We start from the raw sequence: 72089 nt of genomic DNA, 5'->3' as shown, positions 1-72089 counted from the left end.
AAGTTTTGGCTACTGGTTACGATGATTATAACAACCTACTAATTGTGCTTAAGGCTGCTTGTAGGTTGTCTAAGTTGTTAGGATGATAAACTACAAGATAATACTAGGATTATTTTGAGATGTTGTTATTCTTGATGGATTGTTTTGAAAGTTGCTCTTATGAACTTTAAGTGGCTGGAAATTATGGGAAATAAACTAGATATGATATTTTTAGTACTATTATGTTGGTTTACATGTCAATCTTGTTGAGGGAATTGGTAACTAGAAATGGAAATGGCTTTTTAAAGCACTTGGAAGTTGTCCATAGTGATATTATCTTGTGTTGGGCTATTTTGGGTAACTTTGAAATTGAGTTGAAGGTTGAAAATACTTTAAAAAGTATTGGTTATTATACTTGGTACACTACTAAGTTCAATAATGAATGATAATGGGGTTGAAGGTGCTAAACAGATTCAATCTGAGCTTGCCGCTCGTCGTGATATGTTGATGACTTGTTCATGAAATACTTTGTAGCATATTGTTGATGTTATTCTTATTGTATTGCTCTGATTTTTGTTGTTGGTATATGGTATTGGAGGAGGTCCTAGTTAAAGGAGAGATACTTTCCGAACTTACATAAACGAGCTACTATCTTAAGTTACAGACTTAGCCTTTACTCAGTACTAATTATGAATCTCCTTATGATATGGTAGATTGAGTTGAGTTGTTTGAAAAGTTGCTTGGAAGGTATTAAGGATTCAACGGGGTTAAGGTATGTTTAAGGCTAATCCTTTCTTCTTTTGGCATGATCCAAGTGACGAAACATAAACATAATATTATTCCTAAAATGGTTTTACTCTTAGTAGTTAAGCATGACTAAGTATGTTCCAAAGTTTCTATTGAGGCATACGATAAAGATGTTAATGTTCATAATGTAATGTTATATGCATCTTCAATTACCATCGAGCTATAACCAGTTGGGCAGTAACGCATTTACCATTGGGATACCACCGATTGGGTAGCTACACCTTTACCACAGGGCTACAAAAGGTCCGACATTCATGTATTTACCATCGGGCTACGGCCGGTTTGGCATTTAAGCATTTACCACAGGTTACGGCTAGTTGGGCAGTCATGTATTTACCACTGAGCTGCAACCGGTTGGGCAATTACATATTTACCATCGGGTTACGACCGGTCGGGAAGTTATGCGTTTACCATCAGGCTACTGCCACTTGGACGGTTACGCATTTATCACCGGGCTATGGCCAGTTGGGAAATTATGCATTTACCACCACTCTACTCCCGATCGGGCAGTTACCACTGGTCAGTTGGGCAGTCATGTTACGACATGGGTAATAGTCCCAAAGAGAGGCATTAAATATATATGTATAATTAGTATGCATATCATGGACCTCAGTGGCACTTTAGAGGTTTAGATTGATTTTTATATCTCTCTCATTGATGTTGACTTGTTGTTATATTTCAGTTCTTCCTTACATACTCGGTATATTATTTGTACTGACGTCCTTTTGGTTGTGGATGTTGCATTCATGCCTAGAGGTGTAGGTATCAGTTTGACGAGCCTTCATAGTAGACGAGGTTAGCATTTAGCTAAGTATTAGTTAGACTCCACTTCATTTGGAGTGCAAACGAGTTTATAAGTCATCATGTCACGGGTTTCCTACAGACTTATGGGTAGGCCGGGGCCCTGTCCTAACCATGTTTCGATGTTAGATACTCTTAAAGGCTTTGTAGACACAAGTTCATTATGTAAAATATGTCAGAGGCCTTGCCGACCTATGTGTATTCACGTTTTGAGTATGATGGTTCATTGATACAACCTTTGCCCACTTACAGTTATACATTACGAGTTGGGGCCATGTTGGACAATGATAGTTACAGTAAGAATGAGTTCAGCCAAGTGGGCCTATGTATGTTCTAGTGTATGTTGTATGATCATGAGTTATAGAGTGGTTCGCTTGTGACACTACGGCACAGGGTGCCAACTACGCTTCCCTAGGTAGGGGCATGACAAAGTTGTATCGGAGCTGGTCATGACCTAGGGAGTGTACGAAGTCGTGTCTAGTAGAGTCTCACTTATGGGTGTGTTGCACACTACATTTATAAATGAGAGGCTACAGGGCATTTAGGAAATGTTACCTTTCTTACGTTCAAGATTGTGCCATAGAGCTGAGTTATAAGAAGTTATTATGCAGCTTCTACCGGATTGTGTATGCACCAAATGTGCAAGTATTTCTAGAGATTTTAAAGGCATGGATGTAATTTCCACCTATGTGGAAGGGAAGTTATGAAAGTGACAGAAGATACGTTGCGAGATTTAAATATACGTTGCGAGATTTAAAGGTAAGTAAGGTAAATATGAAGAAGGTAAGAGATAATCAAGTACAAAAGGTTATGTATAGTCCAGACTTCATATAGAGGGCTAGAAGCGTCGTGATTTAGTATCCATAAGTAATAGTGGTTTTGTTAGTAGCACTTCTTCCAACCTATAGTTTCCAGGTACTGAGCGGTCTAGTTACGAGAGCAAAGAATAATTAGAGGCAACATGATGTCTCGCTTGAGGTTCCAGGATAACATAAGGAAATCTATCGTGCAAGCAAGTTAAATGGAGGTTGTGAGTAGTATGAATAGATATGTGTAGGTTGCAAGCTAAAGTATGGTAGAGAGACATGGTTTAGGTAAATAGGAGTAAGGATAAAAATGAGTGAGAAGGTGACGAGAATAGGTAAGAACTCGGGATTAAGCCCATCAAAATGAGATAGTTGGTGGTTTTCATAAGTTATAGAAAGCTTAGTATAGCTTGAATGAACTTAGAGGAGTTTAAGACTAGGAGCATTTAGAAGTGATTAAATGCTGACCTAGTAGTAGAATAAGGGTGTAATTGTGATAGATAAGAGGATGACGTCTAAGAATACAACCTTCGATTGAGTAATGATTCAAAGATAAGGGATTTCATGAATTTCATTGGATTAGAATACCCCCATAAGATGAATCACATTGAGATGCTACGAAATATAGTTATTGAAGTATAGTATTGTCCCTAGGTCGATCAGGCATATAACTTTATATGTTCCCTAATGAGATATGAAACATAATGACAATGTATTCAAGTTATTAATGGTAGATTATATATCAACATTAAGATGAACCAATAATAGATGGATACAAGTTCTGAGGCTATGAAACAGAATATAGCAATCATCGTAAGTTTGACAAAGTACCAAATGAAGAACTTTAGTACACCTATAGATGCCCATATGAACAGCTTGTCATAGTTCTATATATGTTCACAAAGTGAGGCCTAAAGATTGGCTAAAAGCTGGAGGAAATAGGAGAGAAGAGTCACATAGGTGCGCGTAAAAGGACAGAGTCGTATAGGCTACTGCATGACAGAAGGTAGAAACAATTACGAGATTGGAAGAATTCTGACCATATGTCGTGGTGTGAGAAAGAGGCCTGAAGGGAGGAATGCCCTGGACTTTGGATTTCTTAACAGAATAGTTGCCTAGATAGCAAGGACAGTATTAAAGTATTCGTGAGAGCTATAGGTTATGAGACTGATAAGCGCATTGGTCAACATTCGAGGATGAATGTTCCAAAGAGGGGCATGATGTTACACCCCGTGTTTTTGTACGTAAAAGTACGTCCTAAGTCAATTGATGTGAGCTCAGAAATGAGATCCTCTTTGAAAGTACATAAAGTAAGTTAATCGTGTTACCTTGGAGGTTACAAATATTTTTTATTATGAAATTAAAGTACCAAGAGGGCTGGAAGGTTTAAAATCTAAACAAATCGAAGAAAATAAGTTTTGTCGAAAGTCGACAAGATAGGAATGTTATAACCCGTACTTTGGGGGTGAGACAAGGGTGATTAAAATGATAAAAAGGTTATGTTATTAGTTATTTTAGTCGTATAATAATTGTGTATTGAGTTTCGAAGTCAAGCAAGTTGTGCAACAAAAGTTGGCAAAGGTCATCACAAGTTACATTCATAAATGTGTTGAAAGTTAGGTAAAATGTAGCAGAGCTTTTATCTCAATATAATAAGTATTATAGGGTGATAAACCTATCAAATGGAAGTTCTATGAGTCTAGTTTACAACTCATCAAATCGTTCGTCGATACAACATCCTAGTAAAGATATTTGCATTTTTGCAAAACTGCGTAGCAAGCTCCCAATAGGACCCAGTTAGGTGGTGGTCAACCTACTTCACTTTAAAAAGGATTTGGATGACTTTTCATTCATATTTTCAACCCAACTTCGTCCTACACTCCTCCTAACCCTCCTAAATATGGACCATAAGGGTTTGAAGGGGAACCCAAGTGATTACACCATATTTCACCATCAAAAGTTAGTTCTGGTGAAGAACAACACCTTTTTGAGGTTGTGTTGTCATTGAGGATAGTTGTGGGCTGTGTTTGGCTTAAACTTCAATTTTTTTCTACTGGTTAAGGTGATTATAACAGCATACTAATTGTGATTAAGCTTTTTTGTATGTTGGTTAAGTTGTTAGGATGATAAACTACAAGATAATACTTGGATTAACTTGAGATATTGTTGTTCTTGATGGATTGTTTTGAAATTTACTCTTATGAACTCTAAGTGTCTGGAAATTATGGGAAATAAATTGGCTATAATATTGTTACTATGATTATGTTGGTTTACATTTCATGCATGTTGAGGAATTGATAACTAGAAAAGAAATTGGCTATAAAGTAGTTGGAAGTTGTCCATAGTGATATTATCTTGTGTTGGGCTATTTCGGGTAACTTTGAAATTGATTGGAAGGTTGGAAATCCTTTAAAAAGTATTGTTTATTATATTGGATATACTAGTAAGTTCAAGAATGAATGATAATGGGGTTGAAGTGTGCTAAAGGGGTTCAATCCGAGCTTGAAACTCGTTGTGATATGTTGATGACTTGTTAATAAAATATTTTATGCCCTATTGTTGATGTTGTTCTTATTGTATTGCTCTGGTTGTTGTTGTTGGTATATAGTATTGGATGAGGCCCTTGTTATAGGGAAGATGTCGTTCAAATTTACATAAATGAGCTACTAGCATAAGGTACGGACTTAGCCTTTACTCAGCACTGATTTTGAATCTCCGTATGCTATAGTAGATTGATTTGAGTTGTTTGAAAATTCGCTTGGAAGGTATTAAGGAATTATTGGGGTTTAGGTATGTTAAGGTTAATCCTTCCTTCTTTTGGCATTATCCAAGTAACAAAGCGTAAACATAGTGTTATTCAATAAATGATTTTGCTCTTAGTAGTTAAGCATGTCTAAGTATGTTCCTAAATCTCTATTAAGGCAATAGTGTTATTCAATAAATGGTTTTGCTCTTAGTAGTTAAGCATGTCTAAGTATGTTCCAAAGTCTCTATTGATTCATATGATATAGATGTTAATGTTCATAATGCAATGTTATATACATCTTGATTTACTATTGAGCTACGGCCGGTTGGACAGTCATGCATTTACCATCGAGCTACGGTCGGTTGGGTAGTTATATATTTACCACTAGGCTACAGCTGGTCGGGCAGTCATGCATTTACCACCAGGCAACGGTCGATTGAGTAGTTAAGCATTTACCACCAGGCTACGGCTGGTTAGGAAGTCATGCATTAACCATCGGGCTATGTCCGATTAGGTAATTACGCATTTACCATTAGGCTACGACTGGTCGAGCAGTCATACATTTACTACTGGGGTACGGGTGATTGGGCAGTTATGAATTTACCACTAAGCTACGGCCGATCGAGTAGTCATGCATTTACCACCACGCTATGGCCAGTTGGGCAGTTACCACTGGTCAATTGGGCTTACAACATGGATAATAGTCCCAAAGAGAGACATTACATATATATAGGTATAATTAGTATGCATATCATGGTCCTTAGTGGCACTTCAAAGGTTCAGGTCATTTCTTATACCTCTCTCATTGATGTTGACTTATTGTTATATTTTAGTTCTGCCTTACATACTCGGTACATTATTCATACTGACGTCCTTTTTGTTCTAGACGCTTCATTCATGCATGCAGGTGTAGGTAATCAGTTTTGACGAGCCCTCATAGTAGACGAGGTTAGCTAAGTATTGGTAAGACTCCACTTCATTTGGAGTGCAGACGAGTTTATAAGTCATCATGTCAGAGGTTTGCTACAGACTTATGGGTAGGTTGGGGCCCTGCCCCAACCATGTTTCGATATCAGCTACTCTTAGAGGCTTTGTAAACACAGGTTCATTATGTACAATATGTCATAGGCCTTGCCTGCTCGTGTGTATTCATGCTATGAGTATGATGGTTCTCTGATACAACATTTGCCAACTTACAGTTATTCTTGGGACCATGTTGGACCATGATATTTACAGTAAGAATGAGTTCAACCAAGTCGGCCTATGTATGTTCTAGTGTTTGTTGTATGATCATGAGTTATAGAGTGGTTCGCTCGTGCCAATACGGCACCGGGTGCCAACCACGCTTCCCTAGGTTGGGGCGTGATAAAGTTGTATCAGAGCAGGTCATGACCTAGGGAGTATACAAAGCATGTACAGTAGAGTCTCACTTATGGGTGTGTTGCACGCCACATTATAATTGAGATTCTACAGGGCATTTATAAAATGTTACATTTCTTACGTTTCTAGATCGTGCCATAGAGCTGAGTTATAAGAAGTTATTATGAAGCATCCGCTGGATTATGTATGCACCAAAGGTGCAAGTATTACTAGAGATCTTAAAGGCATGGATGTAATTTCCAACTATATGAAAGGGAAGTTATGAAAGCGACAGAAAATACGATGCGAGATTTAAAGGTAAGTATGGTAAAGGTGAAGAAGGTAAGAGATACTCAAGTACAAAAGGTTGTGTATAGTTATAGAGTGGTTCGCTCAGGCCAGTATGACACCGAGTGCCATGTCTCCCTAGGTTACAGCGTGACAACTACGATGGGTTCCGAGACTGTTGACTATTTAGACGTATGATATGGTTCTGGTTAGGCGTTTTTGGCAAATTTCAAGGGAGATGGCTCCTGGAGTGTTGAACGATTTATTGTGCCTTGGTTATGGTGTTTCTTTGCGTAGTATATTGTGCTATCCATTTCTCCATGGTCATTCGCTTTGCGTGTTTGTTGTTGATATTCATATGGTTGTTGATTGTTAGCATCAAGGCTCGAGGTATTTCATGTAGATCGGTGTGTTTGGATTAAGTCACGTGCCGCAACAAAGTTGTGTTAGTATATGATCTTTTATGATTATGCCATGTGTTTTTTTCTCGCTTGTGGGATGGAATCATAACACTGCATCTTGGTAGTTGTATCTACAGAACTTATCGGATGGTTCTCTTATTTTGTCCTCCTTTCATCTTTGGTTATATTCGAGTTATTTCTTGTTGGGTGCGAATTGGATATATGTCGCTCTAGGTGGTACTGGTTTGGCATGTCAGTCGAGCAGCTTGTACTGGATGAGATGAGGTTATTGAACCTGGAATGAGTGCTATCAAATTTGATTAAGATACGTTTGGAATAATAATGTCACTAGATAGCTTATGTTTTGGCTATGGTTCTTGTTGGGCGAGAGCGCTCCATGATTTGTTGATCTGATGGGTGGTTATGATTTTCTATGTGTTTTCTCATCTTTGGCAGTGTACAAATATTTGGAACAAGCTTTTATTTGATATGAGAGTTTGTTAGCGGTACTGGTATATCATGTGATTTTATCTTGGGATATGGTTATGGCTTGATACAACTTGTTATGACTTATATAATAAGTAGATGCAAGAACCGAGTCTTATAATGAACTCCAGATGTTGGAGATTGGGTTCTAAGTATTATGGACTAAGGTTGAAGCAAGGATCTTCAGTTAGGTTGTGTTGTTGTCAGGCTTATACCGGGCCTGAACCGGACCAGACCGGGCCCGCGGTACTAACGTGCCTGGTGGGCCGGTCCTGGTGGGCCGATCTTAACGGTTCTTTAAAACCCGTGGCGGGCCGGTTCTTCCTAGAAAGCACACGAGCCCGGGACCGCTAAGCCTGGGACCGGCTGGCAGGCCTGGGCCGAGCCTAACGGCTAGTTTTTATTTTTAAAAAAATTAAAAAAATTCCAACGGACAAAATTTAAAAAGTAGTTGTTTGGGCTGCAATTTTGACCGTTTAGATGTTTAGAAAATAGCCATTTGGCCCTCAAACTTTATTTTAACCCCAAACTTTATATAATTACACTTTTTCCCAATTCTCAACTATAAATACCCCTTCATTTTTCATTTTTACTCACCAATTCATCAATCTCTCCACTATAATTACTTATTTTATTGTTAAAATTTCGTGAAAAATTGTGAAGTTGGTGAATTGAAGTATTCAAGTCTTCAACGATTTTCAATTTTCAAGAAGTTGTTTGGCAATTCGGTAAACGCGTTCCAACTCTTAAGTTTTAATATTATAGTTTTGTTAGTTTTATTTAGTATAATTATAATTAATATGGCATTTTCTTTGAAAAATATTTTTGGTGGTAAGAGTAAAGCTAAAATTGGTGAAAGTAGTGGCCAACCTACTACCCTTCCCCCGGCTCCCCGACCCAGACCTGGTAGACGTCCTGTTGCTCCTATTATTCTTGATAGTGATAACCCCTATTTTCAATTTTCCGATGGTCAATTTTGCCATAATGTTGCACCAGGTCAAAATTTAGATGATGAAACTATGAATGCTCTTTATCCTAATGAAACTATCTTTGAAAATGATGAGGAAAATGAGGATGAAGATGAAACCCAACCGGATTTAGATGATACACCTACTAGTCCTGTTAATAACCCAACTGATGTACCGTCCGACCCACCTGTAGAAACCCCTAGTTTTAATAGACAACCTTCTAAACGCCTAGAAACATCATTAGTTTGGAATTTGTTTACTCAAGTAAGAGAACAAAATAAGTCTAAGTGTAAAACATGTGAGAAATTACTGGCGCATAAATATACTGGAGACCGTAGCGGCACGGGTAGTTTGACTAGGCACATAAAAATACACCCTAGAGATAAAGCTAGATATTTACAAATGAAAGCGCAGCTAGAGGGAACACATGTAGATTCTGATGTTAACCCTAGTACAGGTTCAAATCTAGTTCAACCAGGAATTAACACTGTGACCGGAGGTATTTTATATTACGATCCAAATAGAGATCGTGAAGAATTAGCAAAGATGGTTACCGTTATGTGCTTACCCTATTCTTTTCCCTCTAATCCTAATTGGGTGCATTATATTAGAAGAGTTTTTAATCCTATTTATAAAGGTTGGCCTCGCGCAACAGTTAAGAGCGATATTTATAAATATAAACATGAATATGAACAATATTTGCGGTATTTATTTACTCATATAAGTAATCGGATTTCTATTACTACTGATATTGGTAGAAGTGGTAATGATTGTGATTATCTAACTGTTACAAGTCATTGGATAGATGAGGAGTGGACAATGCAAAAACGCATTATTGCGTATAGAATAATTAATTCATGTCACACAGGTAAGTTTATAGCTAACACTGTTGCAGATATTTGTAGATATTTTTGCTTTAGAGATAAAATAATGTCAATTTCTATGGATAATGCTTCTAGTAACACTAGTGCTATAGGCATACTTACAACAACACTAAATCCCGCATTTAGAAATATATTTCATTTTAGATGTATTTGTCATATTTATCATTTAATTGTCGGTGATGGTATGCGAATTTTAAATTTAGAAATTGAAAAGGTTAGAATGGCTCTTAATTGGCTTTTTTATTCAAACCGTAGAAGTAGACTAAGAGAATATTTTAAAAAATGTGATGAATATGGACTTAGAGAAAGAAAGGTTCCTAAACCTTGCCCGACTAGATGGAATTATATGTACGAAAGTTTAGTAGTTGCATATAAATATAGAAACCCAATTAATGCAACGTTTAATGCTCGGGTAGGTGGTGAGGATGATGATGAAATGCTTACTACTCAAGATTGGACGAATGTTAAAATTCTTATAGATTTTTTAGAACATTTTCAAATTGCTACAAATGCATTTTCTGGGCAATATTATCCTACTATTTCAAACTGTTTAGTTTATATTGCAGCACTATGTGATTTGTTTGTTGAATTTTCGGAGGGTGGGGAAATTTATCAACTTGCTATAAATGCAATGAAAGAAAAGTTTAAAAAATATTTTTTTCCCTATCCCTCCTATTTATGGTGTTGCTGCAATGTTAAATCCTACAATGAAATTAGGAGGTCCTCATTTTTGGTACTCAAATATTTCTAAGGCTTTAGATCTTTCAAATGAGGAATTTGCTACACTTGCAGATGCAAAAGCCTCAATTAAAATTAATGCTCAAACAATTTATAATGATTATCAACTTGCCTTAGAGCATGCTAGGGCTAGGCCAAATGTTCCAACCCCTACTTCGTCTAGTTCACAATCATCTAAAAGAGTTGCGGGCTTAAAAGCACTTAAATCTTGGATGGAGTTCAGGGGTTCTCAAGGTGATAATTATGATGAAACTTCACATCTAAATGAGCTTCAAGTTTATTTGTCGCAGGGACTTGAAAAGGAAAATCTAGATGGCACTTTTGATCTTTTGGAATGGTGGAAGGCAAGGGAAAAATATTTTCCGGTTCTTGCAAGGATGGCTCGGGATATTTTATCTATTCAAGCTTCAACTGTTGCATCAGAGAGCGCTTTCAGTCAAGCAAGACTTCAAATAGGTGATCATAGAGCGTCAACGAGGGAGATCTTGGAAAAATCTGTACTGTTCAGAGATTGGATCCGCTCGGAAAGAAGAAACTTTGGAATTGCGGAATCACAACCGGCGATAGATGAAGCTTATGAAGAAATGATGGCGGAACTTGCGGAGGATGTTGCTTCGCCCGGAAGTGGTGATGAACAAGCTTCTTTTCCACCACCACCAACGCAACCGCCTCCGAACCTTGAAGGATTTATAAAATTTGTTAGAGATACAATGTAGATTATGGTGTAACTTGTACTTTGGCATATCTTCTTTTAGTTTTTTTCCCTTTTAGGGGTGGTATTAGTACCTTGTTGTGCTCATTATATTGGGGGGAGGAAGACTAAGAAAGATATGCCATTTTGGTAATAAAAATTATAATACATGCCCTTGAATATCTTTTTGCAATATTTTTTTGTCTTTAACTTGAAATTATTTATAAGCTATAATATATATACATAACATACAATATATACTACAAGAAAATATATAAGGTAATATATATACATAACATACAATATATACTACAAGAAAATCTATATATATATATATATATATATACATACAGTATATACTACAAGAAAATATATAAGGTAATATATAAACATAACATACAATATATACTACAAGAAAATCTATATATATATATATATTACACATTTACCATGAAAAATTCAGACTCTTTCTAAATATAAAGAAAATTTTAATATAGTTTCTTGGCTTGGTTCCAAGATGGTGGTACAGTCAGTTCTGGTACTACTCTTATTGGCTTTGCCTTAGTGGCTACGTCTAGCCAGCTGTGACATTAAAGCCCGCCGAAGTTGTCAAAAGGACTATCCTTTTCACAGTTAGAATTGCTATACACATGGGCTCAATAAGAGTATGTATCGGACCTAGACATGCCCCTTGCTTGGGTAACAAAACAAGATTTTTCAAAATTCAAAATGAGGGCCCCACCCCCAATGACCACCAATGGCCATATTGCACAAATAGCCTGTGGGTATGTGTTGTTGATACCCAATTTTTCCCTATATATTTTTCATATGCAAAATACTTTCAAAATAGTATATGTATGCATATATAAGCATGTCCAAGTGTTTCATTATTTTTCCAATTTTTAAAAGATTTTTAAATCAATTTATCGCCTTATTTTATCAGAAAAAACCAATAATTATTTCCCAAATTATCATTTTTGGTAACTCCTTTATTGTATTCTCATATTTATACCAAAATATAGCTAAGGTAATTTTTGCACATTTTGACAAATTTATTGAGTATTTTAAATTAAATTGCACATAATTGCAATTTTAGCCTATTTTAAGATTTAATTGCGTTTATAATTAGAAAATTGATCCCAGTATTTTTAATTTAATATTTGTGTATTATTAATTAATTTAGTAACTTCAATTTGTTTCCAGAAATCATATTGCTATTTTTTAAAAAAATAAAGAGGGAAAAAGTGGCTATTTAATACTAGCCCTACCTATTTAAATTTTAGCCCAAATAGACCCCCCAATTAACCCCAAGTTCAATTTCAAATGGACCGGCCCAATTCTTAAACTACCCGCCCCTAATCCAATTAAGTTCAACCCGCCCGGCCCCCCATTAAATCCAGGTCGTTGATCAAAATGATCAACGGCCATAATCATTCCTTTCCTTTTTTAATCCACCAACACCCCTTAACCCTAAATCATTTCACCTAACCAGCCGCCTCCGAAGCCGTCCCCTCTCTCAAAACACTCTCGAACCTTCTCAGAACCCTAGCCACCTCTCACCGCTTCCACCTTGAAAGCCACCGGAATCCATGGCTTCTAGGGCTATGGGAGTCTTATACCTACCTCTTGTTGCTCTTACACACCTGATCTCTGAAGATTCAAGGCCTAGCCTCGAAGGTTTGCACCCAGACCTCTGCCGATTCAAGGTTCCAAAGTCATCACAGGCCTTACTCCGGCGTACCATGGTGTTTTGAGCCTGGTTCTGACCTCTCCGACTCAGATTGGTGACTTTTTCAAAGCCATTCTCATTTCTAGGGTTCTTCTAAAACCCTAACCCTTCGAGGTTTTCTCCGATCTCTTTAGATTCGTTGTGTATATGTGCTCTCTTTGAGTTTTCAAATTATTTCCCTAACTTTTCTTTCGAAAATTACTTTTTCAAAGTCTTTCTTTTACGATTTAGGGTTTTCTGAAAATGCTTAAGTGTTTCTCTGACCTTATTTTCCTTTTCTTTTGTGTGTATTTGCCTCTACTGTGTTCTATGTTTTCCTTCTACCGTGTAAGTTCTTCTACTGTGCTTTCTATGTTCCGTTCTTGTATGTTCTTCTACTGTGCTTTCTATACTATGTCTTTGTATGTTTTTCTACTATGTCCTGCTATTTTCTTCTACTATGTTTTGGTATGTTTCACCTACTGTATTCTTCTACCGTGTTCTTATGTGTTCTTACTATTTTTCTTCTATTGAACTTTGTTTAAGTTTCTTTTAAAAGGATCTTCTTAAGCATGCTTTCTTCTACTGTTCTTATCAGTCTTTTCTCATCATGTTTCGAATTAAATTCTTTACTCTGTTTGCCTTGAACCCCTCTACTGTATTTACATGTTATTCATGAGTTCTGTTGTTGGAAGAAGCATGTTAGAAGTTTCAGTTCTTTTCTGAAACCTCTAAACATGTTTCGATTCGACTACTTGCCTCCTCATCTCTGTACTTGATTCAAGGTGGAAACCCTAGAATTTGGGGGTTCTACCGAGGTTTGCTTGAACTAGGGTTTTATTTTAGAACCCTTAACTCTTTCAGACTGACTTTGAGTCTCTGAACTAAGTTTGGACATCTTTGTTTTCATATAATGCTGAACTTTTTGCTAAACTCTTCTACACTAGATTTTTTCTATTGATTTACACGACAGTCTTCTTTCATGCTCACATGCTCCTTATATATGATGAATTTTCCTCTAAATGATTTTCAAATTTGCAATTAGTGCAAACTTCCTTCTGAATATGGCTTGATTGATTTCTTTCCATTGTTTGTTGATTCTCCCTGTTACTCAGCCTAAGTTAAAACCCTTATTCATCTTTTCTGACTCGGTTCATTCATGCAAAATCTCAGACTCATTTGATTTATTGTTTGTTAATTGATTTGCTTACCCTATTTGCACAAATCGTGTGTTCCAAAACCTTGTCCTTAAATAACTTTTTATGTATTTGCCCTTGATTGCATGTTGTGCACAAAGTGCCTACTCAATTACTTTCCTTAAATGGTTTTCACCCGTTTGAATCTGAATCCCTTAATTCAGGGAAGCCTTGTGTAATTGATTGACAATCAGTTTTCAAACTATTTTCTTACCTTATTTCTGCATGCTTTCTACACTATAAAAGGCACGGTCCTTTTCACAAACACACACTTCAGACTTCACAATTTCACAATCTCTTCTGAACTCACACTTATAGTATTCTGTCTTCCTGTTTGCACTTTGGCTTTTATGAGACTACTGCTTTTTCTACTTATTTATTCGAAACTGGTATGTCCTAATTTTAGTTTCAGCATCAACCCAATATGTTTACTTAAAGTCTTTGTATCCACGTCTACTATATTGTTTTCTGTAGAGTTCGACATTTAGCTTAGTATGCCTATGTTCTGCTACGTGTTTTTGTTGTGAATCTTTGCTCCCTATCCCATTAACCCTATATGTTTGTAAATGGTAGCTTAGGGCATGGCAATAGGAGTTGTTGTCCATGAGCTGCGCTTTGAACCAATGGGGTCTTAACCTCTAAACAGGTTGGAGGGTGAGCCAGCATATCCCATTGCTGAGTATGCTCATTAGCCTGCTCTTTTTGTGCTCTCGCAATCCCCTATTCCCTATATCCCTATGTGTACTGTTTCCCTTCCCTATTTCCCTTTTCAGAATTCTGCACTTGTACTCTCTCCTAGTCTCTAAGTTCTGCCACCCCCCCCCCTCCCCTCTTGTGAGCCTTGCCTTGGGACCTTGAGTTCCCTCTGAACTTGGACACCTGAGGGCTGGCCCTTCCACACTGCACTTTGGCTTAATATGGCAATACATTTGGATGTAAGCACTTCCCGGAGTTCTTATGAAACTCTTAGGGAACTCTGACACACCCAAGTGGTAGAAAGGCTTTGAAGCATGATCTTTGGAGTTGGTTTACTTCATACTTCAGACAGGAAGTCTGAATCAGGCTCTCCTTGGTTGTAATTTTCAACTTCTGATGTATTTTCTTTACTTTATTTTTCTTGACTGTAATAACTTTGTAATAAACTATTAGGATGGCTAGTAAAAAGGGGGGAATAACTATGTATGTAAAAGGGGTAGATATCCTGCTCATAGGGAATTTCTGATCTCTGCATATCATATAGATATCCTGCCTATAGTAATTCTGCACTTTCATATGTAGATACTATGCCTATAAGGAATTCTGCACCCATATAGATATCCTGCCTATAGTTTTCTGAAATTCTGCATTCATATGGAAATCCTGCCTATAGTTAAATTTCTGCATCTCTCATATAGATATCATGCTCATAGTTAACTAGAAATCTGAATCCTGCATAAGTATCTGTCACTAGGCAAACCTGTTTATAGGGCTTAAAAAACTAACTGCATCTAGATATCATGTTCATAGGCTTAAACGAAGTACAGCATTTAGATGTCATGCCTATAGGATTTCTGCACTCTTGCTATGTCTGTAAAAGTGTCTAAAATCGACAACACATAGAAAGCATGCCTATAGGAGCTTTAATCGAATCTGAACCGCTTCATTTGCTTATAAGTTTAAAACCAGTCACAAATGATTTGTGCTCTTTTGCTAAAACTCGCCTTTCTTTAATAATAAATGATTTTTTTATTAAACCAGTATGTATTCATGTTTACTTCTTTGTTTCTGGAATCCGTAGATATCATGCCTATAGGGTCTTCGTCTAACACTTAGGCAAGTCATAGGGTGAAATTTATAAACTGAATCTGTTCTATTAACTACAACCAGCAGGCAAGCTTGATTCGGGCTTCTTATCTGAATTATGTAATAAATCAGTCTGCCTCAACCTTTAAGTCCTCTCATGTTAGTATTTAATCAGGCCCTAAACAGTATGTGTAATTAATGCTAATTACATGCTTCTTTGTTTAAAGGAGGTGTATCTGAGCCATTTTTGCTTGTTATGTGCTTTCTCCCAATTTGCTATACATGTTTTGTGTGACGCCTTAAAATTTTTCATTTGAGACTACAAATAAGCCCAATACCCCTCCTCTTTAGGATTAGTAGTTCTAAATGCCTCCGGAACTGATATGATTGGGATGGGTAATAGCATACAATAAGTAAAATGAGACCATCCCGCGCTTTAATACCTTAACAGGGTGGGAAGGGTAGATATGGATATGATGACCACGCAATAACATCACGTGTATCCCCTCGCTGAGGAGTGATTACCGAAAGTTTTTGTGGGGTGATCCATATTATTAATAAACCTAGGACCCTCCTTTCCTTTGTTTTCTTTGTTTCTTTTAAATCTTTTTTTAAACCATTTCTTTTAAGAAAATCAACTCTTTTAGTTCTTTCTTCTTACTTTTGTTTATTTGTAATCATTACGTGAAAATCCCCTCTTATTTGAAGCCTTTATTTGCCTATGTGTTATTTGCACTAAAGTCATAATAATAGATTGGTCGGGAACCACACTAGTGGATCTTGAGGGGTGCCTAACATCTTCCCCTTGAGATAATTTCAAGCCCTTACCCAATCTCTGGATGTTCAAATCAAACCTTCCTTGGTGTCCTAATGCACTCAAATCATTAGGTGGCGACTCTTCACTTCAAAACCTAATTCCCGAAAGGGAACGAGTTGTCCTCCCAAATGTCATAAATCCGATTTCGTGAGAAAAAGGGGGCGCGACAGCGTGGTGACTCTGCTGGGGAAGACTTTTAGGCTTTTACCATTTCAAGCTATTACTGTAACTTTACATTTCTTATGTGATTTATTTGTTTAATACCTTTAAGCATTTAATTCCCTCTTCTACTGCAAAAACTAACTTGTCTCTTGTTTTGTTCCCTTGTTTCTTTCACTGTTTTCCTTTACTGCACTCCTTTATTACAGTATTAAATCATTGTAATTATTACTTTATGAACATGCAAATACGTGACAACTTGTTTTTAATTATTGCATAAGCATGTTTTCAACATCATATTCCACTCGTGCCAAACAAACACCATAGCAACGCTTATAATGAGTGGTTGCGCTCTTCCGATATTATCACCCTTTAAATCCAGCAAAGGCGTATTTGCGGTAAAACCGGTCGATCAACGGTGTAGTCGACGGTTCTGTGCCTTTTCCTCTTGAGTTGTCCGCTCAAGGGTACCAATCTAAAAACCCCATATAAACCTTACTCTATTCAATTATGCATGCATCATGGTCAAACCTAGCTGAGTCAGTTATGTTTTCCGCATAATGACTCTTTAAGATAGCCTTATCCAAAGTCCATTGGGTTTCCCAGAAACCCAAATGGACACTATCACGTTTTGTGCATTTATTTGGAGAACTAAATGCTTTTATGCCAATTATTGGTATTTAATAGTCGAGTCTGGTGGGTGTAAGGGCCAAACCTTTTGTCTTGCAGAAACATGAGGCATGAAGTCCCCAAATTCGGCATGGTCAAAAACATCCACCCAAGGTTGCTAAGCTGGTGGGAGGATCTGCATTCCAGTGATCAGACTCTTGTCCGGAAATACCTAGGAAATCTACCTTCCCTCCTGGAGGTCCAACCCAACAACAAAATCATAGAAGCTGCTACTCTGTTCTGGGATTGTGATAGGTCTGTGTTTCGCTTCGAAAAGATTGAGATGACACCCCTGCTAGAGGAAATAGGAGGATTGGCTAGTATACCATGGGAGAACCTGGGTTTGTTAATGCCGGAAAATCGCAAGGGTAGAGGTTTTCTCAAAATGATGGTCCTAAAGAAGAATCCACACTTGACATGTTTGAAGGAGTCCTAGATTCCCTTTGATTATTTGTACGAGAGGTACGGTTACAACAAATCCTACCGTACTTATCCAGATTAGTTCGCCCTTACATTGTTGGGGCATATTCACCGAAGGGTCTTTGTCTTCATGTTCTGCTTCTTGGGGATGATAGTGTTTCCAATAAAGAAAGCAAGGATCCACACCAGGCTAGCCATGGTCACCAAAACTTTGATGGAGGGAATTGGTGGACAACCATTTAGCATAGTGCTCATGATCATCGCAGAGATATACCGAGCCTTGGAAAAGTGTCAACAAGGAGCCCAACACTTCAAGGGTTGCAACTTGCTACTCCAGCTCTGGCTCATGGAGCATCTTCAAAGGGGTGAATATCGGCAAGAGATTCAGCGTAGAGACTGGGACGATAATATAGCCTTCCATCAATCAAGGCGAATGAACTACATGCCCAACATGTTTACTCAGCCAGAAGATGCCAAGGGGTGGGTGGAGCTGTTTGGAAATCTAACTAAGGATCAAATACAATGGTTGTTCGAGTGGTTCCTTACTGAAGAGTTCATCGCCCGATCCAGGGACGCACCATTTCTGATACTGATCGATTTGAGAGGAACCTACCCTTATGTCCCTCTCTGAGTTATGAAACAGGCTGGTAGGAAGCAGGTTATACCAAGGGTCGACAAGATGAGTCACTTCTAGGCTGACTTCCAAGCTGATGACAGTCCTTATAAGTGCCAAGCTCAGCATATGTAGCATTGCAAGATCATCATGGGAAGAGATACTATCAAACCAAACAGATACCATGTTGGCTGCACCCCATACTATTCAGGCTGGCTGGAGGATAATCACAATGGTCTGGGCCAACTCGGGTTTGTTCGAGGTTACAGAATCATCGATGAAAGGGTTGAAGCACAGGTCAAATACAACCAACTGCGCAAGAGGATTCGGGAATGTAAAAGCGAGCACCGTAAGATTCAAGAAGCCCACCAAAAATTGATTGAAGAGTGGAAAGACATGGTTGTCGGTGCCAACAAGCGATTAGGATACCTGGAATGAGGTTTAGTGGAGCTGGAAAGGAAGTTTCTCAAGAAGATCGAGGACTGCCAGAATGCTAAAGGAACTGAGGGTGGACACCTGGCCAGAGCCTACCTGCTGTTGGGACTTCGTGAGCTGGTGAAGCTGTTCGATGGAGCCAAAGATGCCGAGTCTGGGGAAGGTCCTTCTGGGACCAAATAGATAGGAGTTTTCTTTTACTTTATGAAATGTAATAAGGCCAATGGCCACTAGTGACATTTTATTCCTTGTTACTTAGTGTCGTTTTGGGATTCGTCTACTTTTTATCAATAAAATGAGGCATTTAGCATTTTAAGTTCACCAAATCAATTTGTTGCTAGGCCTACCTCGGGCACAACGAGGCTCACAAATAGGACGCGATTTACATTCTTGCACTATGTGTTTAAATATTGCAACACTTTCTTATAATCCCCCACTGACTTGTTACCTTTTTGTTTTTACTTTTTGTTTATTTACTCCCCTCCCCAAAAGTTAGTTCGTGCACTCTGACATCGTCATCATATTCCACAAGATCAAAGGGCCCTCCACTCACTCCTCCTCCTAATCCTATCAGAAGCAGGAACAAAGGAAAGATGGAAGATTTGAACAACACCAGAAAGGAAAACTCAACTGAACAGGTAGAGGTCACTCATGGTGCTCAGGTCTCTAAAGAAAGTGCATCCCAACTCGAGCAGAAACTGTTGAAATTTCAGGATGAACTTGACCAGGTTCGGAACTGGCAAACTTGTCATTTTCCCTCACCACTCCATATATCAATTTTTCAAATGCTCAGAACCCCACGCCTTCACAAAACATCCCAAAACCACAAAACCATCTCGCTCCTTACCACCACTGCAATACATGCCACACATCCAGCATACTCCACTGCTCATCCCCGAACCTCTGAATTCCACAAATGGCCATTTCCACCATAACACCCCCATCTATGTGGAAACCATGCCACACTCAAGCACACCCAAGTCTGATGATAAAGACTCACTCATCAGGAACCTGGATGCGGAACTCAAGAAGTTGACTAGTCGAATTTAGGGTGTCGAAGGAAGTAAGGGGATTGAAGGGTTGAACTACGAAGATCTTTGCATACAACCGGATGTCGAACTTCCCGAGGGGTACAAACCTCCTAAGTTCGAAATGTTTGATGGTACAGGGGATCCGAGAGTCCACTTGAGAACATACTATGACAAGCTAGTCGGAGTAGGGAAATACGAAAGGATTCTCATGAAGCTTTTCATGAGGAGTCTGAAGGGAGATGCTCTGTCTTGGTACATTAGCCAAGACCCGAAGAAATGGTCGAACTAGGTGAGTATGGTGTCCGATGTTATAGACAGGTTCAGGTTCAACACAGAAAATGCACCAGATGTGTTCTACATTCAGAACTTAAAGAAGAAGCCCACAGAAACATTCTGCGAGTATGCCACTCGCTGGAGATCAGAAGCTGCTAAGGTCAGACCTGCTTTAGAAGAAGAACAAATGAACAAGTTTTTCGTCTGGGCTCAAGACCCACAGTACTATGAAAGGCTGATGTTGATTGAGAGCCAGAAATTTTCCGACATCATCAAGATAGGGGAAAGGATCGAGGAAGGCATCAAAAGTGGTATGGTTACAAACTTTGAAGCTTTGCAAGATACCAATAAGGCTTTACAGTCTGGTGGTACGTCCAAGAAAAGGGACGTAGGTGACATAATGGTTGCACAAAGAGCCAAATCCCCTATCAAATACCAAGCCTATTCGATACCTCCACTCACATATCAGCCTACCCCGAATTACCAAGCACTCTCACCCTCTTACCAAACTTCATCACCTACTTATCAATCACCCCCGCCTCCTACATATCAACCTACTTCACCCAAATATTCCCAACTCGCACATGTCTACCAAGCCTACAATGCTCAGCCATCCCACTATCAATCACCTCCCACATGTCAAAACTTTCCTAGACCTCGACCAAATTTCGACCGCAGACCCCCCAAACAATATACCGCCATTGCTGAACCGATTGACCAGCTGTACGAAAGGCTCAAAGATGTTGGTTATGTCACCCCTATCCCTGCTATAACCCCTGAAAACCCTTCTCAGTGGGTCAACCCAAATAAATCTTGTGCATACCATTCCGGCATGAAGGGACATATCATTGATGAATGCGGCTCTCTGAAAGATAAGATCCAGACTCTGATCGATAACAAGATCATTGTAGCAAAGGAGCCTACTCCGAATGTCTGTAACAACCCTCTACCAGACCATAAGGGTGGAGGTTTTCACATGATTGAAATAGAGTATGATTGGGATCCCAAAAGGATCGATCGGTTTAATCACAGAAGGTGACGAACCAAAGAAGCCGATAGTCACACTAAATCCGATCGTAGTCCAGACTCAGCCTTCTGGGGATGCCAAGGTAAACATGTATGTACCACTTGAATTTGAAGCACCACCCCCTACAAAGACGCCAACACCAATTGAAGTCGAGTTTGGGTCTCCAGTAAACGCACACGCACCATTTGAAGTTGCGGTTTACCCTCCAAAACATATGCTTCGTTCAGAGTAAAGGTGCCCATCCCAGTAGCAATGTCTGTCGTAACATTGTTCCATACAAATGCCATACCTTGGGATTACACAGCTGAGGCGAGAAGGAAAGGGAAAGCTAAATTCGGGGAAACAGTTGTGGCCCAGGGCATGATAAGAACCGGCAGGGTTTATACTCCAGAGCATTTAGCTGAGTCAAGTAAGCAGGCCTCTGGTCGGCCGACCATCACTGAAACCAGGCCCGATGATCTCTGGAGAAAGATACAAGCCAAGGAATACTCACTCATTGATCAGCTGAACGAAACACCGGCACAGATTTCTATCCTAGCTTTGCTGCAAAGTTTTGATGCACACAAGAATGCCTTGTTAAAGGTGCTGAGTGAGGCATATGTACCAAGAAACATCACCAGAGGAGAAATGGCAAACATGGTAGGGCAGGTATTGGAAAGTCACAAGATCACTTTTCATAAAGATGAGCTGCCACCAGAAGGGTTGAGTAACAACAAAGCGTTACCCATCACCGTGCAATGCGAAGATTATTTTATTACTAGGGTCCTGATTGATAGAGGGTCCAGCCTCAATATTTGTTTGTTGGTAACACTCAGAACATTGGGGAAGGGGCTGCATGAGATCAAGGATGGGGCCATCAACGTCAAAGCTTTCGACGGTTCCCAAAGATCCACCATTGGGGAAATCAGCCTGTGTTTGCAAATGGAGCCTACTTGGTTTGACACTGATTTTCAAGTTATAGACGTGCCAGCATCTTACAACTTGCTGTTGGGACGGCCGTGGATTCATGCCGCTGGGGTCGTAGCATCAACACGGCATCAGGCGGTGAAATTTGAGTGGAACCACCAAGAGGTGATCATTCACGGCGACGGTAGCAATCCCATATACAGTCGCCAAACCATCCCAGCAATTGGAGGAAGGAGAAGGATAGGCGGGGAAACCTATCACCATATCGAGCGAGTCAATACCATCGACAAAGACAAATGGTAGGGAAACAAAATTGAGAGCATACTAAATTGGTGCGGATATGAACCTGGCAAGGGACTTGGCAAGAACCTCCAAGGAATCGCCAAGCCTATCAAACTGAAGAAATATGGCACCACTTTTGGTATGGGATATGAGTATACTTGGGAGGAATTCAACAACTGGTCACCACCATGGCGCGGTCCATACTACCCACTGGAGCAGCCAATACCACATTTGGAGCAGACTTTCCACCCGGCCGATGTTATCTATGGGGTCGAAAGAAGAGGAAGCACTAGCAGCAGTGAGGAATTTGTTCCTAGAAGAAGATGACATGGATTGTTGTGTCATTTTCGATGAGGAGGGGGAGGAAGGCCCTTCCATACAGGTCGTAAGCCGAGGAGCATGCCTCAACAATTGGACCATCAGAACCACCAGAGCCCGAAAAGCCTCAGGGTAGCAAGGGTGAACAAAGCATCATGCACTATCTTTTATTTTTACTAGTTGATTTTCCTTTCGTATTTTGAATTTTTGCAATAAGATCTTCCAATGTTCAAAATAGTTATGAAATTTATCAAAACATTTCGGTTTCCTTACAAATCTTACTCTTATTATTTTCTCTCATTACTTTATTTATATAGCATTACTATTACCTATCTTGATGTAGCAATGGATGTGACGTGCAACGAGATAATGCAACAAGCGGATACAAATTCAGAGAAAGATGACATACCGGAAGAGATTGTTAAAGAAGTTGAAAATTTTAAGAACAGACCTAAGTCCAACCTGGACGAGACCGAGATTGTTAACCTGGGAGATGCAGAAAATATCAAAGAAACTCGGATCAACGTTCATTTGTCACCATCAGAAAAGGAAGAATACATAGAATTTCTGAAGGAATATGAGGACATATTCGCCTGGTAATATGATGACATGACTGGTTTGAGCACATCTATTGTGGCCCACAAACTGCCAACTAATCCACCATGTCCACTGGTAAAACAGAAGCTTAGAAAGTTTAAACCCGACATGAGTCCGAAAATCAAGGAAGAATTCACCAAGCAGGTCAAAGTTAAGGTCCTCAGGGTAGTAGAATATCCGACATGATTAGCCAATATTGTGCCGGTACCGAAGAAGGATGGGAAGTTCAGAGTCTGTGTCGACTACCGGGATCTCAACCGGGCCAGTCCAAAGGACGACTTCCCCTTGTTGAACATACACATCCTGATCGACAATTGCACCAAGCATGAGTTTCAATCATTTGTAGATTGTTTCGCTGGATATCATCAGATCTGGATAGACGAAGAAGATGCTGAGAAAACGGTTTTCATTACGCCGTGGGGGATGTACTGCTACAAGATGATGCCATTTGGGTTAAAGAATGTAGGGGCCACCTACATGAGTCCATGACTACTATCTTCCATGAAATGATACACAAGGAGATTGGGGTGTATGTAGATGATATCATCATAAAGTCTAAGAAAGCCACTAACCACATGGAAGATTTGAGGAAGTTCTTCTATAGACTGAGAAGATACAACCTGAAACTGAATCCCGCGAAATGTGCATTTGGGGTTCCTACCGGAAAACTACTTGGGTTCATTGTGAGTCTCCGAGGGATAGAACTGGATCCATCTAAGGTCAAAACTATTCAAGAACTGCCACCGCCAAAGAACAAGAAGGACATAATGAGATTCCTGGGAAGACTTAACTATATCAGTCGGTTCATAGCACAATATACGGTCATCTGTGAGCCGATCTTTAAGATGTTGAAGAAGGACGCCGCTACCACATGGACTGATGATTGCCAAAAAGCTTTCGACAACACCACCAGTCTTAGTTTCGCCTGAGCCAGGTAGACCTCTATTACTCTACCTTGTAGTATTGGATGGAGCGTTCGGTTGTGTTTTGGGGCAGCATGATGAAACAGGGAGGAAGGAGCAGGCCATCTATTACCTCAGTAAGAAGTTCACCCTGTACGAGGCTCGGTATTCTCTGTTAGAGTGCACCTGTTGTGCTTTGACTTGGGTAGCTCAAAAGTTGAGGCACCACTTCTGTGCCTATACTATATATCGCATATCAAGAATGGATCCCTTGAAGTACACCTTTCAGAAGCTCATGCCCACTGGCAAGCTGGCCAAGTGGCAAATCCTGTTAGGTGAATTTGACATTGTCTACATGACTCAGAAAGTAATCAAAGGACAGGCACTAGTAGATCACCTTGCTGAAAATCCCATGGACGGAGAATACGAACCCCTAAAAACATATTTTCCTGATGAAGAGGTATCATTCATAGGAGAAGACATTGCAGAATCCTATGACGGTTGGAGAATGTTTTTCGATGGAGCAGAAAATTTCAAAGGAGTTGGCATAGGAGCAGTCCTAGTATCAGAAACTGGTCAGCATTATCCGATATCTGCCAAGATCAGGTTCTTGTGCACCAACAACATGGCCGAGTACGAAGCCTGCATCTTAGGGCTCAAGATGGCCATTGACATGAACATCCAAGAGTTGCTAGTAATTAGGGATTCAAACTTGCTTATACATCAGGTCCGAGAAGAATGGGCGACCAAGAACGCCAAGATACTCCTTTATCTGCATCATGTACAGGAGTTGAGAAAGAGGTTCACAAAGACAGAATTCCAGCATGTTCCTAGGGTCCAGAATGAATTCGTCGATGCACTGGATACCCTATCATTTATGATACAACATCCAGACAAGAATTTCATTGATCCCATTCAGGTAAAGATCCATGATCATCCCTCTTACTGTGCTCATGTTGAAGAAGAAGCAGATGGAAAGCCTTGGTTTCATGATATCAAGGAATACTTGGAAAAAAGAGAATACCTAGAACTCACAAATGCTACTTAGAAGCGCACGCTTCGGAGGTTATCCAATAGCTTATTTCACAGCGGAGGAATCCTGTACAGGAGGACTCCTGATTTGGGATTACTAAGGTGTGTCGACGCAAAGGAAGCATCCAGGCTATTAGAGGAAATTCATGCAGGGACCTGCGGTCCACATATGAATGGCTTTGTTTTAGCAAAGAAAATACTCTGAGCTGGTTACTTTCGGATAACTATAGAAACAGACTACATCCAGTATGTATGAAAGTGCCACCACTGCCAGATACATGCAGACATGATAAAGGTGCCTCCAAATGAGCTTAATGTAACAAGCTCGCCGTGGCGGTTCGCCGCTTGGGGAATGGATGTTATCGGACCAATCGAACCTGCCGCATCAAACGGGCACAAGTTTATCCTAGTAGAGATTGATTATTTCACCAAATGGGTTGAAGCAGCATCTTACAAGGCAGTGACTAAGAAAGTCATAGCGGATTTCGTCCGCGACCGTATCATGTGTCGGTTCAGAATTCCAGAGTCAATCATTACTGATAATGGCTCCAACCTCAACAGTGATTTGATGAAATCCATATGTGAAACCTTCAAGATCAAACACAAGAATTCTACAGCTTACAGACCTTAGATGAACGGAGCCGTAGAGGCCGCCAACAAAAATATCAAGAAGATACTAAGGAAAATAATAGAGAAGCATAAGCAGTGGCATGAGAAGCTCTCATTTTCTTTATTAGGATATTGCACCACAGTCCGCACATTGATAGGAGTAACCCCCTATATGCTGGTCTACTATACAGAGGCAGTCATTCCCGCTGAGGTAGAAATTCCTTCCTTAAGGATCATACAGGAAGTAGAGCTCGACGACGCAGAATGGGTAAAGAGTCGTTACGAGCAACTAGCTCTTATAGATGGAAAGAGAATGAATGCAGTTTGCCACGGTCAGCTCTCTCAGAACAGAATGTCCAGAGCCTTCAACAAAAGAGTCAAGCCGAAACAATTCACACCGGCACAGCAGGTGTTAAAGAAAATTTTTCCGCATCAAGATGAAGCCAAAGGGAAATTCTCTCCCAACTGGCAGGGTCCGTACATGGTTCACCGGGTTCTAACAGGAGGAGCCCTCATACTTGCAGAAATGGGCGGAGAAGTCTGGCCAATGCCGATCAATTCAGACGCAGTCAAGCGATACTATGTGTAACCTTTATGCTTTTTTTATGATGTAATTTGAACTATGCCTGACCTGATTCCCATTTAATAGGGGACACGTAGGCAGCCTTATGGGTTCGGTCACAATTCAATAAAATTTCCATTTCCCCCGCTATTGGAAACTGGAGCAGAATTTTGAGGAGGACCCTCAAAATTTCGAAGTCGATTCCAGCCATTTATCATTAACAACCTTCAGGAGCAGCAGCCCATAAACTGGGACAGAATTTTGAGAAGGACCCTCAAAATTTCGGAGCAAGCGAAGTTGCAATGTCTTGAACCACGTCACAGTCATCGGTTCATCTAAAGAAAATTATTCTTAATTATGCACTTATGTTACGCTTTTACTAAATCATGCATGTTTATTACTAAAATTGCCTTTTTTAGTTATGCTACCCTAATGATACGTACAATATCACCAGATCAAAGCCGAGCAGGTCAAGCAAAGCTAGCAGGGATACGAACTAACTTTTCCCCCTTTTCAAACTCACTATTTTCCTTTGTATACAGGCACTTGAGTTGAAAAATCATCAAAAATATACTATGCGCTCACTCACAAAGTTCAGGAATACAACTCTCCGAACCGTTGCACTTGCTCGCAACTGCTATCCGCACAACAGTGTCCCCAACATGCACAGTCCGCTATCAGCTAAGAAAACTCTATTGCCATTTGCCATTTTTACTTCCTGCATAAGGCTACCATTCTGCCTTCCGAGGTTAAGCTCTATCTCCATCTGCAGTCTCTGCATTGCATAAGGCTACCATTCTGCCTTCCGAGGTTAAGCTCTACCTCCATTTGCATTCTCTGCATTGCATAAGGCTACCATTCTGCCTTCCGAGACTAAGCTCTGTCTCCATCTGCATTCTCTGCATTGCATAAGGCTACCATTCTGCCTTTCGAGGTTAAGCTCTACCTCCATCTTGCATGGCTCAAAGATCGCCACTTCATTTACATCTTGTATCGGCTAAAAGATCGCCACTTTATTTACATCTTGCATGGTTGAAAGATAGCTACTTTATTTACATCTTGCATCGGCTGAAAGATCGCCACTTTATTTACATCTTGCATCGGCTGAAAGATCGTCACTTTATTTACATCTTGCATCGGCTGAAAGATTTCCACTTTATTTATATCTTGCATCGGCTGAAAGATCGCCACTTTATTTATATCTTGCATGGCTAAAAGATCGCCACCTTATTTACATTTGCATTAGCTTAAAGATCGCCACCTTATTTACATTTGCACTGGCTGAAAGATTGACACCTTATTTACATTTGCATTGGCTGAAAGATTGCCACCTACTGCATCTCATAGGATGAAAGATTGCCAAATCATCCAAAGGCGTCATTGTTCGGAGGCACCATTTTCATAGCCCGAGAACGCCATGCCATGGCCTGAGGACCCCTTTTATCTTTTGCATATCATTATTCAAAGGCGTCATAGTTCGGAGACATCATTTTCATAGCCTGAGAGCACCGTTTCATGGCTAGAGAATCCTTATTATATGCTTCATGGCCCAGGACGTCATGGTCTGAGGACGTCATCCTAACCGTCTAAGACAACATTTCATGGTCCGAGGGGAACTTGCATCATGTTTAAATTTTCGCACAACATATGGTTCATTTGCAGGTAAAATGGCGAGCAACAGCCGTCTCAGCAGGAGCAATACCGCTCTAGTTCCCCCAGCCCTATTAGACTTTAACCATCCATCCTAACCCAAATATCGCGTCCATCTTGGAAAATCTCCATCGGCATATATCGCCGATGGATCCTGGACTACATATCGCCTGATTCCTGTAAGACCATGGATATGTAAGTAGCTCAGGAGCTAGAGCTCGGTCAAATTTTTCAAACCATTCTGTTCGGTCAAAATTGGCCATCATATCTTTACCCGATAACTCTTTCATCTTTCTCGGGTAAAGAGGGGCAGATGTTGATACCCAATTTTTCCCTATATATTTTTCATATGCAAAATATTTTAGCATATGTATGCATATATAATCATGTCTAAGTGTTTCATTATTTTTCCAATTTTTAAAAGATTTTTAAATCAATTTATCGCCTTATTTTATCAGAAAAAAACAATAATTATTTCCCAAATTATCATTTTTGGTAACTCCTTTATTGTATTCTCATAGTTATACCAAAATATAGCTAATGTAAGTTTTGCACATTTTTTACAAATTTATTGAGTATTTTAAAATTAAATTGCACATAATTGCAATTTTAGCCTATTTTAACATTTAATTGCGTTTATAATTACAAGATTGATCCCAGTATTTTTAATTTAATATTTGTGTATTATTAATTAATTTAGTACCTTCAATTTATTACCAAAAATTATTTTGCTATTTTTTATAAAAATAAAGAGGGAAAAAGTGGCTATTTAATACTAGCCCTACCTATTTAAATTTTAGCCCAAATCAACCCCCCAATTAACCCCAATTTCAATTTCAAATGGACTGGCCCAATTCCTAAACTACCCGCCCCTGATCTAATTAAGTTCACCCCGCCCGGCCCCCCATTAAATCCAGGCCGTTGATCAAAATGATCAACGACCATAATCCCTCCTTTCCTTTTTTAATCCACCAACACCCCTTAACCCTAAATCATTTCACGTAACTAGCCGCCTCTAAAACCCTCCCCTCTCTCAAAACACCCTCGAACCTTCTCAGAATCCTAGTCGCCTCTCCCCGCTTCCACCTTGAAAGCCATCGGAATCCATGGCTTCCCGGGCTATGGGAGTCTTATACCTACCTCATGTTGCTCTTACACACCTAATCTCTAAAGATTCAAGGCCAGGCCTCAAAGGTTTGCACCTAGACCTCTGCCAATTCAAGGTTCTAGAGTCATCGTCGGTCTTGCTTCTGCGTGCCATGGTGTTTTGAACCTGGTTCTGACCTGTCCGACTCAGATCGGTGACCTTTTCAAAGCCTTTCTCATTTCTAGGGTTCTTCTGAAACCCTTACCCTTCGAGGTTTTCTCGTATCTCTTTAGATCTGTTGTGTATCTCTGCTATCTTTGAGTTTTCAAACGATCTCCCTAACTTTTCTTCCGTAAATTACTTTTCAAAGTCTTTCTTTTATGATTTAGGGTTTTCTAAAAATGCTTAAGTGTTTCTCTGACCTTCTTTTCCTTTTCTTTTGTGTGTATTTTTCTCTACTGTGTTCTATGTTTTCCTTCTACCATGTATGTTCTTCTACTGTGCTTTCTATACTATGTCTTTGTATGTTTTTCTACTATGTCCTGCTATTTTCTTCTACTATGTTCTGGTATGTTTCGCCTACTGTATTCTTCTACCGTGTTCTTAAGTGTTCTTACTATTTTTCTTCTATTGAACTTTGTTTAAGTTTCTTTTAAAAGGATCTTCTTAAGCATGCTTTCTTCTACTGTTCTTATCAGTCTTTTCTCATCATGTTTCGAATTAAATTCTTTACTCTGTTTGCCTTGAACCCCTCTACTGTATTTACATGTTATTCATGAGTTGCTGGAAGAAGCATGTTAGAAGTTTCAGTTCTTTTCTGAAACCTCTAAACATGTTTCAATTCGACTACTTGCCTCCTCATCTCTGTACTTGATTCAAGGTGGAAACCCTAGAATTTGGGGGTTCTGCCGAGGTTTGCTTGAACTAGGGTTTTATTTTAGAACCCTTAACTCTTTCAGACTGACTTTGAGCCTCTGAACTGAGTTTGGACATCTTTGTTTTCATATAATGCTGAACTTTTTGCTAAACTCTTCTACACTGGATTTTTTCTATTGATTTACACGACAGTCTTCTTTCATGCTCACATGCTCCTTATATATGATGAATTTTCCTATAAATGATTTTCAAATTTGTAATTAGTGCAAACTTCCTTCTGAATATGGCTTGATTGATTTCTTTCCATTGTTTGTTGATTCTCCCTGTTACTCGGCCTAAGTTAAAACCCTTATTCATCTTTTCTGACTCGGTTCATTCATGCAAAATCTCAGACTCATTTGATTTATTGTTTGTTAATTGATTTGCTTACCCTATTTGCACAAATCGTGTGTTCCAAAACCTTGTCCTTAAATAACTTTTTATGTATTTGCCCCTGATTGCATGTTGTGCACAAAGTTCCTACTCAATTTCTTTCTTTAAATGGTTTTCACCCGTTTGAATCTGAATCCCTTAATTCAGGGAAGCCTTGTGTAATTGATTGACAATCAGTTTTCAAACTATTTTCTTACCTTATTTCTGCATGCTTTCTACACTATAAAAGGCACGGCCATTTTCACAAACACACACTTCAGACTTCACAATTTCACAATCTCTTCTGAACTCACACTTATAGTATTTTGTCTTCCTGTTTGCACTTTGGCTTTTATGAGACTATTGTTTTTTCTACTTATTTCTTCGAAACTGGTATGTCCTGATTTAAGTTTCAGCATCACCCCAATGTGTTTACTTACAATCTTTGTATCCACGTCTACTTTATTATTTTCTGTAGAGTTCGACATTTTGCTTAGTATGCCTATGTTCTACTGCCTGTTTCTATTGTGAATCTTTTCTCCATATCCCATTACCTCTATGTGTTTGTAAATGGTGGCTTAGGGCATGGCAATAGGAGTTGTTGTCCATGAGCTAAGCTTTGAACTAATGGTGTCTTAACCTCAAAACAGGCTGTAGGGTGTGCCAGCATATCCCATTGCTGGGTATGACCATCAGCCTGCTCTTCTTGTGCTCTCGCAATCCCCCATTCCCTATATCCCTACGTGTACTGTTTCCCTTCCCTTTTTCCCTTTTCAGAATTCTGCACTTGCACTCTCTCCTAGTCTCTAAGTTCTGCCCCCCTCTTGTGAGCCTTGCCTTGGGACCTTGAGTTCCCTCTGAACTTGGACACCTGAGGGCTGGCCCTTCCATACTGCATTTTGGCTTAATATGGCAAGACATTTGGATGTAAGCACTGCCCGGAGTTCTTATGAAACTCTTAGGGAACTCTAACACACCCAAGTGGTAGAAAGGCTCTGAAGCATGATCTTTGGAGTTGGTTTACTTCATACTTCAGACAGGAAGTTTGAATCAGGCTCTCCTTGGTTGTAATTTTCAACTTCTGATGTATTTTCTTTACTTTATTTTTTCTTGACTGTAATAACTTTGTAATAAACTATTGGGATGGCTAATAAAAAAAGGGAGAATAACTATGTATGTAAAAGGGGTAGATTCCTGCTCATAGGGAATTTCTGATCTCTGCATATCACATAGATATCCTGCCTATAGGAATTCTGCACTTTCATATGTAGATACTATGCCTATAAGAAATTCTGCACCCATATAGATATCCTGCCTATAGTTTTCTGAAATTCTGCATTCATATGGATATCCTGCCTATAGTTAAATTTCTGCATCTCTCATATAGATACCATGCTCATAGTTAACTGGAAATACGAATCCTGCGTACGCATCTGTCACTAGGCAAACTTGTTTATAGGGCTTAAATAACTAACTGCATCTAGATATCATATTCATAGTCTTAAACGAAGTACAGCATTTAGATGTCATGCCTATAGGATTTCTGCACTCTTGCTATGTCTGTAAAAGTGTCTAAAATTGATAACACATAGAAAGCATGCCTATAGGAGCTTTAATCAAATTTGAACCGCTTCATTTGCTTATAAGTTTAAAACCTGTCACAAATGACTTGTGCTCTTTTGCTAAAACTCGCCTTTCTTAAATAACAAATGATTTTTTTTTCTTAAACTAGTATGTATTCATGTTTACTTCATTGTTTCTGGAATCAATAGATATCATGCCTATAGGGTCTTCGTCTAATACTTAGGCAAGCCATAGGGTGAAATTTATAAATTGAATCTGTTCTATTAACTACAACCAGCAGGCAGGCCTGATTCGGGCTTCTTATTTGAATTATGTAATAAATCAGTCTTCCTCAACCTTTAAGTCCTCTCATGTTAGTATTTAATCAGGCCCTAAACAGTATGTGTAAGTCCTTCTAATTATGTGCTTCTTTGTTTAAAGGAGGTATATCTGAGCCCTTTTTGCTTGTTATGTGCTTTCCCCCAATTTTCTATACATGTTTTGTGTGTCGCCTTAGAATTTTTCCTTTGAAACTTCAAATAAGCCTAATACCCCTCCTCTTTAGGATTAGTAGTCCTGAATGCCTCCGGGACTGATAGGATTGGGACGGGTAATAGAATGTAATACATAAAACGAGACCATCACGCGCTTTAATACCTTAACGGGGTGGGAAGGGTAGATATGGATATGATGACCACACAATAACATCACGTGTAGCCCTCACTGAGGATTGATTACCGGATGTTGTGTGGGGTGATCCATATTATTAATAAACTTAGGACCCCCCTTTCCTTTGTTTTCTTTGTTTCTTTTAAATCTTTTTTTAAACCATTTCTTTTAAGAAAATCAACTCTTTTAGTTCCTTCTTCTTACTTTTTTTTATTTGTAACCATTACGTGAAAATCTCCTTTTATTTGAAGCCTTTATTTGCCTATGTGTTATTTGCACTAAAGTCATAATAATAGCTTGGCCGGGAACCACACTAGTAGATCTTGAGGGGTGCCTAACACCTTCCCCTTGAGATAATTTCAAGCCCTCACCCAATCTCTGGTTGTGCAAATCAAACCTTCCTTAGTGTCCTAATGCACTCAAATCATTAGGTGGCGGCTCTTCACTTCAAACCCAATTCCCGAAGGGAACGAGTTGTCCTCCCAAATGTCATAAACCCAATTTTGCGAGAAAAAGGGGGCGCAACATATGTATGGTGAGTTTATACAGTGATTTAATGGCTTTACAACAACTCTTGGCATGTTCAAGGACGAATGTATATTTATGTGGGGGAGAATGTAATGACCCGACTGGTCGTGTTGAGCATTAGCATTTGCATTCGGTTGTTTGAGATCTTGAGAAGCTTGATATGATTCATTATGACTTGCGTGTATGGTCGATTTTGGTTTTCGAGTAGTTCGGGATTGATTTGGAAGAATGAATCTCGATTTGGAAGCTTGAGTTGAAAATATTGACCAAGTTTGCCTTTTGTGTATTTGACCTCAGATCAAATTTTTGATGATTTTATTAGGTCCAGACGGTGATTCTGGACTTCATTTTATGCTCGAATTTGAGTTCCGGTGTTCCTAGATAATTTTGAGGTTAATTGCCGAGAGTTGGAAGTTTGAAGGTTTGGAGAGTTGATAGGTTTAACCCATAGTTGACCTTGTGATTATTGATGTCCATATGGGATTTGAGTCTTAGAATAGGTTCATACGGTGATGTATGAATTGTATGAAAAATTTGGGGGTCATTCCGTGTTCTTTAGATGTGTTCAGTGTAAGTTAGAATTAGAAATAGTTTATTAAGCTTGAATTGAGGTGCTATTCATAGTTTTGATATGATTTTGTGGGATTCAGGGCCTCGAGTAGGCATGTGTTATGTTTTGGGACTTGTTGGTATGTTCAGACGGGGTTCTGGGGGGGCACGGGTCTGTTTTAGGGTGGTTTCAAACCACTTTTCCCTTGTCTTTAATTGTTGGTTTTCTTCGATTTTCTGCAATTGTGAGTCTTCTTCGTGATCGCTTAAGGAGGATTACGATTGCAATGTGTATGTTGGAGCTGGGTGGTTTTTCCTCTTCGAGTTCACAACTGGGTGGTCGCGTTCGCCGAGGTGGCATGGCTTGCCCATCGCGTTCATAGATCAAGGTCGTGTTCACAGTTGAGAGTGGAACCTTTTGGATTGTGTTCGCGTTCTCATGGTCCAAGATGCATTCGCGAAGGAGTTGGTATCTATGGGCATTGAATTCGCGGGGTCGATGACGCGAACGCTAAGTGCATTTTTGGCAGTGTTCATTTAGTGCTTCGTGATTGCGAAGTAGGTTCGCAATTGCGAAGGGCATATTTAGCGCAATGGTGGAACGCATTTTACCATATTTTGTGACTGGGAGCTCGGATTGAGGCGATGTTTAAGTCGATTTTTACCCACTTTGGATTGGGTAATATTTTTTACTCGAATTTGATCATTATCCGTGATTTCACCTTTGATTTTGGCATTTGTTTAGTGAATTTAAAAGAGAAATTGGGAGTTTTTGGCAAAACTTTTCTAAAGTGAATAATTGAGATTTGAATTTGGAGTCGGATTTGGATGAAACTTGTATGTTGAACTCTTATTCGAATCGATTATCAGAATTTGTAAGTTTTGTCGGGTTCTGGGTTGCGATCCGGCGTTGACTTTTTTGTTGACTTTGAGTGCTTAATTAAATATTTGAATTTTGTCGTTTGGGTTTGATTCTTATGACATTATTTATTCTTTTTGAGTTACTTTTGGCTATATCCGAGCTTTTCGGAGCTTGATTCGCACGGGAAGGCATTTTTAGAGTATTGATTTGGCTTGTTTGAGGTAAGTATCTTACCTAAACTTGGTTGAGGCACTAGTTGCCTTAGTTATTAGTGATTGCTACGTGCTATGGGTGGCACACATGTGAGGGGTTGAGCCTATGTGTGTGCACAATGATATTATCCATGCTCGGTGTAGTGCTCAGGCTACGATATGCCTTGAATTGATTGTTAAGCTTCATGATATTATGTTTCTTATGTCCGTACCTCTTTGTGAACTAATTGGATCATGTTAGACATTACATATAGGTTCATTCTGTGATTAAACATGATAACTAATATTTTTGTGATGAAATTGTCTAATTTGAGTTATGGTAGTACACTTAGCATACACCTTAGATGTCACTAATATCAGTCCATGAGTATGTAATTTGATATCCATTGTTCATGTACATGTATTCTTGTATATATGCTTTCTGTATGATATGGACTTGACTGATAGCACGTGAGTGGTCCGTGGGGATCCTAGATATGTAGCACGTGAGTTGTCTGTGCGGTTATTTTTATTGGCATGTGAGTTGTCCATGCGGTTGTTATTATTATTACGTGAGTTGTCCATGCGGTTGTTATTATTATTACGTGAGTTGTCCATGCGGTTGTTATTATTGGAATATGAGTTATCCATGCGGTTGTTATTTTTTGCACGTGAGTTTTTGTGCAATTGTTATTATTGGCACATGAGTTGTTTGCACAACATACGAGTTGTCCATGCAGCGGGATGATAAGGATCCACCCCTCTAGGGTCACCCTCTCATGTTTCTCTCTTGATGGTGTACATGCAAGTTGTGAGAAACCGACTGGTTTTTGGTTGATGTGGATTTTGGTAAAGTTTATCATTGGTTGGACCTTGCATCTCTTCTTTATTAGCAAACTCCTTGAATATATATATATATATATATGATTTTTCTGCATATCTTCTCTAATGCTAGCTCTAGAATGTATACATGTCTTTATGCATATCTTCCATATATGTCCACCTTATTCGATGAGATGAGACATGATACATTTTTTCTCTATATATGAATCTGTGTGACTTGACTTGTTTAATCACGCATATCTTCTCTATATGCACTTGTTGAAGGATTGAGCATGCATATCTTCTTTATATGCAACTATGGAAGGATTATTTGATACTTTACACATATCTTTTCTATATGCAAGTTTGATGATTTAATAATATTGGACGCATAACTTCTCTATATGCTGGATTGTTAACTGATTCAGGACTTAGACATTATTTCTTTGTGCACTGATGCAGTTTTATCTGTGTTATATAATTAGATGGCACCATTGTTGTGTACTTGTGAAATTCATGAATTGAACAGGTTATTACCGAGTATCATTAATAATTCCTGCCACTATTACCTCCCCGAGGTTAGTTATGATACTTGCTGAGTACATGGGGTTGGTTGTACTCATACTACACTTCTACACCTTGCGTTCAGATCTTAGAGCTGAGCTGCTATAGAAGACGGAAGTTGGAATTGAAGATGTACCTACTTTTTAGATATAGCTACCACTTGTCTTAGATAAATTTTGATTTGTACTCTATTTATGCTTATTCTACACAGGTGTTGTATTTATTTTCATACCAGCCTTTAAATTGTTACATCATGTTATCATCATTTGGGGTGATTGATATGAGATTTGTAAGCCCGAAAGACTGGAGAGATTGATAATTGAATTGGGGCTTGAGGTCCGGCTTGTGAGTTATATTTATGGGATCGATTTGCACGTCGCAGCATGCCATGTTGGCTTATATTAGTGCTTGGGCAAGATCCATCCCTATGGAGTTTGACATACCAGCAGTGAGCGCAGGTACCGTTGAGTGCTGAGTGAGAGTGCTGAGCGATTGAGTGTGCTGAGTGATTGACCGTGCTGAGTGAGATTGAGTACTCTGAGAGTGTGAACACATGAGTTTATTACCGTGTTGCATTACATGCGACATGCATATTTGACATGTAGACATAGAGACATAACACTCCTCATGCGGGCTATGCTTGGCATATTTATCAGTATTGATCTTAAATTGTGGAACTTGAAAGCATGTCTACATTTCTGTACTGGTACGAATTGATTATGGGATTTCTCTGAGTTATCACTATCATTTCCCTATTATATATGTATTGTTATTATCTGGATTTGAACTGTACCTTTATGAACTCGTCATTACTTTCATCCCAAGGTTAGTCCTATTACTTATTGAGTACATTGGGTCGTTTGTACTCATAGTATACTCTACACTTCGTGTGCAAATCCAGGTACATCTGAACCCGGTGGATGCTAGACTCGGAGCAGTATCTTCTAGGAGGCTATTGAGGTAGCTGCTTTAATGCCCGCATACCTCGACTCCTCTTCTTTTCAGTTTATTCAGTACTATTCGATTTTTCCAGACAATTGTATAAAACATTTAGACTGTGTTGACACTTAGTAGCTTATGTACTCGGTGACACCTGAATTTTGAGGATGTTGTTGTTGAGTTGTAGTTGTTCTTATCGGTTATTTATGAGATTTTCACTGTTAAACTTATTACATCATGCTTTTAATTTAAAATGCATAGTTATTTTGTGATTTTCGGCTTGCCTAGTAATGTGATAGGCGCCATCACATTATGTTGACATTTGGGTCGTGACATGAGTAGTATTAAGAAAGACTTGGATAATTTGATGTTTGAAGGAACAATTGATGATTGTGATCAAACTAAGCAACCTCATTTCCGGACATGCTTTTCTAGAGCTAAGCTTCGTCTACTCAAATTTTTCCAGAATTTCACGTCAGAACTGCAATTCTCAAAACTGATGCTCTGATACCATGATAAAATTTGCTAAATTTTAACTGCACAAATATAGATCCATGATATCCAAAGGATATTCTCTCGATGAAGTAAAGAGAGAGGTTTATATCCGACCCGAGCCGCCCGTTTGCCACTCCTAATCTGAACTATAGAGAACAAGTCCAACTTGTCTACTATATAACACATACACGTGCAAGCTCATTAACAGCTAACAACCCTCTAACAGTGTTAACTAACTAACACCATAAGTTATCTTTTTTATCTAATTGCCTCCTTCTGAATATCTTGCATTTCAGTCCTGATCACAATAGAAGTAGACGGGAAGACTCCTGAAATTCCTTCAATGCTCGGTTGATGAGTAGTTGATGGGGAACATTTTCTTTTAGGCCTCTCTTAAAGGTATATTTGTGGTGCTATAACCACCATCTAGAATGAGGTTCAGACCACTCACATATTTGGAATCATCACTTGCCAAGTACAACACTGCCTTTGCTACCTCATCTTCATCTAGTAAAGCTCCTTTCAGATTTTCTCCTTTTGCAAATAACTTGTCTGCCAGTTTTCTGTCATCGATTCCAAGTGTGTTCAATGCCAATGGTGTGCCAGTTGTGTAAGGAAAAACACTGTGTACTTTTATTCCGTATTTCCCTAATTTGACCCCAACGTTCTTGGAGAGCCCCAGAATTGCATTCTTTGACGATGTGTAGGTGTGTGAAACATCACCACACGTTGATGTTGCAACGCTCACTGTGAAACAATGGCCCCTCTTTTGGCTGGAATCATCTCTAGTAGCATGTTTTGTGCAAAAGAAGTCTCTAACAATGTTTACATCGAACACATTCTTAATAATGTCATAATCAACCTCTAATATGTGTAGGAAAGAAGAAGAAAAAAAAGACAGACAATAGTAAAGGAAACAAAAACCTTTTGGCTATTGGGGTTTGAAGAGGAGAGATATCCATATTCTTAAGTTTAAGAGCTCTGGTTTTTTCTATACAACTGCTTCAAGAGGCCAAAGTGGAAAATGAAGTTCTATATTATCTAGAAGACATGACAAAGTCAGAGCACCAAAATGCTAACTCGGAAGAGGTCTAATACTGAGGCTCCTCCATGAATTTTCAATCAAGCTTCTAATTTCTAATGGTCCCTTTCATTTCTTTTATATGTCTGCCACTTTATCTTTGTTAGTGTTGTAGTGGATGTTTTTGCTCGTAGTCGGCGTTTTAGCCGTAGAGCCTGTTTTTCAGTTGATGTCATTTGCTTATACTTCTCACGCCGTCTGAAATTCATTTCTGCGTTTCGTTCTGCCGAGTAGCAAGAACTATTTTTGTTCTGATAATGCATCTGTTTCAATGTAGTTTGTATCTCCAATTATCTGTAGGTGAGGCCAAGTTTGATAAGAATCAATATCCACCACATGGAGAAAGAGAGTAAATATTCTAAAGTACAAAAATAAGCAAATAACAATAATAAAATGGAGACATCAATTACCCTATCTTCCTAAATTAATGTTGCTGGAGCAAAATTAGTAACTATTACAAATTGACCCAAATCCATAGCAAAATTTTGAAATTACATAGCATGCCTCGCAATTGAAATTTTCAAAGAGGTATTGTTTGGTGAAACGCAGAAGAAAACGAAACCCCGAAATAAATTCAGATGTAAACAAGCGGAGAATAAGAGTTGAACATGATGACAGAACGCGAGTACAGGTAATCAAGCAAAGCAGGGATATAAAGAGGGAAAAGGTAAGTGCAACAACCATAGAACAATTGTGCTCACCAAAATGCAAAAAAGTCATCGAGGCACAACAGCCAAAACTGAAAGTGAAGCGAAGAATGTATAGACGTAGAAAGAAGATTGAAAGAAAGTTTCTGAGAAAAAATGCAAATAAAAGTTTCATATTAAATGCAGGAAGATAAGAATATAAAGCCATCGTTTAGTTGGTGAGAAATGTCTAGTAAGTCCTCAGCATAAAGTGTTCTTTACCTTGTTTCAAGGACAAAACTAGCACATAGACATTATAAATATCTACCCTAGTTCCACCGGTGTAAATAAAGTCACAACATATATCCCATTTTTCCTTTCTAACTACTCCCTCCGTTCCAATTTATGTGAACCTGTTTGACTGTGCACGAAGTTCAAGAAAAAATAAAACTTTTTGAATTTGTGGTTCTAAACAAGTCAAAAAGGGGTCCAGAGTATTTGTGTGGTTATAAAAGCTTCTCATTAAGGGTAGAATTGAAAGTTTAAGCAAAATTGTTTCCAAATTCAGAAAGGGGTCATTCTTTTTGGAACGGACCAAATAGGAAATAGGTTCAAATAAACTGGAACAGAGGGATTAGTATATAGTATTAGCCGTAAAAATTGCATGGAGCGCCTTATTTGGTCGCCCCATTTAACCTGTACCCACTTTTTAATTTTTTTTAACTTGTACCCACTGTTTAAACAACTTTAGGCCTTTTTCTCCGCTTTCTTTTTCTTCTTCTTCTTCTTCTTCTTCTTCTTCTTCTTCTTCTTCTTCTTCTTCTTCTTCTTCTTCTTCTTCTTCTTCTTCGGGCATCCGTGATGTTATATGGTGTTTGAGAACATATTTTAAAGTAGTTTAGATATTTTGTCTGTTGCGGTGTTTTATTTTTTACTACTGCTTAGGGTTTCTTCTTTTTCTGTTTCTTAATTGCAAATTGAGTTCATTAGATTTATTGTTATTTTGACAAATTGATAATTGAGGTTTGTTCTTGATGACACTTGGAGGTTATGTTTCAAATTTGAGCTCATTTGGAGTAGATTTAGGTATTAAATCGTATATTGGATTGTTAAAATTCGAAGAACAAATTTTTGTTTCTGGACAATTTGCACTTCATGCCTATTTGGTCTTAAGTGCATGAAAACATTAGTTGCACTTCAGACCTTTTGGCCTTAAGTGCATCTGAAGTGTAATTTTTCACTTCATACTTATTGGCCTTAAGTGTATGAAAACACTTGTTGCACTTCAGACATTTTGGCCTTAAGTGCATCTGAAATGGAATTTTTCACTTCAGGCCTATTGGCCTTAAGTGCATGAAACCATTGGTTGCACTTCAAGCCTATTTGGCCTTAAGTGCATCTGAAGTACAATTTTTTCACTTCAGACTAATTTTTTTAAATTCAAACCTGATAAGTCTTAAGTTGATCGTAAAGTGGGTAGGATTGCAAATCTTTTTGCAAGGTGGCTATAGATTCAATTGTGACCCCAAAACCGAATATAAATGCAAAACCCATAGTGGCCGTTAATAGAGTTATCTTTTTAAGGAGAGAAGTGTTCGCCTCCATACTTCTTGTTTCTCACTTTCTACCTATGACGAGATAAACAAAATATTTTGTAATGATATAAAGATGAAAAGAGTCTTAAGTTTAACCCGTTAAAATATGTGAGATATTCAAACAAACAACACACAAACGTAAAACTTAATAATGGTGGGAGAACCCTCTTGAAATATAGTAATTGCAATAACAACAAAGGAATGACAGGCTCAAATTTGTTCATTAGCAACTCAGTAGTGTACCATACAACATTCATTAATTGTCAGAGACTAGAGCAGCGGAATCTTCTCAAAAAGTTTGCCCTTCCAAGGATTCATGTAAAGATAGGAGGGCAACATATTATGCTGTCATCAGGATTATATTCATCAGTCACAGTTGTTGAATCCAAAGGTGAAAAGAGGGAAATACTTTCTCACAAATTTTCAATACTGCATCTCATAAATGTGAGTGAGTAACGAAGAGGAACACAAGAAAATATCTGACATTAACTTTATTAGGTGACTTTTTACAAGAATTTACAAATCAACTAGTAATTAACAAGGATTGAAGCCGAAAATATTACATTAGTTTCTTTATTACATTATTTTCTTTAATATAAGTACAGGTAAAAGGCAAACATCAATAAGAAACAGGAGATAGAAGACGACTACACTCCCTCTGACCTTTAGGACCATTTTCCAGTATAGACTAAAATGTATGAGAGGATCATACAAATTGAGACCGAGAACCCTCAGGCGACTTCCTTTTGTGCTGTTTTGCTGGGAGAAGGCAACCAGACTCCTTGCATTTCGGCAACTTTAAGGGCTATCTGCTTTCATTCCTCCACAGTTTTGCTGCCGCCTTCTTGAATCCACTCTTTGCATAAGTGACTAAAAGCGCAATGAGCTCACTGAAATTCAAAAGGTAAAGTTGTCAATAGTTAAGAAATTTACTCTCTTAGCTTTGTTTGGGCCTGCAAACTGCCATTCATTTCAACTCAACGAGAAATTGTGCCTTGATTGTTCATCATTTGCAATGTGCAAAAGATAAATTTAATTCTAAATTCAAATAAGGAATCTTCAACTTCCATGCATTATGTAGGTGAATTGTGCATATTTGATCACTATTATGACGGTACTAAAAGAATATCAGTAATCTGCACTAGCTCAAAGGTGCATGAAGACGATCGTAAAAAAAAAACTTATACGCCGATATTAGAGCATTCATTTTCTTTAACATCGATGTTGCTTGGACCAACTTGACCATACCTCTGACTAATCTACCAGGTAACGTTATCCAACTCACTGGCATAGGTTGTCAAGGTAATCCTGCCCACAGAGGTTGAAGCCAATGGGCTCAGACCAAGTGTTGTAGCTGGAATATAAAGATATCCCCTTTGCATGACTTTTGTTGGTCTTAGGGTTTGGGAATGTGATTACCTTTACTTTGTTATAAACCCATTCAGAATATACTGAATCCTTAAACAGAGCATTTCTAGTGTTTCACAATCCACATGGGCATTGACACCTATTGCTCTCTAATCAGGTTTTCGGGGATGTGATTTCCAGCACTATAGCATTTTCAAGATTGTCCTTAATCTTTTCCAGCTAAAATCAAGAAATCCAAACTCTGCTCCTTTTTCTTTGAAGGAGATTAAAGATCTGGAATACAATGACACTCCTAAAGGAAAGGCATCTCTGTGAACTACGTGCATGTTTGATGCTCTATTAATCCAAGAAATTGTCACGAAATCTCCACACAGCAGACAGCTAAGTAAATATATTTATTCTTCAAAACAAGGACAAAATCGAATAAGCAATCATAATATAAAGTTCTAAATGTTTTCCTGCTTTCTTCACGTTTAGAATCACAAAGCAGCATTGATCAGAATAAATCCCACTAAACCCCCTTAACCTTTAATGGTTGGGAAACAATACCCCCTCCATCTTTTGAATAGAACTGATAACCCCCTTGAATTGCATTTTCCGATGAGTTTTAGAATTATAAACAACTTTCCTTTTTTTTTTCTTTTTGTTAAAGGTTCAATAAACAGGTGATTTTAATAATTTTTACCATCAATGTATCTACGATCAATTTCATTTTTAAGCTCATTCCAATGAATAGCATGCTCTATCATCCATTGATGTTGATGCAGTAAAACACAGAACTTAACAAGCAGAGATGGACCTATGTGTATCCTTGAGGATCATCGGAATCTGTAAACTTCGACAAAAATCTTGTATATGTATATGTGTATACATATACATAAATATATAAAAGCCTTTAGGGTGCACTAGTTGAGCAGAATACCGGTGCCCCTCGCGTTAAAATCCTAGGTCCGCCTCTGTTAACAAGGATCATAAATGAACTTGAGAATCTGAGCTACATTCTCAGTGAAAAATTGATGCATAACAACAAACCAGTTTGATCCCAATAGGTGGGGTCTGGGGAGGGTAGTCAGTACGCATACCTTACCCCTACCTAATGCAGGTAGAGAGGTTGTTTCCAATAGACCCTCGGCTCAGGAAGGACAAGAAGAAGAAGTGGAAAGCAAGGAAGGAAGAGAAAAGAAAGGGGGGAAGGGGGGGAATAAAGGATAAGTAGTACCAAATAATAGCAGCAGGGAGTACAATACGTGAGGCGAATACAATCACATAACGTAATAGAAATCTAAGAATATGAAGGGACATGCATGCTACTAAGACTATCGGTGAACAACTATAAACTACCTACTAACCTTCTACCTTATTCCTCGACCTCCACACCCTCCTATCAAGGGTCATGTCCTCAGTGAACTGAAGCAGCGCCATGTCGTGTATAATCACCTCTCCCCGGTACTTCTTAGGCCTACCTCGACCTCTTCTCAAACTCTCCATGGCCAACCTCTCACACCTCCTAACAGGAGCATCAATGCTTCTTCTCTTAACATGTCCGAACCATCTCAGCCTCGACTCCCGCATCTTGTCCTTCACGGAGGCTACTCCCACTCTGTCCCGGATAGCTTCATTCTTAACATGTCCGAAAAATTGATGCATGAAGAACATATTTCTTTAAACCATTGTAGGAAAATTCGGGTGTTGTTTAGCTAAATTATGGTTCCACAGTATCATGCATGAGCATTTAGTTCCTTTTCTTTTTCTTAATCTCAGTAAATATCTTTCAGAATTCTCAAAGCATCAAAAGAAAATTTGACTGAATGTGTACTGTGAATGCCTCTTAAAACAAAACGAGAAGCCAAATATGTTTACAAAGTTTTCTTCATAGCCTTCTTCGTGGGATCAGGTACTGTCTTAAACGAGGTCAAGCAAAAACATTTTTTATTTAAATCATTGCAAAAATTATTTCGTTTGTTGCATTCCTGTGTTATACATGATTTTGCATTCGGATCAAATGTTCCTTTGCTGAAGTAGACTATTAGATATGTATGCATTCCTTCAAAGTAGCATATCATATGTTTTGTTTATTGAATCTCCAAGCAAAAAGAAAAAAGAAGACAGTTTCAATTCTAAAACTCACCGGAAAATAATACTCAAGGGGATTATCGATCCCATTCAAAAGGTGGAGGGGTATTGTTTCCCACCTAATAAAGGTTAGGGGGTTTAATGGAATTTAATCCAATGATTATACTGGCTTTGATGGATAAACCTTTTTCTATGATAAGGTAAGGTAATGTCTTAGTGGAAAACCTTGCTTACAACAATCACCTACCTGGTGAAGCTCTTAATTTTATTTTTTTCGGGGGTTTGGGGGGTGGGGGGAAACAGCCTCTCTGACTTTATAGGATAGAGAGGCTTTATAGGATAGGGGTAAGGCTGCATGCACACTACCCACCCCAAACCTCATGTATGGGATTAAACTAGGCTTGTTATTGTTGGCGTGAGGGGGAGTGGGGGGAGGGTGTGGACAAAAGAAAAAAGAAAAATCTAACAACTCGTCATAAATAATTGACACGCTAATCTCAATCCTTTTGACTCTGCCACAGGTTACCAGGTCCTCCTCTAGCAATATACACCCCCGATTCTAATTTATGTGAAGGTGTTCAGATTTCGAGAGTCAAACGAATTATTGTTTGACCGTAATTTTTTCACCTGCCTTTTAAATATTTTGAATTATTAATTATAGTATAACACTTTTTACGTAATCTTCAAATATGTAAACTTTATTTTGAAAATTCCAAGTCCAAATGCATGGTCAAAATTAAGAAGTTAGAATCTCGAAAAGCAAAAAGTGACATAAATTGGGACAGAGGAAGTATGTTATATACCAGTTATAGTCTCATGTATGTTCCAAATGCAAGTAAGCAATCAATCTCTTCATATTCACCAATGTATATCAACACTGATCTTTGTAAAATTTTGGTGCATGTTAATTACGATCTTTCTTCAAAGGGGGGAAAAAGCTAGAAACTCAATTCAGAAAACAAGCTTCATACTAGCATATCAGATTAACATTTAATGCATACGGCATTTTACATTCCCAAAAATAGACTTGGGGAGATTTGAAATTGTACTAGTCCAAGAGTAGAGAAGGAAACAATAACTGGAATAATGCAGATTTGCTTCGAGGTCTCTCTAGCAAACATCTAACTGCACCTTATCACCCAAACAAGTAATTTTATAGCAATACTCATCCATGATCAACATATTATGCCGACAACTGTTAGTTTGAGAAATCATCACCTCATGGTGCTTTATGTCTTTTACTCCAAAATGCTAATCCTTTTGGAAGTTATCTTCTTTAGAACCTTTGAGGGGGGTCGTGATACATGGAGTTTCTACCAGTATAATTTTCAGAAGTGACAAACCCGCCAAATAGGGAATTGTCAAAATAAGTTCAAACAAAAAGGAAAGCTGTACTTACATTGGCGAGCAAGGAGAGCGACCACCACTCATGTAGTAGATAAACAAGTACGCATCATAGTGCTGGCTGTTAATAAAATAAAAGGCAGGTAACCTTCTTATACACCGAAAGGACATCTTCTTATACAAATATATGGCTGGGTTGTTGTATGAGATCACGTGTAGGTAAACTGCTCGGCAAGTTGGGATTGTTGAGGCATATTTTATTACCTCGTGAATTAGAGAGCTAGCTGAAAACCAAAAACCATAGCAATACTTGGTAAATCCTGATTGAAGGATAGAATTACAAAATAGAGTACATACGCAAGAACCAAGTGCACACCTATTCCAAGATTTCTATAACCTTCTGCAACTCCCAGTGTTAGGATGTAAACCAGTGTGTGGTTCGACCTAGCAGAGTCATATCTGAGAAAATCTTCTATCTATAGATAAGGGTGATTCAAAATTAACAACAGTCCATAAGAAAGAATTACTTGTAAAAGAGCAAAAGACACACCTCACTGTCTTTTGCTAGAACGATCCGGGCAGTCACAAATCCAATAAGTTCGTCATCTTGACCATTGGGCTGATTGCAATCGACAGCTCCCCAGGAAATAATATCTCGGCCATTAACGACATTTTGGAAGAACTCAGATTCATATCTAAATACCAAAAGAGGGGCTAACAATAAATGCAGATCTAACTAATAGACCAACTTCACTTTGGTAAACGAATAAAGAATTTTTTTGGGGACTTCACATGTCATTTATCTAACATCAAATAGTGAAAGTGACGAAAAAGAAGGGATCATCTGACCTGATGGGGAACATATCCGCATGGAGTTTCTCCAGTACTTCCAGATCAGAAGGTCGTATAGGCCTAAATTGTATGTGTGCATTGTGGGAGAATTTGAGGTTCAGCATTGAAAAAATGGCATCAATCCCCGGGCAAAGACTTGGTGTATTTGAAAATTCATATGAGGAGTGCTATCTCCATGTATGCAATATCAAATGCAATGACCATGCAGTCTCGGCAAGGCCGGAGTTCATTCTTGCTCTTCATCAATTCCTTCTTACATATCAAGCGGTTAAAAAAAAAAAGCTTCACAGGGATGTCATCTTAAAGAGTGCGCTTGCGGCTTTCGTTTGAGCTCCAGCAACTTTCAGCAACGCAAAGATATCTACTGCAGATTAGAAAGAGGAAGACAATATGTATAAGTTCCAAAGAAGCACACTGGCGTCTATGAGCAGAAGAGTTTTTATCCAGATTTCTACTATGAAAAGTGGATTCAAGATAATAAAAAAGAACACTTGTACACTAGGATACAATTTGTCAAAATTACAAGTGAAAATCTACCAAAAATATTCAAATTTAAATGGTGCAAGCATGCGTCTATATTAAATGCTGAAGCAAACAGGTGGGGATCAACATATTTACGAGTTGGGAGTCTGTCGAAATGATTGATGACAAACTTAAGACTATTTGAGCTTCTGACCTTCACACTAGACTGTGAAGACAGGAGTCAGCACGAAGCTCTAAGTATCTACGTACCTTGCAAATTTGGGTGCTCCGTTCCTAATTAAAAAAAAGTTCATTGAGAATCTAATCTTCTTGCAATTATCCGGATATTAGTTTTAAGCAACAAACTAATAGTGGGAAATAAGAGTTCCACAACCTTTCGCCCCTTTATTCCATCTTTGCTATTTGACAGAAGCAGAGGCTAATTAAAGATATAATTCTGATGGTTTCAAATTTTTATGTTCTCACCACTAAATCTATAGAAAATTTGCAATTATGGGTTCAAAAGTAATTTATGTTGTGAGTAAAAAGTAGTGGGTTCAATTGAACCGGTTTGAATTACACTGCATTCGCCTCTGGCCAGAGAGCTAATTTTGCAAACGAATACAAAGTCTGAGGGAACCCAACTGAGCTGGAGAAAAAGGGCCCTAAAATGGACACTAGAAATAACATAACGGATATGAAAAAGGAACCGAGCTTTATGATCATTCTAAGCAAGAGAAACTGACCCAGATAGGAGATATTAACAGAAACATATAATAGTGTTAGATGAGCAACAATTACCGAAATTGCGATGAGGGGTCAATTGCTTTGCAGGTCAGTAATTTATACTAAATATTATTATAGGAAACGGAAATCAAAGAGAAAGCAAGAACCGATTCTTTTCTTTTCCATGGCGAGGAAATACGCATATCCATAAAATTGGAATCCAATTCTTTGTCATTTCGTCACACTTCCCTCTACTTTCTTCCCTCAACGATTCAACTCGGTAACCCAGAACTACTACATTGCAATAGTTTAAGATTTTACTAGTATACATACCCTTCCGGTGCAATAGTTTCATTTCAATATAAAAAAGAGCAGAAAGAATTAATAAAAATAGATGTATATTGTATACTAAATTTAATGACTATTGTTTACAGTTAAAACATATAATAATTAAATTTGTACGCAATTTTAAGGATACGTGGATTGATTCAATATAAATAATCAAGAACCGTAAGAGCTTCTATAATAGCTAGAAAGCAAAGAATGAAATTGTATTGCCTTGATTTGCGAGTTACCCCTCCGTTATCAAAGAAAAACTTCCACTTTATATAGTATGAGTGTGTCATCTCAGTACAAGTCTAAAAAAGGTAAAAATCTTCCTTTCTCGTTAATTAGTGATCCGCAACTGACAACGGGCGAGATTTGCACCTTGATATCCGGTTAGGTACAGATATCACAGCCCTTTGTTCGTCAAGCATAACCGGTTGACATATTTTGCAAGGTCTTAAAGCTCGTTTTGGGTCCAGGGAGCATTGCTATATCACGCCTGACGATGAGCACATCGTTCACCTTTCATGGGTCTCAGTACGAAAGGCTCCCAGCCTCGATTCAACCTCGTATGTCTGTGCGCTTCTTTCGTCTTCTTCACCGAAAAATTAGGGTATGCATTATTCCCGAATTTACCCGTATACAGATAGTCCCCTCGTTTTTCAGAGAGTAGGTTTGTCGGAACGATGGAAAACGAATAGATGAACCCCGATTTCTTCCCTCGTACGTTATAACTGAGATGACGGGTAAAACGAAACGTCTCATCAGTTGCGTCGTTCTGACATCGGATATGTGTCGGTCATCGGTTGGCTGTCTTCGAATGTGAAATGTTGCGCATTGATTGCATTTTCCCCTATAAAAGCTTCAACCCTCTTCAGTTCTTCAACTTTCCAATTCTAGACTTTTCCTTTGAACGTTCTAACGGCCTTTCCAGATCTTCATACATTGTTCATTGAGCCTTCGTATCTTCATCTTCATCTTTATACTTCTTCTTTGAACCTTCATCCTAGACCTTTATACATTCATACCATCTTCAGATCTCTATATTTTTCCTCACACCTATATTTTCCAAATTATAATAGCTAAAACTTCCAAGTTAGCGTCTCAGCAGGCCGTCCCTTCATCTTCCAACCAGCCGTAGATGCTGAGGTGGAGGATGCTCTAACAGGGATGACTTCAAGGTCGAGAAGGCCTCTAGTCAAAAATTCCGAGGTGAGGAAGCATAGACATACATATGCTCCATCACTGAAAAAACCCTACCCGTAGTCCAAGCGGACTGTAAATGGGAGGGTAAGGACGTGGCCATCCCCATGCCCAATGATGATTTTACTACTCATGTGAAGAGGTACTTGAGTGTTTACACTTACCCCTTCACGTTCGCCCCTGTGGACCCCATAGTTCTTGTTTTCTGCAGGAGGTATGAGGTGTGTCTTGGGAAAATCCACCCGTCCTTCTGGAGGATCGTGATCCTCTTACGCCATTTTGGGAACAACACCAAATCTCCTCGGTTCACCCTCGACCACCTACTCCATTTGTACAGTCCCAAATCTTCCAAGGGGGACTAATCAAGCTCGTTCGTCGAGCAAGAAAGGCTCCTTTCTCGAGCGTTGACGATGACCGAGACTGAGGCTGGCAAGGGAGGTTTTTTCGGGTGAAAATCAAAGACCTGATCCCCCCCCCCCCCCCCCACAGAGTTTATGTCGTTCCCCGAGGAGTAGAACGCATCCCGTAAGTATTTTCTTTCTTGGGTATTTCTTTCCTTTTATTCTTTCTCGCATCGCCTGTGTTTATGGTCGTGCAGATGTTGTCCGAGTTCCTAATGTGATCCCTCGATTCAAGGAGTGGATCGAGTGGATTTATAAGCAGATGTCGTACTCCGAGCGCACAAGGCGCAAGCTCTCGAAGGGCAAATGGGAGGATTGTTCTCATGGTGAGGTTCTTCTCTAAATAGTTACTATCATGCTCTTAACTTGTACAATGCTAACCTTTTCTCTTTTCTTACAGGTCTTCCTAAGACCATCGAACTTAGGCTGCTGGATGAGGATGAGGATTCGTCCTTGCTTGTTAAACCCTCCGTTAAGGGACAGTCTGGGGCTACCTTGAAGAAGAAAAGGCGAAACCATCGGGTTCTCCGAATCTCGAGGCAAAGAAGAAGAAGAGGGCGGCTACCTGGGTCCGGAAGCCCAAGAAGAACACCAAGTCCAGGGTACCGGACCTTGATTTTCTCTACCAACTCAGGGATGAGGCTGAAGAAGATGACATCTTTGTTACTCATGGGTCGACCACTACTGGGGAGTAGGCAACGACCGAGAAAAAGGACCACGAGGTCGATGCTCTTCTGACTCGGGAACCTGAGGGGGAGATGAAGGATGCAGCCTCCCAGGAAGCCGCTCCTATTTCTAAGGAGGCGACCGGTGTCATTGACATCATGGAAACACCCTCCTACATCGAGTCTATGCTCGAGGAGGCCCAAGCGGGCAAAGAAAAGTCAAGTGAAGGAGCGCAGGGTCCAGATGATCCCCTCAACTCGTTTTTCGACGGCATGGACATGGCTGTATTGGAGGATTTTTCTGGTCTTGGTCACCTGGAGGTCCCGAAGAAGGATGTGCCATTGGTAGTTGGGGGGCCGAGTTCGAGCCCAAGATTAGTGAAGCAAATTCACACACCGAGTATGAACCCCGAGTGTAAGAGAACAGTCTTTCTCACAGTCCCAGAGGACCACCTGGTCTTGTTTGCTCCGATGGGTGTAGTCAGCTACCTCCGATGCCTGGTGATCGAGGATGATAAGACCAAGATGAACGAGGTGGGCACGTCAAGCCTCTTCAACGAGGTGCATTAGGCGCTGAATCGGGTAAGGCATCAGCCCCTTGTGTCTCTTTGTGAATCATTCTTTAGACTTTGATATCCTTTACTAACTTTATTGTTTTTCAGGCTTCAGTGCATCATCCTAAAAGCTTCCTCCAGTACCACTTGGAGGTTAGCCAGCTCAAGTTCAATCTCAAAGAGTAGGTCTGGAAGAAGGACTTGTATAAGGCTCTTAGTGAGTGTCACGACCCAAACTGATGGGACGTGACGACTGCCCGAGTTCTGCCTGTCGAACGCCCGTAAGCGTACGTCTGAGATATAAACATGAAATAAGTGTAGGTCATGCACAATGTCTGGCAAATAACTAGATTTCATATAAATAATATATATATATATATATATATATATATATATATATATATATATATATATATATATATATATATATATAGAGAGAGAGAGAGAGAGAGAGAGAGAGAGAGAGAGAGAGAGAGAGAGAGAGAGAGAGAGAGCTTTAATAGAGTGTACAACTATATAAAGGACGGAACTGGGCCCCATCATACCCATATATGTATACAAAAGTATCGTACCAAAATCCAATAGCAGCTCCGGATCAAATGGAGCACATCTCACTGAGCAAGGATTCTAAGAAGGGGGACAGTCAGCCTGTCTACCTGCACCTGCAAGCATGAAACGCAGGCCCCCAGGCAATAGGGGTGTCAGTACGAATAATGCATAAAATTAAGTATATAAAAGACATTAAAGAAACATGGAGTAAAGTATTCAACCTGTAAGTCTGAATAGTTCTCTAAATCATGAAACATTTATAATGGCATGCATGTACGTATAAATATCATATCATGCATAGGTATATGCGTACATAAAATCATCAAGCCTCTGAGGGCAACCCATCATATCATCTCAACCTCTGTGGCGCGAAATCATTAACGTATGCCAGCTGATCAGGTGGTGGTATGTATATAACGACATAACCTTTTTCCATACCCCATATACATATACTATACACGTATATAACGTTATCTGGTCATGGGTTAATATACATGTATAAATGAATGCAATGCATCATGAAGTGAGTCAATAAGATCTTTCAGAATGTCATGAGACCCATGAACATATGATATGATAATAGGATATATGGAAAATTAAGAACATAGGCAACCCTAGTACTTCTAGGAATAAAATCATTTGTGAAAGTTGTGTGCTTGCTCTTTTTGTTGTATCATATGGATCATTCCAAAAGGAAAGAAGGGATAGTCTTAACATCCCTCAAGTCATCAATGCAACTCAATAACAAGCTTATGACAACTAGCCCACCAGCCCTATAACAAGAAATCCATGTACAACTTAGATGAAGCTAGTATATCATGTATCTCAAAGATAACTCGATTCTAAAATAAAACGGGCAGCATTTCCCCTGATTTTACTGCTCCTTCAAGATGTCTATAGGAGATACAACAACACAATATAACCAGCAACTCATAAACAACCTAATTACAATTCGGGACCTATAATACAACAAAAAAAACATACCATAACACACCCAATCAACAAGTTATCAATTAGCCTTAAATTGCAACGATGAGCAACCAGCCTACTACACTACCACATGTGGCATTTATCCATTCCCTTCATCCTTCCAAACTCCATAAACCATCAACACAATAGGCCAACACGATTGGACTACAAAACAGTCCACTAAAAGTGAAATAAATTGAACTCACAGCTTCCGATCACCGTCCCGTGAATTCTAACTATTAGGAAATGAATTTATCAACCTTCCTTGATATGTAAACCTTAAATACAGAAAGTAGAGGTTTTCTTAACTATGAATTACCTTCCAAAACTCAAACTACAAAGAGAAAGAGAGACGATATAGTGATACTTACGTCGTAAGGATCGTTCTAATGTTATTGCTTCTTGATTTCGTACCCAAGATGTTAATCTTCTTCAAAACCCTAAAATAGAGCTTATAAATATATTTAGGGATGTTATTTGGTCGTGTTCTATGGAAAAATGAATATAAAGATGGCCTAAGACCTATATATATCAACTTTGGAAAAGTCAAAGAGGTGTTAGCTTGGCACACTAACATTGGCCCATCTTCTGACGCTTATATCTTTTTATCCGGATGTCATATGAACGAACGGTTCAATTTCATATATAATATGTCTCAAAAATACCTCATATAACACACATAATATATTGCTCAAAAAGCTTCAGTGACAAACCTACTTGTCACCTATGCAATCTGCACAGTCTCACAAAACTGCAAATATCGTTTTACTCCGATGTCATATCGATGAACGGTTTAATCGTTAGAAAGTAGACTCGTATATATTCAATTTGATATGTGGATCATTCCTTACTTCCAAGTATATTGGGAGAAAAACTCTGCTATATTTGACCTAATTTCAGCATATTTATTAATGTAACTTGTGATGAACTTTGCCAACTTTTGTTTCACAACTCGCTTGTGTTCAAAATGTAATACACGACTATAATAAGACTAAAACTAATAACATAACCTCCTTATCACATTAAGAACCCTAGTATCACCCCAAAAGTACATGTTATAACATTCCCAATTTGTCGACATTCAACGAAACTTTTTTTCTTCAATTTGTTTAGCTTCTAAGCATTTCAACCCTCTTGGTACTTGACATCCATTATCTTAAAGATTTGTAACCTCCAAGGTAATATGAATAACTTACTTTATATAATTTCAATGACGATCTAATTTCTGAGCTTACATCAATTAACTTATGAATACTCTCACGTACGAAAATATGGGGTGTAATAGTGAGCAACAAGACGAGGCCCTTAAAGACCTCTCTATTCTCCGAGCTAAGTTGGACAAAACTCAAAAGGAGGCCTCGACCTTGAATCGGGAACATGCCGACCTAGTTGAGAAGGTAAAGATCTATGAGGCAAAAAATGAGCAGCTAGTCGTGGTGACTAATGACACAACTTCGCAGGTCCAATAGAAGATAGACCTAATCGACCAGCTTCGGACCAAGATGGGCGAGGTCAAGGCCATGGACGAAAGGTAGAAGGGCAGGATGGACCTATTGGCTTCGGAGAAGGAAGCTACGAAGGCAGAGCTGGCATCGATTGAGAACCAACTCCAGGTGGCAAAGGACAAAACTGATAAGTGGTCTCAGCTGAATGATGATCTCTAGGCACAGCTGAGCTCAGCCATCTCGAAACGGGATGCCTTGGGAAAGAATATGCTGCATTGAGGTCCAAACTGGATACGACTCTGTTGATGCCGAGGAAATGGTGGTCCAGTACAAGGCCGATGTGGAGGCAGCCGAGACCTGTTTAAGGACGAAGATTGAATACATAAAGGGGCTATTCTAAAGAGAAACCCTCGAAGAGATCCACGCCTGAGGTTTTGACTTATCGGGTGAGATCAAAGAAGCTAGGAGGCTCGAGGCCAAAGCAAAGGAGCTCAACGAGACTAAGGGTCCCGAAGGCTCCGAGGGTTCTGAGGGCTCCGATGGCTCTAGGGATGAGTCAGGCTCCGGTGAAGACCGCGTAGAAGCCTTAGTATTTTTTTGATTTTTTATTTTTTCTTAAATATTTTTTTTGTTTTCTTTGAGGCCATTCTATCGGGCCTTTGTAAATATATTTTGGAATATATATGAAAATTTTCTATTTTTGGCAATATCTTGTCTTTACTTTTTAGCATCTTTTGCAATTTCTACTTGTGTATCATTATTGATGCCTTAGCATAAACCTGTCTTCGATGCCACTTTGGTTTACTTGTAGCGTCGAACCCTCGATGATACCGAAGGATTTTAATATTCTAAAGTATTTTTAGGCGATGTTTTTGTCGAGGGTAACCTTTTAGTAGGTTTTGAATTTTCGTAAAGGCCTTACTTTTTGGTTACAGACTTCAGACGTCTCCGACCCATTTTTAGCTTGGTTGTAGCCTTTTATATTTGGGCACCACCTAATAGGTTTGGTGCCTCCGGTATTCGGTAGCCCGGGTTATCCGAATTTTCTTCGGGTGGCAGTCCCCGAGTAAGGGCAGCCCGTGGGCTCGATAGTCCCCGAGTAGGGGTAGCCTGTGGGCTCGATAGTCCCCATGTCGGGGTAGACCGTGGGGTCAATAGTCCTCGAGTAGGGGTAGCCGTGGGCTCTAGGATCCAGGATCGAAAAAGCAAAAACACGTAGTAGCAAAGTGGAAATAACTTTCATTCCTTAGTATGCAAGGTACGTGATTGAAAGCGTATAAAAACTTGTGTCATGGCAAGAGTGTGACTATATGGGCACGGTTCATACGACCGTTTGGCCCTTACAATGAATCCTAACCACCAAGCCTTAGCTCTTAGCGCACAAAGTTTTTTTCCCTTGTTAAAGACCTTAATCCGAGGGTATTGGCCCCAAGTACTCGAGGTTGAACTCGTGAGGGCTTGGATATTGTTCACCTGAAGTGAACGGTCATTGACTCTGGTTTGAATCTGGTATTCGAACCTAAGTTAGCATATTTTATTGTTGCCTCATTAAAGACCTTACCGAAAACCCACTTTGGGACAAAATCGGTTCAAGGGAAAAGAGTGTAACACGTGCTTTCAGACCTAATACCACATCCGTCCTTGGCCATTTACCTACATATGTTAGTCCAATTTGTAACATGATTAAGATGTAATTGAGTTCGTACCTTAGCAGTACTACCGCTTTAAGTATGTCATGTTCCAATTGTTAGGTAGTTGAATGCCATTTCTCCTTTCGAGTTTATACGAGCCTTTGCCGGTTATTCCGACAACTCGATATGGTCCTTCCCAGTTCGGTCCCAGCTTCCCTTCGTTCGGGTTCCTGGTGTGTAATATTACTTTCCTCAACATCAAGTCCCCAACTCAAAGTTTTAGAGGCTGGCTCTTTGGTTGTAATACTTTTCTATTCATTATTTCTTGGCGGCCAACCAAACTAGGGCAGCCAACCAGACTAGGGCGACCTCTCATATTTCATCCAATAGTTCCAGGCTCGTGATCATGGACTCATCGTTTGGCTCTTCTATCGCATATTAGAACATGAGGCTCGGTTCTCCCACCTCAACTGGAATTAAGGCTTCGGCTCCATAGACTAATGAAAACGGGGTGGCCCCGGTGCTAGATTTTGAAGTCGTATGGTATGCCCATAAGATTTCGAGCATGATATTTTTCCATTTCCCTTTCGCACCGGTCAATCTCTTTTTCAGGTTTTGAAGTATGGTCTACTGTATTGATTCTACCTACCTGTCCCCACTAGGGTGATAAGGTGTTGATAGTATCTTCTTGATTTTGTGATCTTTGAAAATTTTATTCACCTTGCTACCGACAAATTGTTTTCCACTATCGCAAACAATCTCGGACAGTATTCAAAATCGACATAATATGTGGTCCCAAATAAAGTCAATGACTTCTTTCTCCCGGACCTTTTCGAATGCCTGAGCCTCGACCCATTTGGAAAAATAATCGATCATGAATAGTATGAATTAAGCTTTACCGGGTGCCCATGGTAGGGGACCGACGATGTCCATTCCCCACTTCATAAATGGCCAAGGGGACAAAATTGAGTGGAGCATTTCTCCTAGTTGATGGATCATTGGGGCGTGTCTCTAGCAGTCGTCGCATTTGCATATGAGGTCCTTCGCATCTTTCTCCATTTTGTTCCAGTAATAGCCTGCCCTAATTAGCTTCCGAACCAAAGATTCTGCCCCTGAATGATTTTTGCATGTGCCTTCGTGAACATCTCTCAAGGCATATTCGGTCTCTCCCGGTCTCAAGCATTTGGTTAGCGGTCCATCGAAGGTTCTCCTGAACAATGCCCCTTCGACCAAGATAAATCTGGCAGCCTTGGTACGCAAGGCTCTCGATTCTTTGGGATCTGAAGGTAATTTTTTGGTCTTCGAGTAGTCTATGTACTTGTTCCTTCAATCCCAAGTTAAACTCATTGAGTTTACTTCGGTGTGGCCTTCTTTTATTACTGACTTCATGAGCTTCACTACTCTTCTCGAACTGAACTCATCGGCATCGACCGATGATCCCAAGTTAGCCAAAACATTGGCCTTGCTGTTCTAATCACGGGGTACGTGTTGCGAGTCCATTCCCTGAATTGATGTGGCGTTACCTATATTTTGTCCAAGTACCTTTGCATCTGTTCTTCTTTTACTTCGAATGTCCCTTTAACTTTATTTACTAAAAGGAGAGAGTCGTAAGCTTCGATTACCTCGGCCTCAAGGCGTTTAGCCAATTCTAGACCTGCAATCACGGCCTCATACCTTATTGTTGTCAATTTCACAGTTATAATATATTGCCTAATTACATTTCCCGTAGGCACTTTTAATATGTCGAGCCCGCACCCCTTTGTGTTCGAGGAACTGTCCATAAAAAGGGTCCAAATTCCCGAAATGGTCCCTGAGGTTTATAGTAATTCCCTTTCGACTTCGGGTATTAAAGTCGTGTAAAGCAGCCACGATGTCTGCCAAAATCTGAGATTTTATTGCAATTCAGGGTCGATACTCGATATCGTAATCACTAATTTCGATGGCCCATTTGGCCAACCGGCCTGAGAGCTCGGGGTTGTGCATTCCTGAATGGCCCAATCATCTACAACTGGAGGTAGGTCCATTCGTTCCATCTGAAACATCGACGCGAACTCCCTGAGCATCTTGTTGTCCCTTTGTTTAACCTTAAAAAGGTACGACTTTTTGGTCTTGACCTTGATAGCCCCGGCATGGGCTTTCATGAAAGCATCTGCAAGCATGGCAAAAAAGTCAATAGAATTTGGGGGTAAGTTGTGATACCATATCATCGCTCCTTTGGACAAGGTCTCCCCAAACTTTTTCAGTAATACCGACTCGATTTCATCATCTTCCAAGGCGTTCCCTTTGATTGCGCATTTATAGGAGGTCACATGCTCATTTGAATCCGTGGTTCCATTATATATTGGGATATCATGCATACAAAACCTCTTTTGGATCGGCTTCGGTGCCGCGCTCGGAAGAAAAGGCTTCTGGATAAACTTTTTGGAATCCAGCCCTTTTAATATCGGGGGTGCTCCCAGGATTCGATTGACCCTGGAATTGTATGTTTCTACCTTCTTTTCATTGGCCTCAATTTTATTTTCACCTGACCCCACCCGCTTCATTAATGCTTCAAGCATTTTTATTATTTGGGTATTGACCCCGGGCTCAACTTCACCCGGTCTCTTGGTGATTTGTTCATTTCTTCAGATGTTTTTTCGGGATTGTTTGAGCTCAACCCTGCTGGAGGCGTGGCTTTGAATCTATAGGTGCGCTATCGCCGCCTTTTGAGCCTGCAACATTTCAAAGATTAACCGTAGGCTTACTCCATCGCCTTTGCCTTTGGGTTCTTCTCAAGCTGTTGGTCGGGGTCCCCCGCGAATGCTGTTTTCGGGATTTGTTGGTAGATTGACGTTGATGGCCACCTGTGAGATAAAATCGACCGGATCGGCAACTGGGACTCCGTTGGGGTCAGCAGGGGGCACCTTGTTGCTAGGCACCAGATTATTATTTTCACCATGATGGCCAGACTCAACGTCAACGTTCAAGCGGGCAGATTGAGAATTTGACATTTCTAAATTGACATGAACTTAAGACTTTAAAAAACAAGCGTAAAATAGAGTGTGTTATGGAGATTTGTATCAAATCACCACTATTATCATTAGCCCCACGGTAGGCGCCAAACTGTTTACCCTTAAAACAGATAACAATTAAATTTATACGTGATTTTAAGGATATGTGGATTGATTCAACACAAATAATCTAGAATATTAGATAAACGATTTAAAGACAAAATAGATGAACAAACCAGTTGCAATATTATGGCCTAGCTCGAATCTAGGTTGAACAGTACTTTGTCATCGATTAGTCCCTTGGTTCAAACCCAATTACGAATGAAGAACAAAACAATTAAGTAAGAGCTTTTACAATAGCTAGAAAGCAGAGAATAAATTTATATTTCCTTGATTTGCGAGTTACTCCCTCCGTTATCAAAGAAAAACTTCCCTTTTTATATAGTAGGAGAGTTTCATCCCTAGTACAAGTCTAAAAAAGGTAAAAATCATCCTTTCTCGTTAATTACTGATCCATAACTGACATCGGGCAAGATCTGCACCGTGATGTCCGGTTAGTTATGGATATCACAGTCCTCTGTTTGTCATGTGTAACCGTTTTTCATATTTTCTGATGTCTTAAAGCTCTTTTTGGGACCGGGGAGCATTGCATTATCATGCCCGACGATGAGCACATCGTTCATCTTTTATGAGTCTTGGTACGAAAAGCTTCCAGTCTCAAATTCAACCTCGTGTGCTCGTGCCCTTCTTTCGTCTTGTTCACCGGAAAATCGGGATATGCGTTGCCCCTGATTTTACCCGTATACTACTACATTTAAAAAAATTAAACCAAATAATAAATAATAAATTTTATCGAATTGTCTCTATAAAATTGTTGCTAGAGAGAAAGAAACATTAACCTCAAAAAGTTAAATTTCTTCATCGAGCAAAAAAACACATTGTTTTATAACTTGTTTTCTTGACTTTATCTATTATGATTTTAGTTATATATGTTATATAATGCATTGTGTGAATTTTCTCATCACAATTCAAAAGACATTTTGTCATCACAATTCAAAAGACATTCAAATAAATTTTACCTCTATATCTTTATAACAATTTTTTTTTGTTTGTGAGTAAGCTTATTTACTCATTACTTGAAATTCTTTCATTGTTCATTATTTTTTAATTTTGATTTTATTAAGATTTCAGTTATGTGTTATTATCTATTATATAGCTTTTCTCATCATAATTGAAAATGCACTTTCTCATCTTAAATTTGAATAAGTCTCATCCTTCTATGTTTTTTCTCTTTTTTTTTGTTTATTATTATTTATCATTATTGCATTATTCATTATTTAGGATTTTTTCAATTTCATGTGATGTTTTGTTAATTTACCGTTTGACGAAATATCCTTGCTTAATATAAAAAAGTATAATACAAATTTTTCTGCTCCTAAAAATTTAATTTATTCACTTTAATTTTATTACTAAAAAATATCCAGGTATTATTTAAATTTATCAATAATATTTTTAGTATTATTAAAATACTCTCACATTACTTCTATACCATAGCTATTTTATTTAAGATCTTATTTTATTACTTGCAATTTTTAAATTTTTAAAGTTATCAAATCTCTAATATATATTAGGTAAATTATTTTACTTTATTTTATATTTAACTTACCCCAAAGTATAAATAATCATAAGTTATCTCAATCTACGTCTTTCTTCAATTTTTATTTATATTTAATTTTTATTTAATATGTCACATTAATATTTCTACTAACGATAGAAGAAAAATTGATGAGTGAATCTGTGGCTATTTTATTACTATGGTGCAACGACCCGATCGGTCGCTTTGCTTTCTAGAATTCTGTTTTCCTAAATAAGGCTTTCGTACGTACTTTTACTGGTTTTTTTTACTTGCGGGGATGGTTAGTTTGGGATTTGGAAGGGTTCGGGTTGAAATCGGAACACTTGGTTCCTTAAGGTTGGCTAAAAGGGCCAAGTTTGACTTCGGTCAAATATTTTTGAGTAAACAACCTTGTGATCGGGATTTGATGGTTCTAATAGGTTTGTATGATGATTTCGTACTTAGCAGTATGTTCGGATCGTGTTTTGGAAGACCCAGGAGCATTTTGGCGCTTAATAATGAAAGTTGGTTCTTCGAAGATTTTAGAAGTTCTTTAAATTTGGTTTGGAGCGAGATTTGGTGATATGGAGGTCCAAACAAAATTTTGAGACTGCGAATAGTTCTGTAATGTCATTTAAGACTTGCACGCAAAACTTGGTGTCATTCCGAGTAGTTTAAGCACGTTTCGGCACATTGAAAGTAAATTGAAGAACTTGAAGTTCATAAGTTTGATTCAATTGGTTTTGGGGTGTGATTCTTAGTTTTAATGTTGTTTCGAGCATTCCGAGAGTTCGAGCTAGTCCGTTTTATGATTCCAAACTTGTTGGTATTTCGGGTGGGGCCCCGGGGGCCCCGAGTGTCAATCGGACGACACTCGGATCAAGTTGGAAATTGGGAGGAGCAACTCAAGCTCCCAGTTCTGTCATAATCGCACTTGCGCTTGGCCAGCTGTAGATGCGAGCTCGCAGAAGTGAGCCAAGCCTTGCAAAAGCAGCTAAGGAAGGGCAGCCCAGGGTCCGCAGGTGCGGCCCAACCTCCGCAGAAGCAGGACCCCGTCCGTAGAAGCGAAAGCAGCCGGCCCAGGTAATTTCCGCAGAAGCGGACTTTTGTCCGCAGAAGCGAGGGCCCAGGTGCGGCCCTGTGACCAAAGGTGCGGAATCGCTGGAGGCAGTGAGGTTCATTTAATACGAGATTTAGGCATTTTCTCCTATTTTTCACATGCTTGGGCGATTTTTGAGCTTCAAAAAAGGAGATTTCAACCTAGCTATTGAGGGTAAGTAATTCCTACCAAATGTAAGTTTAATACATAGATTATGGGTAGATTTTATCATATAAATTTGCTGAATTCATGGGTTAGATTGAATACCTAGGTTTTTCGTATAAATGAGATTTAACCACGAAATTTGTTATGGAATTTTGTAAAAATTATACATTTGAGTTCACGAGGTTATGGGTAACAACTTTCTTCGAAAATTTTCGGAATCCGGACAAGTGGACCCGGGGGAGAATTTTAGGAACCTCACATTTAGGATTGGGTAATCACTTAAATAGTTAGAATATGAACTTTTGAACATATATTAATTAGTTTTTACACTATTTGAATAGTTTTGGATTGTTCGGCACCGATTTGAGGGTTTGAGCCTAATCTTTGACTGAAAAGTGGGCCTTGAGATGAGGCAAGTCTCTTTTCTAACCTTGTAAGAGGAAATTAACCCCATTGGTGAATTAAATGAATATGTGTACCTATTTGTGGGGGCTACGTATGTACGAGGTGACGAGAGTCCGTACGTAGCTACTAATTATGCTATTGTCCGGGTAGTCTAAGACTCATATCATGCTATACTTGAAATGTTTGCGCCCCTACTTGTTGATTTAATTGCTTAAGTTATGTTGGAATTTGATAAACGAATTTTAAAAGGTTAAATTCACTTACTTGAAGTTGTGAATAGGACACTTGACTGTAAATGAGAATTTGTGCTTTCTTTAAAAATATTTGCTATTTGTGGAGCAGGCTTAACACCTCGGTAGCAGATATATGCATTTATGGTCGTGTCGTTCGACTCTCGACAATGCATAGTTTAAATATCATATATATTGGATCGGGCCGTACGACCTCGGCATGATTTGCGCATGATAATTATGTGGAAACTATTCATAATTTATATTGCTTAAATGTCTTGAAATGCAAGTTGTTAAATGATGAAACTAAACTTCAGATTTAATATTTGAGAAAGAAGAATTTATTATTTCCTATTTTTTAGTATTTCTCATGAAATCCATGCTTAGCATAAAATTTTATTATATTATTGTTAGCCCATAGTAAGTGTTAAGTCGAACCCTTGTCACTACTTTTTCAAGGTTAGACTGGATACTTACCGTGTATATATTGTTTATGTACGCATGCTACACTTCTGTAATTTTACAGGATCTGAGGCAGGTGCATCTGGTTATCACTCCAGCGCGCATCTTTGATCCCTGCTGCAAGATTTACGGTGAGCTGCCTTTTTGAGCCGTATTGCAGCAGCCTAAGTCTCCCTTTTAGTTATATTTTCTGTCTATTTTATTTTAGACAGTAGACTAGTATTCTTTTGTATATTATACTAGAATGCTCATACACTTGTGACACCGGATCTTGGCACACTGTGACGACCCAAGAGGTCATCACTTGTTTTAAAAAGGAATTTTGCGTTTCGAGACTTTAAAAACCTCTTTTAGCATCACCTCGATTTGTGTGCGCAGTCCGGACACGTAGTCGGAAAGCCTATATGTGAAAATCTGTAAAAAATAATAAATTTTGACTATAAAATGAATTAATTTGACTTTGGTCAACGTTTTGGGTAAACGGACTCGGACCTGTAATTTGACGGTCCCGGAGGGTCCGTAGGAAAATATGGACTTGGGCGTATGCCCGGAATCGAATTCCGAGGTCCCAAGCCCGAGAAATGAATTTTTAAAGAAAATTATTTTCTAAAATTGTTTAGAGGATTTGGAAATGAATTTTGATTAGAACGTGTTGGTATTGGGCCCGTATTTTGGTTATGGTGCCTGGTACAAGTCTTATATATGATTTAAGATAATTCTGTAAAGCTTGGTAAGAAACGGAATCTGTTTGATGTGATTCGGACCTTAAATGCAAAATTTGATGTTTAAAGAAGTTTTGAGAAATTTCATTGATCTTGAGGTTTAATTCGATGTTCTTGATGTTATTTTGGTGATTTTATTACATGAATAAGTCCGTAGGATATTTTTGAGGTTGTGTGTATATTTGGGTTGGAGCCCTGAGGGCTCGGGTGAGTTTTGGATACGCGACGGGGTGCATTTTTAACTTAGAAAATTGAAGGTTTTCAGTTGTGCATAGCAGGCCTGCAGGCTTCGCATTTGCGAAGCCTTGCTCGCAAATGTGATATCGCAAATGCGAGCGGCTTGTCGCAATTGCGAAGAAAGCCTAGGCCAGCTCCCTCTCGCAAATGCGAGATTATCTTCGCAATTGCGAAGTTTCCCATTTGGCCGGTAATCGCAAATGCGATGCTGTGGTCGCAATTCCCAAGTCACAAATGCGACATGTTGATCGCAAATGCGAAAGTTTAGTTTTCCCTGAAGGGTTCGCAAATACGAGCCCTATTTCGCAATTCCCAAGCTAACAGAGGTCGGGGTTCGCAAATTGTGAACCCCTATTCGCAAATTGCGAACCCCTATTCGCAAATTGCGAACCCCTGTTCGCAAATTGTGAACCCCTGTTCGCAATTCCCACATCTGAGACCTGCAACTTTTATACTTAGACGATTTTAAACTCATTTTTCACATCTTTTCAAAACACAAACTCCTTTGAGCGATTTTTCAAGAACAACTCTTCTTCCAAATCGATTGTAAGTTAATTTTAACTCATTTCCTTAAATCACTAACATCTTTTAACATGATTTCAACTCAAAATCAATGATTTTCATGTGGGAAATTGGGTGTTTTGGGTAGAACCTAGGTTTTCCAAAAATTGGGGATTTGGACCTCGATTTGAGGTCCGATTTCAAAACAAATTATATATTTCGGTTCGTGGGGGAATGAGTAATCGGGTTTTGGTTTGAACCTTGGTTTTAACCATGTGGGCCCGGGGGCAATTTTTGATGTTTTGGGCAAAACATTAGAAAAACTCATTTTCATGCATTGGGGTTGATTCATTTAGCGTTTATTAATATAATTAAGTAACTTGTGGCTATATTCGAGCAAATTGGTGATGGAATCAAGGGGTAAAGATATAATTGAAATGTGAATTATGTTTGTGGCATCGAGGTAAGTGTTTGGTTTAACCTTAGCTTGAGGGATTAAGAATTGTGTCTTTTTTGCTACATGTTAATTGTGGAGTACGACGTATAGGCATGGTGACGAGTATCTATACGTTGGTGTCAAGCATGACCGTGAGTCTTGTATTATAATTGTTATGACTCCGTTGTGGTTTATTGCGCTTCATATGTTATTATCACCATTGTTCCCTTGCCGGGATGTTTGTTTTGGTAGTATTGTTTTGCCGGAATGTTTGTTTTGATATTATTGTTCCCTTGCCGGGATGTTGTAGAAATATCATTGTTCCCTTGCCGAGAAGTTGTTATATTTCTCTTGTTCCCTTGCCGGGATTCCCTGTGATTATTGTTGGCTTGTAAATGGGAGCGTGGGAGCGGATGGTATGCCTACCACAAGATATAATGAAATGGAAGCGGGTGGTACGCCTACCACAAGATATAATAAAATGGGAGCGGGTGGTATGCCTACCACAAGATATAATAAAATTGGAGCGGGTGGTATGCCTACCACAAGATAAATGAAATGGGAGCGGGTGGTACGCCTACCACAAGATATAATGAAATGGGAGCGAGTGGTACGCCTACCACAAGATAAATGAAATGGGAGCGGGTGGTACGCCTACGAGATAAATGAAATGGGAGCGGGTGGCGCGCCTGCCACGAGATACATGAAATGGGAGTGGGTGGCACGCCTGCCACGAGATACAGGAAATGGGATTGGGTTGCACGCCTGCAACAAGATGTGAAAAAAAAGTGAAATCTGCCTTTGTTTTCCTTATTCTTGTTAGTGGTTGATTTTGATTCCTTTATAATTCTCTTGATATTCTGTTTTACCTGTTATTCCCCGAAGCATGTTTCCCCCTCCTATCCTTATTTGTTTATTTATGTATTTCTTTTCCGCTGTATATATATATTTGAACTGCACAGGTTTATGGTAGTCTGGTCCTAGCCTCATCACTACTTCGCCGGGGTTAGGCTGGACACTTAACAACACATGGGGTCGGTTGTGCTGATACTACACTCTGCACTATGTGCAGATCCCGGAGCAGCTTTTAGACAGTAGCTTGGAGGCTTCCTTCAGTCCATCCGGAGACCCAAGGTAGACCTGCAGGCGTCCGCAGGCCCTGACGTCTCCCTCTGCCCCTATTTCCTATTTCATTTTCCTTTTATTCAGAAACAGTGTACTGTTATTTCTTTAGACTTTGTATGTAGCAATCTTAGACAGTCTTTGACACTGTGACACCAGGTTTTGGGTGGTTAAGTCTTAAGTATTTGTAACAGATGCAGTTTTTTTCATAAATCTTATTGTTGTCTTTCGCTTAAATTTGAATTTTCGTTGTTATCACGTTATCGTCTTATATTTGTTAGAAAGAAATAATTGGTTAATGAAGTAATTAGATTAAAAGTTTGGCTTGCCTAGATTATATTAGTAAGCACCATCACAATTCCCGAGGGTGGAAAATCCGGGTCGTGACACACACAGTAGTAAACTTATGATTTTGGGTTATATTTCTACATTTATGTTTTCATTTAGCTGCTTTTGTTTTGTTCGCTTTAAAAATCCATTATTCATTAAATTCTTTAAATTTAAGGAAAGTTAGCTATTTGGAAAGCTTAATAAAAGTGGAAATCACTAGATTGTTCATTGTTAGCTTGCCTAGCAATGGTGCTGGGCGCCATCACAGCCTAAACTAGAATTGGGTCGTGACATATGGCTTCCATTACTAAATCTTCCAAGAACTCTGGTTTTCTCTTTGGTGGAGGCCCGATAAGGAGCAAAGACAAGGAAGCTGATGTTTATGTTGATCCTCCCGTGGTGAGCACCATCATACCCAAACATCTTAACACTACCAAAGATTTCGAAGAGAAGTTACACTTCAAACCCTCGAACTTGGGTTGTTGGCAAATATCCTTCTTCTATTTGCCCTTCCAGTATTCCTGATGTGAAGGAAGATTATGACTTCCATGCCCTAAATATTATTGCTTCCGATCTGGTGGAGTGGGTAACCTTCACTAAGAAGGGTTTTACGTACGTTTACACGTACCCCTTTACTTTTGGCTCATTCTTGTTGAGCGAGGGACTTGACCATGTGATCTTGGAGTTCTGCCACCGGTATCAAGTCTATTTGGCACAAGTAGGCCCTTCTATGTGGCGAACGGTGGCTAGTATGCAGTGGTTGTGGTTGGAAATAAGGGAGACCCTCATCCTAGCACATATGATAAACCTCTACTCCCCCAAAATCTTCTGTGGGGGAGTAATAAACTTCAGCAAGCATGGCCACCACGCCTTGCTTACCAGCATAGATGATGACAATGACTGTGGATGAATGGAGCGGTTTGTCGTCATTGCTACCAGGGGTATCATTCCGGCCACAACTCCATCTTTCCCCGGATCCTGGAATCGTTCATGTAAGTTCAAAGTTTATCTCTTTCTCTAAAAAAGGCATTTTCATGTCATTGCTAACCCTTCTTCTTTCATTATTTCAGCTACTCGGTGGATATCACCAAGGGTTGAAGGCCTGGACCGATGGTTCAGAAGATTTAGGACATCACTACGCCAGAGAACCACTGGTGAAAGGAGTTGGCCCCCAAATACGGGTGGAGGGCCAAGAACCACGATAAACTGACTCTTCCTTTATTCCAGCTTTGTACATAAGAAAACTTGCTAACTTTACCCTTTTCTTTGATTCAGGTCACCCGCAGGGTTCTATTTTCTACCCTGAGGAGGATGTTTTGGCTGATCCGGCAGAGGCTACGAGGTTGTTGCAGGAGGCTCTCACTCGGACCGGTTCCCTCGGGTCTTCTTCCGATGTAGATGCTTCCTCTCGGAGTCCCCGACTAGAGAACAAGCAACCAAAAATGCAGCATTCTTCCTCGACCGGGGGTAAAAATAAGAAAGTGAAGAAAACCACGCCCGAGCCAACCACAACCGTTGTGGTTATTGACAATGGCGGGGAAGCTAGTGATAGAGATGCTTCCCTCCAAAAGAGACGATAATCTTCATCAACTAAACAAAATGCTCAATATGGAGAGCATAAAACCCCAACTGAGGGTGACAATTGGGAACAAATAGATTTGGTAGAGAATGTTGATTCTCCCTTTCCAGTCCCAGTTGTTGCTTCCGATCCTATGAGGCAAGATACTGGGCCTATTTTGCCTTCGATTCATGAGCAACCATCAAACAACATTGCCGCTGCGGGAGCTGCTTCTCAACCTACAACACCATTTGCTTCATCTCCCTCCACACCAGTTGTGCCTTCATCACTAGCAACGACTACATCTCCTCCACGAGACACAAATGCCCGAGAGGAGGATGTTACTCCTCCCTAGTGCCCTGACCACATGAATTTGGGGAATAACTATTCACCCTCCTTCCGCAGATCCCCAAGGGAGGAAGAGCATCTCTCTCTCTCTCTCTCTTTCTCTCTCTCTTTCTCTCTGTATAAAAGGAGTGCCACATGCTATCCAGGCCGGTGGAACTTGCCAACTATCTGAAGCTGATGGCTTCAGAAAAAGATAAGAAGAAAATACACTCTCTTTCGGGGGAGTGTATGTTGAATAACGCCAATGCACAATGTAGCAGCGGTATAGTACTTCTCTTGCACTGCTTGTTTCTATTCGTCTTGTTACAACAGGGTTTCTGACTCCAATCTTTGTTCTGCAGGATAGCTTCCTCATTTTCGAGGGCCTTCAAAGATTGATCCTTGACAAAGAAGGACTTATGTCCAAGCAGGATCAACTGTTGGCCAAGAGGAATCAACTCGCCACACTCCTTCCGGTACTAGAGACGAAGGCTGCTGAAGCGCCAGAGCTTGAGGCCCAATTGCAACAGAGTGATCAAGAGATGATGGTTCACAATCAAGAATCCACTCAGCTACATGCACAACTTTAGGACACAAAGGCTAGGTGGGCTGAATCTCAAGATGCTGCTCTTGTTGCTACTAAGTGCGAGTCTGCTTCATTGAACGAGCAAATAATTTGGAGGAGCTTTGAATTCCAAAGTTGAAGAGGTTGCTGTTGCCGAGGAGAAGTGGTCTCGGATGGAAGATAGGTATACGAAGATCATGGAACAAAATAAGTTTCACATAACCACAATCCATGATCTCGATCTTAGCTTCAGTGCCATGAGATCTGAGCGGGATAGATTTTTGACCGAGGTTGATAGGCTTAAAGCAAAACGTCAACACCAATAGGATTCCCTCATCATTAAAAAAACACATTCTATGTACCATATAAGGAGTAAAACCTTGGAAGAGGCCAAATGGGGTGTTATTGATATCAACAATGAGATCGCCAAGGCCGGAACACTGGAGTTAACTACTCAAGAACGCGTCTGGCTCAGACTGATACAATTGAATCTTCTAGTACTGGTTCCAAGTTCTCATAAATCGAGGAAGAACTTGAAGACCAAGATCCTGCGTGGCGGCAGATCCGCCGACTTCTCCTAGGGAAGTAGATGCCTCTCTTTCCCGAGTTTCGGTGGCGATGTAGTTTAGCTTTTTTGATTTATTTTCTTTTGTTCTGTTCCTTTATTTTTTTACTTATGCCGTTTGGCATGTTTGATAAATAAATAGGACCTTTTGTTTAAGCATTGCGCAAAGTTCATTCTTTTTTTGCGTCGAATTAAGTAAGGCTTCGGGTGTGTTTTCTTTCGATAGCCTTTGGTTCCGGGCATAAACTCTTCGGGAATTAACCCTTTACTATGGAGATTTCATAAGAGAGGTCCCTCTTATCATTATGATTCTCTTGAAGAGGATGTCTCCTGTTCATTTCGACACTAACATTTGAAGTTTTAAGTTAACTTTCAAATGATAAAAACAGTTCATCATTTGGACAAGAAACAAGATAAGAATAAAAGGACTTCATTTTAATTCCTTCTATCTTCAAAGTACATAAGAATTTGTTTGCTTAAAAAAGAAATTGCCAATACATGTGGCTAACTTGTACAACTTATTTCTACGGGGCTAGATGTGCAGTCCCCGGTACCGATGATACATTGTTGCTCCTAGGTCTCGCAGTCTAAGTTTTCATGGAAATTATGTTGTCATATTCTCGTAATATCCCCCCAGTGTTCGAATGAAAAGTATGTGAATTGGAACAATGGAAGTCTTGCTCCTCTGAGGAAAAATACTTGTGAACGGTTGAATAGCCTTTGGTCCGATGGCAAGTTTTATTTCCCAATAGGAATTTGCCATCGATCCAAAGACTATCAAACCATCCTGTAGTGTTTTGTTATTTCAATTCCTTATAATTTAAAAGTCTTAACTCTGGTGACGTTTCCTTCATAGTATGCTTTCTGTTGTTGTCTCGTTAAAAACCTTGCTAGAAAAAACCCAATTGTGATAAAAACTAGACGAAGGGAAAAAGAGTGCAGCACATACTTTCAGTATAAGCAGGATCCGTCAACAGTAATACCTTTTGAGGTGAGTCACGTTCTAGTTGCTTGGCAATTTGACTCCATCATGGTTCTCTAGTTCGTATGACCCTATCCTGGTGATAGCCGAAACCCGATAGGAGCCTTCCCATGTCGGACCTGGCTTTTCTACATTGAGCTCTCGGATGTTCCAAGTCACTTTCCTCAAAACCAAATCTCCCATTTTAAAGTAGCAGAGATTGGCCCTCCGGTTATAGTATCTTTCCATTCTTTGTTTCTAGGCCACCATCCTTATGTGCACCAAGTCCCTACATTCATCAAGAAGCTCCAATTTTACAAGCAATGCCTCATTATTTGCTTCTTCGTCTGCCCGGAAGTACCGCAAGGTCGGTTCTCCTACTTCCACAGGGATCAGAGCTTCTACACCGTATACGAGAGAATAAACTGTCTCTCCCATGCTCGACTTAGTCGTCATACGGTATGCCCACAACACTCTCGATAACTCTTCAAGCACTTGCCTTTGGCTACTTCCAACCTTTTTTTGAGGCTTTGAATAATCACCTTATTGGTTGATTCGACCTGCCCATTTGCGCTCGGATGGTATGATAAAGATGTGATACTTTTAATTTCCAAGTCTTCAAGATATTTTGTGACCTTGAAGCCTATGAACTATGGTCCGTTGTTGCAGGCAATCTCCTTCAGTATTTCGAACCGGCAAATAATGTTTTCCCACAAGAAATCGACCACTTCGCGCACACCAATTTTTTGGTAAGGAATTGATTCAACCTATTTATTGAAGTAATCAGTTAAAATTAAAAGAAATCTTACCTTTTCGGGACCCGATGGCAGCGGTCCAACTATATCCATCGCCCATTTCATGAATGGCCATGGGGACAGTACCGAATGCAAGAGTTTTTCCGGTTGGTGTACCAACTGTGCGTGGCGCTAACACTTGTTGCATTTCTGAACGAATGCCTTCGCATCTTGCTCCATCCGTGGCCAAAATTACCCGATCCTAACTAATTTTAGGACCAATGAATCTGCACTGGAATGATTCCTACAAATTCCTTCAAGAACCTCTCTCATGACGTACTCAGGCTCTGAGGCTCCTAAAAATCGGGCCAACAGACCTTGGAATGACCTTCTATATAACTGCCCCCCTCCCCCAGAAATTATACCAAGCTGCTTTGGCACGGAGTGCCCTTGATGCCTTCGATTCTTCAGGCAACTTGTCGTGCTAAAGGTAATCGATAAACTCATTCCTCTAGTCCTAGACTAGGTTGTTTGTATTTACTTCACTATATCCGTCCACATCCAATACCGAATGTATAAGCTGCACAACAGTACTAGAATCTGATCCCTTTATCTCCGTGGATGACCCTAAATTGGCCAATGCATCGGCTTTCACATTTTCTTCTCTTGGGATGTAGGTGATTGACCACTCCCTGAACCGTGTGAGTAAAGTTTGAACTTTAATCACTTACTGTTGCATGTCTTCCTCTTTTGTGTCAAAGATCCCATAAACTTGGTTTACCACCAACTATGAATCATATTTGAACTTTATGACCTCGGAGACCAGTCCCCAGGCCAATTTGAGTCCTGCAATCAATGCCTCATACTCGGCTTCATTGTTAGTTAAAGGAATCATTTTTTAGCCTGCCTCAAGGTCTCTCCTACGTGATTAAGACCACCCCGAGTCTGGACCCTTTCACTATATAAGCTCCGTCCATGAACAAGGTCCAAACTCATAATGTCATTTCTGACATCATCACCGCCTCTTTCGCAGCCAGAGGCAGTAACCCGGGACTAAAATCGGCTAGAAAGTCAGCTAAAACTTGTGACTTGATCGCTTTCTTATACTCAATATCAAATTCACTAATTTCAACTGCCTATTTGGCCAGCCGCCCTGACAACTCAGGTTTGTGAAGGATATTCCGCAGGGGAAAGGTTGCCACCACGACAATCGGGTGGCACTAAAATAAGGCTGAAGCTTTCGAGAAGCGACTACGAGGGATAAAGCCATTTTTTTGAGGTGCGGATAACGAGTTTCCGCTCCCGAAAAGATTTTGCTAACATAATAGACAGGATATTGCATACCTTCGTCCTCCTAGACTAGAATGGCACATATTGCTACCCCCGAGATCGTAAGTCTATCAGCAACTATTCACCTTAAACCGATTTTGATAGTAACGAAGGGCTTGATAGATAAAGTTTCAGGTCTTCTTATGGAGTCCATTCGAAATTGTTCTTCTTCATCAAAAGCGAGAAGAAATGATGACATTTTTTGAAGATTAAGAAATGAGCCTGCTTAGAGCGGCCAATCTTTCGGTTAACCTTTGGACTTATTTCACGCTTGTTAGCTGGTCTGGGATGTCCTTGATGGATTTGATCTTATCAGAATTTACCTCGATCCCTCTTTGTGACACCATGAAACCCAAGAATTTATCGG

At 39.4% G+C, this 72089-nt stretch overlaps 1 protein-coding gene and 1 pseudogene across 9 annotated transcripts; both read right to left on the bottom strand.

The window, feature by feature from the left end:
- Nucleotides 1-37701: 37701 nt before the first annotated feature.
- LOC107804202 (secoisolariciresinol dehydrogenase-like) lies at nucleotides 37702-38417 on the bottom strand (annotated as a pseudogene).
- A 2842-nt stretch (nucleotides 38418-41259) lies between these two features.
- LOC107804204 (histone acetyltransferase MCC1-like) lies at nucleotides 41260-47977 on the bottom strand. Of its 9 annotated transcripts, none has more exons than XM_075240863.1 (7): nucleotides 47701-47977; nucleotides 46435-46798; nucleotides 46136-46280; nucleotides 45962-46061; nucleotides 45641-45869; nucleotides 43518-43768; nucleotides 41260-41690 (listed from the first exon to the last, which is right to left on the bottom strand). In XM_075240863.1, the coding sequence occupies exons 2-7, from the start codon at nucleotides 46539-46541 to the stop codon at nucleotides 41671-41673; spliced, it is 852 nt and encodes a 283-aa protein (XP_075096964.1). In that variant the 5' UTR covers nucleotides 46542-46798; nucleotides 47701-47977; the 3' UTR covers nucleotides 41260-41670. The 9 variants fall into 9 exon arrangements, with proteins under 9 accessions (XP_075096964.1, XP_075096963.1, XP_075096969.1 ...); XM_075240862.1 differs by having other exon boundaries at nucleotides 46435-46801; nucleotides 47701-47953; XM_075240868.1 differs by having other exon boundaries at nucleotides 43525-43768; nucleotides 46435-46801; nucleotides 47701-47953.
- Between the last annotated feature and the right edge of the window lie 24112 nt (nucleotides 47978-72089).

Source organism: Nicotiana tabacum, chromosome 20 (assembly GCF_000715075.1).
Source record: "Nicotiana tabacum cultivar K326 chromosome 20, ASM71507v2, whole genome shotgun sequence".
Classification (NCBI taxonomy): domain Eukaryota; kingdom Viridiplantae; phylum Streptophyta; class Magnoliopsida; order Solanales; family Solanaceae; genus Nicotiana; species Nicotiana tabacum.
This window is presented reverse-complemented; position numbering and strand designations above follow the sequence as displayed.

What these genes read in the sequence shown, in the direction of transcription:
- LOC107804204 (XM_075240863.1), bottom strand. Translation starts at nt 46,541, where the DNA reads ATGCTGAACCTCAAATTCTCCCACAATGCACACATACAATTTAGGCCT. An exon ending in TTCTAGCAAAAGACAGTGAG is followed by an intron (nt 46,062 to 46,135) that starts GTGTGTCTTTTG and finishes CCTTATCTATAG; the next exon opens with ATAGAAGATTTTCTCAGATA. An exon ending in TTATAGAAATCTTGGAATAG is followed by an intron (nt 45,870 to 45,961) that starts GTGTGCACTTGG and finishes TTTGGTTTTCAG; the next exon opens with CTAGCTCTCTAATTCACGAG.